Source organism: Hordeum vulgare, chromosome 3H, assembly GCF_904849725.1.
Source record: "Hordeum vulgare subsp. vulgare chromosome 3H, MorexV3_pseudomolecules_assembly, whole genome shotgun sequence".
NCBI lineage: Eukaryota > Viridiplantae > Streptophyta > Magnoliopsida > Poales > Poaceae > Hordeum > Hordeum vulgare.
In genome coordinates, this window is record NC_058520.1 from 616,592,878 (window position 1) to 616,664,966 (window position 72,089).

Sequence of the window (72,089 nt, forward strand, 5' to 3'; positions counted from 1 at the left end):
TGTGATGTTGTATTACCGAGTGGGCCCCGAGATACCTCTCCGTCACACGGAGTGACAAATCCCAGTCTTGATCCATACTAACTCACTAACACCTTCGGAGATACCTGTAGAGCATCTTTATAGTCACCCAGTTACGTTGCGACGTTTGATACACACAAAGCATTCCTCCGGTGTTAGTGAATTATATGATCTCATGGTCACAGGAATAAATACTTGACACGCAGAAAACAGTAGCAACAAAATGACACGATCAACATGCTACGTCTATTAGTTTGGGTCTAGTCCATCACATGATTCTCCTAATGATGTGATCCCGTTATCAAGTGACAACACTTGCCTATGGCCAGGAAACCTTGACCATCTTTGATCAACGAGCTAGTCAACTACAGGCTTACTAGGGACAGTGTTTTGTCTATGTATCCACACAAGTATTGTGTTTCCAATCAATACAATTATAACATGGATAATAAACGATTATCATGAACTAAGAAATATAATAATAACTAATTTATTATTGCCTCTAGGGCATATTTCCAACAGGTGAATCAACTAGATTTTGGGAAGATACATGGTTAGGGAAGACGCCCTTAGCTTTACAGTATCCGCAACTGTATAATATTGTCCAACGTCGACAAGCATCCGTTGCGAGAATATTATCTGCGACGCCTCTAGATATTCAATTTCGGAGAGCCTTGATTGGCGCCAGATGGACCAGTTGGCTTCACCTTGTTCGAAGATTAATGGATGTCAATCTTTCGAATTTACCAGATACTATTCATTGGAAATTGACTAAGGATGGGTCTCTCACTGTCAAAACTATGTATTTGCATCTCATAGATGTGGTGTCGATTGAAAATTCCAAGCATATTTGGAGAGTCAAAGTCCCGTTGAGAATAAAGATATTCATGTGGTTCGTCCACAAAGGAGTTATTCTAACAAAGGATAATTTAGCAAAACGTAATTGGAAAGGCAACTAAAGATGCAACTTCTGCCAGAACAATGAATCTATCAAGCACCTATTTCTCGAATGCCCTTTTGCGAAACTATTATGGAGTTCGATCCAGATTGCTTTTAATATCAGCCCCCCTAACAGTATCAACACGTTATTTGGGACGTGGGTAAAGGGTGTTGATTTACAGCTGGGACAGCTTATTCGTGTGGGGACCTGTGCATTGTTGTGGTCTATTTGGAATTGCAGGAATGATTTAGTATTTAACAAATGCAGTTCCATCAATTTTTTGCAGGTTATATTCAGGGCTACTGCCTTGATCCGCACGTGGTCATTACTCACTTCTGCGGAAGCCAGGGAGCCTATGGTTACTGGGTGTGTCAGCTGGAAGATGGTAGCCCAGGGTATCTTGAATCGGTTTGGATGGCGGCACAATAATAAGATAGGTGGATAGTCATCTAGGTCTATTTATCATTGCCGATTGTGACGCGGATGGCGTTTTGTATCTTTATTTTTCTCTAAGATTGTTATATTTGTTTTGAACTCATTTCTCATTTTTAATAAAGGGTTGTATGCATCACTCGATGCAGAGGCCGGAGCGATGCCTCTTTTTTTTTAAAAAGAACTGTTGTTTAGCAGATTGCAAAAATTGTAAATAACACAATTTAGTCTACGTGTGTACATTGATAAACCGCCAGAAAACAACGTGATGTACGTGCACATAGACACCACTTTATACTCGAACGTTATGTACTGAGTCGTGGAGCTTGAAGCTCAGGCGAAGTCAGTGAATGAATGACGCCTCAATGTCAACCAGAGCATCGCGTGGATTTGCGTCATCTCAAAGATGCACACTCACGCCAAACATGAGATGTGTTCCATGGGTACAAGGCACATCCATTTTCACTGGTTGGTTGTACCCTTTTTTGTGTTTTGCCTCAGAAAACAAAGCTTCTTTTATGGTATAAAAAATGAATCCACAGCCCTGTGGATCACCTCTTCAGTTTGTCTTGTGTACCAAGAGACAGTGGTGAATCTAGTAAGGAGGCTTTAACAGGCTTAAGCTCCCCCCTCTAGTACTACCAAATTAATTTTTAATACTAATCGCAAGGCTCAATCTAGCCACTTACTAGCCCAACCAACACATGTTAGCATTACACAGGCAGTTCAGCTCCTCCTTCATTTTTTTTCTAGATTCAGCACTGCCAACAGGGGCTGACCTACGTACGTGCAGCCGGTGTCACAGGACACCGGGTAATTCAGTTCATGTATTCCATGTGACACCGGGCAAAAGTTAAGAATCAAAAAAAGAAATTGAATTTTGTGTGTGTATTTATTTTCCTTTTGTGTAATAATATTAGGATTATTATTATGTAACTGCTGCATGATGATTTGCCCACACATCACATTACATAAAGTCAGAAACAGTGGGAAAAAAAAGATTCCAACAATGACAAATATTTACAAGCATGGACAGGGAAATGGGAAACTATAAAAGGACGAAGATTTTTTCCTATGAAGGACGTTTAGTACTTGTTAATTCGGTATTAACAAGTATGCCTATGTTCCAGTGGGGGTACGAAAAAGGTTGAATTTCTTTCGGTGACGTTTTTTCTGGCAGAGCGATGCGGTAAAGGCTAAATATAGACTTTCTAAATGGGACATCATTTGTGGACGAAAAAAACAAGGTGGTTTAGGGATTGAAAATCTAGAGGTCAAAAGCAGATGTTTACTAAGTAAATGGTTGTACAGAATCTCGGTGGAATCCGAAGGCATGTGGGTACAAATTCTGAGGAATAAGTACTTACAAAATAAAACCTTAGCTCAAGAGACAGTTAGACCAACTAACTCACCCTTTTGGAAGGGATTAATGCGGTCTAAAAACGCCTTTTTCCATAGAACTAGGTTCATCGTTGGTAATGGTGAATCAACTAGATTTTGGAAAGATACATGGTTAGGGAAGACGCCCTTAGCTTTACAGTATCCGCAGCTGTATAATATTGTCCAACGTCGACAAGCATCCGTTGCGAGAATATTATCTGCGACGCCTCTAGATATTCAATTTCGGAGAGCCTTGATTGGCGCCAGATGGACCAGTTGGCTTCACCTTGTTCGAAGATTAATGGATGTCAATCTTTCGAATTTACCAGATACTATTCATTGGAAATTGACTAAGGATGGGTCTTTCACTGTCAAAACTATGTATTTGCATCTCATAGATGTGGTGTCGATTGAAAATTCCAAGCATATTTGGAGAGTCAAAGTCCCGTTGAGAATAAAGATATTCCTGTGGTTCGTCCACAAAGGAGTTATTCTAACAAAGGATAATTTAGCAAAACGTAATTGGAAAGGCAACCAAAGATGCAACTTCTGCCAGAACAATGAATCTATCAAGCACCTATTTCTCGAATGCCCTTTTGCGAAACTATTATGGAGTTCGATCCAGATTGCTTTTAATATCAGCCCCCCTAACAGTATCAACACGTTATTTGGGACGTGGGTAAAGGGTGTTGATTTACAGCTGGGACAGCTTATTCGTGTGGGGACCTGTGCATTGTTGTGGTCTATTTGGAACTGCAGGAATGATTTAGTATTTAACAAATGCAGTTCCATCAATTTTTTGCAGGTTATATTCAAGGCTACTTGTAACGACCAAGATGCGGTCCTTTCCGATCTGGGGGTCGAGGCCCCCGAATAGGAAAGAAGCGCATCTAAGTGTTTTGCAAGCAAGTAAACATAGCACATAATAATAAATAAAGTAGACAATCTGGGATTCAACTGTCTTCTTATTAATAATACAGAGTACAACGCAGATACAATCAATGTAGTTTCGGTACGGACTACAAAACAAGGAAAATGCTATGCTACCCGCTGCAGGCCCACGATCACGACCACGACTCAGACCTCTGGATAGTTCACGTAAAGGCGTTCTGTCTCCTCGTCGTACTGCCACGCCAGCTGGGTGCCGTCGGGATCATCTGCCTCTGGGGTACCTGTACCTGCTGGGAGTTTTGGAGGAATCCGTGAGTCACGGGGACTCAGCAATCTAAGACCTTGGTGCCAGAACTAGTCATGTTATTGGGTAAGGAAGGGGTGAAGTGTTTCAGGCTGCTGCATCCTAAGGTTGAGTAAGTGGCTAGCTTACGCAAAGGAGAAGTGACATTGTTCTATACTAACGACCGGGAATACTTGATCAGAAAGTGATCCTGAACACCTACCTACGACAATGATAACCCCACCGTGTTCCCGGTCGAAGAGAGATCTTCGAAGGGACAGTCACGGTTACTCACACAGTTGGCATATTTTTATTAGTTTATGTTTAAGTTTTCTAATACCGGATGTTAACAAAATATTCCAAGTTGCCACATAACCGTGGGCACGGCTTTCCGAAAGATTAAACCCTGCAGGGGTGCTCCAACTAGTCCATCACAAACGAACACAGGCCGCAAAGGCATCCTCTATCACGAATCTCGTGATCTCGTCGGATTCCTTAGAGGAAAACCTCAACTCTGGGGAAAACCAAAGCCTCACCGGGATTCCTATACGCAAGATATACCGCTAAGGCAAGACAAGGCTAGCAGGACCTCCTGTCGTGTCGACGACCCTGATAAGAGCCGCGTATCTCAGTCTCAGGACACGACAGATGAGCTAGACGTCGGGATGGCTAAACCTCTGGGTGACCAGTGGGGCCCCGGACATCGCTCAGGTGGGACCAACACTCATGGGGAGCACTGGCCCGGGTTGTTGATTAAATTCCTCGGGGTAGCTATTCCCTATGCAAATTATTATGTGATTAATTAGCAGATAGTACCAAAGTTGGGTCCTGCCGGACAAGCCTTAGCTCTACGCGATTTATCAAGGGGGTCCCCACAACAACCCCGAACGTGTTAGGAGCGATCATTATGGAATCAAACACCGGTAACCGGTAACTAAGGCGGCAATAACGGAACAAGACACCCGGCAAAAGGCTAGGCCTCCCGTCATTTACCAAATATATAGATACAGTAATTAAATAACAGAAATTAATATAATGATATCAAGCTCATGGCAACTCATGAGTTATAAACACCTGCAACTAACAATGCTAACATTAGTAGCTGAGCAAGCCTACCTAGCCATGCAACTTTGCTAGGAAAGAGTAAGGTGTTTGGGCTCATGGCATATGAAGAGGCAATATATTTTCAGTGGTAGGCAGCGAGCAATATGACGTGGAATCGAAACTAACATAACAAGTCTAGATATCGGATCAAGGTCATGTCATCTTGCCTGTGATATCCTCAGCTTGGAATGGTTCTGGATCGTCCTGCACGTACTCTCCTGACTCCACGTATTCGGTCTCCGCTCCCGGTGCTTCCCAACACAAGAATAACAGCCAATGAACAGCAGCGCCACAAAATGCAACAATCACATGATGCATGAGATAGAAGTTGAGCATGCACCACCATTTCTAACACTAGCACAGGCAAGATAAACTACAACAAGTTCCTGACAGAACTTTGCACTAAACTATTTGGACATGCATGAGAATGATATGAACAGATGCATCTCGTGAAAACGGTGCAAAACCATGTAAGGAACTTTGCAAACGGAGCTACGGATCAACGGGAATCAACGAAACACGATATGAAGCCCTACGTGAAAGATTCATCACCACTCACACAATTGGCACCAATCTGGTGTTCCCAGGTTGCCAAGACATATATTAACCCAACATGAATGAAATGGAGCAAGGTAGAACACCCCAACAACAATTGAACACAAACTTTGAACAAAATGGCAAAACTACGCAATCTGCCAGTTTCTGCATCTTAGCTGTTTGTGAGCAACATGCAACATAGCTACAGGTCTTCAAATGTGACAAATAATATATGTGGCTGTTGCCAACCAAGAACACTACAATCTCCAGCAAGAATCACAGCAAAAGGAATTAAACTCTAGAAGATACAAGGCCACAAACTTTCCCAAAACCATCAGTTCTCAGGGACTTAGTGAAAATTCCTGCACCTGAGTTTCTGTTTCTGTTCTGAAGCCTTTTGACAGCAACCAAAACACAAGCTACTGGACTCCAAATGACTTGAACATTGACAGGAAGCTTCACAAAAATACCAGGTTCACAACACTAGCACTGAACTAAGTCCAGTTCTCAACATAATGACCAGCACAACCTTATCTACAGGGGAAGAAAATGTTTTCAGCATTCCAGACTTGGTGAAATTTTCAGAGTTCAAAAATCTGGAATTTTCCAACCACATGCCCACTTTGTCTAGGCATAGTTTGCACACACAAGTTCCCAATAGGTGTTTGACACCACTATGGTATTGAGCACAAACCCCTACAACTAACACACCAAGATCCATGCCTTTGGGCTCCATCTATATCATGGAAACAAAGCCCAAACTTTCAACAAAATAAAAATGCAAATCCATAAGGTATTCTTCTAAGATGACAATACATAGGAGGGTTTCATGTGCACAATGACAAAGTGACATGGGGGTTTGAACCCCATGTTTGTGTCATACACATCAACAACACCAACACACATGAGCCAACCCCACACACACAATATGCCCTCTCTCATATTAAACATGAGGAGGTACACCACTTGTAAAGGTGGGGAGGTCCACACCACCCACATATCTAGCATGACACAAATCTAGTCCTACTAGAACTAGTTAGAGCATACAATAGCTACACTCCCTAAATGAATCCGACACCACCACACACTACTACTCATGAGCACATCAATGCTCTTCATGCCTTTCCATGGGTGAGGCTCTCACACACATATCTATACTAGAGCTACCACAAGCTAATGCACACACATCACAATCTACTAGCCCCACATGGTGCAAGAGCCCACTCCAAGCACAAGGGAAACACACTCACATGCACATCTCTCACAAGCACAACCACACACACTACATCACCTAGCACATCTATAACAGCAAGGGAAAAAACATAATTCCATGGCCACCTTTGGTAGGCACAAGATCAGCAATAGTAAGAAGGGGGTTTTAAAAAAAATGTAGCAGAAGAAAAAAAAACAACAGGGACAGAACACAATAGCAAGAGGGGTCAGGATTTGAACCCTGAACCTCCTGATGCTCTCTACTGCACCCATCCACTCTGCTATGCCCTTGGGGCTCGACAGAGAAGGACCCAAACAGAGGTTAAACTCTGTTGTGCTGCCCTACTGCAAATCAGAAAGGAAAACAGGCAAGATAAAAAAGGGGGGTGCAACGCATGGGATTCGAACCCTACATCTGACGATAACACAAACACCATCTACCACTGCGCTGCTGTTACTGATGTTAACATGAGAAGGGAAAAAGGGCAAGGTAATCTACCAGCAACATAAATCGAAACAAAATATCAAAAGGGCGCCGAGGGGGGACTCGAACCCTGGACCTCTCATCAGGCGCATGCATATGACAGAGAGATACTACCATCAGGCTATGATGTCATTACTGACAGAGGGGGGATACACACAAAGGTAAAGCTACAGAAACCGACTCCTGTCTACAGCGAGAATAAACAGCGACAGAGAACTGCCAGCTACGCGCTTGCCGGCGTTGCTAAGCTGCGCTGCCGGCAACGAGGGGGGTCCTCTTACCACGGGGCTGCTGCCGAGAGGGGGGAGGAAGCCCTCCTCCTACTACCACGAGACTACCTATGAACTGCACTAGCAGGATCCCAAGAAAGCTTCGGCTTTGGTTCCCATGGCAGCAACTCCCGTCAGAGAAGGAGGCGCTCGTCCTCCTGACGAAGCGGACCCTCGCGCTGGGTGGAGGCGCTGCTCCTGCTACCTCTCCCTACCAGCAGCAAGGCCCACCACATCACTACGCCACCCTCGCCCGCTAACTATGCGACGAACAACAGCAGAGAAGGACCGACGCTCCTAGTGCAGACCATGACCGAACCGCGGAGGAGGAGGCAAGGGCGGAGAACCTCACCTTGGGGAGAAGAGGGGGCGCCGAACGGGGAGGAGGAGCGCCGGAGTGGAAGAAGACGGGCCGACGAAGTCGTTCCGCCGAAGACCGAAGAAGAGGACGTAGTTCGCCCGGTTCGCCCCGTTGACGAGGACGAGCTCGACGGGAGGGTCGCTCCCCGGGGCTCCTAACGCCGGGAATGGGACGCGGGGAGCCGCCCCGAGCCCCCGGACATGGCGGCCGGGCCGCCCGACGACGCCCGCGGAAGACACCCGCGACTCTCTCCCTCTGCACCCTCTGCTTTCTTACCTGACAGAGAAGAAGGAAGAGAGATGGGAACGAGATGGGTTTGGGAGAGGTGGCGGCGGCGGCTGAGGGGAGGAGAGGAACCCTAGGCTTCGGGCACGGACGCCAACGCATCTTATAGGGGGCCCTCGACGTGCTGCTCACGGCGCCGTCAGCTCTCTCTCTCTCACACATGCTGACGGAAAGCAGACAGACAGGGGAGGAGGAGGACGCCGTGAAGAAAGAATGGAGAGGAGAGGCCGCGCGTGGGCTCTCTCTGGAGGGAGCAGCTGGGCCAGGAGGGAGGAAAGAGGCCCAAGCTGCCCAGGAGGAAGGAAAAAAAATATTGGGGAGGGGATTCCTATTTAGTATTTAAACACACTCAAGAAAATAACCCACAAAATAATCTACTGTGGCAAAAATCAAAAGGAAAATCCTGCTGGACTTAAGGGATTTTGACCCAATAGGGAAAAATAGGAATGCAATATTTGGAGATGTTTGAAATAAATGCAAAACAGTCATTAAGCCACTGTTTTGAATTTATTTGCACCACTAAAATCAAAGAGCAAACCAGAAAAATTGCACCCCCTCATAAACACATTTTTATCTAACCATGGGACATTTTAGAATCATATTTGGGAAGAAGGAGTTTGACATGGGAAAGAAAAAAAAAATAGGAGGGAAAAGGAGTTTAAAAGCAAGAGCTTAAAAAGACTAGCACACCCTCTTGCATCACACACACCATTATCACATGCATCACAAGGTAGTGCAAAACCACCACTTAATCCTAGCAAGATCACATGCACTCACAACACCACAACACTACTCCTATTAAACTCAAATGCAACATGATCATGGCATGCAACCATAAGTATGGCAAGGAATGATATGTAATTCATGCATGCAAGGGAAGTAAGCACTAGGGAACACACATGAATTCATGGCACAAAATGATATCATCAAGATCTCTGACAAGGTGGCCCCACATGGAAGGTTACAAGAAGGGAAAGTTCTACACTTGGGGCATTACAAACTCTCCCACACTACAAAGAAGATCTCGACCCCGAGATCTAAGACTGAAAGAAATCGGGAAATTCGGTACGGAGGTGATCCTCGCGTTCCCACGTAGCCTCTTTATCGGAATGGTGTGACCACTGCACTTTGAGAAACTTGACAGACTTGTTACGGGTCTTGCGCTCAGTCGCCTCGAGAACCGCAACTGGATGCTCGCGATAAGAGAGGTCAGGCTGGAGATCGATATCCTGAAGATGCACGGTGCGCTCGGGGTTCTTAAAACACCTCCGAAGCTGAGAAACATGGAACACATCATGGACATTTGCAAAGGTTGACGAAAGCTCGAGCTGGTACGCGAGGTCACCCCTCTTGCCAACCACTCTGAACGGACCAACGAAACGAGGCGCAAGCTTGCCTTTGATGCCAAAACGCTGCATACCCTTCATAGGCGACACCTTGACGTAGACAAAATCATCCAGCTCATACGACATGTCACGGTGCTTGCTATCGTAATAGCTCTTCTGACGGGACTGCGCTGCTCTGAGGTTGTGGCGAATGATCCGACACATCTCCTCAGCTTCTTCTATCATATCATTGCCAAGGATCTGACGCTCGCCTGTCTGGGACCAGTTGAGCGGAGTACGACACTTCCTGCCATAGAGAATCTCGAACGGAGCCTTGTCGGAGCTAGCTTGATAACTGTTGTTATACGAGAACTCCGCGAAAGGCAGACAATCCTCCCACTTCATGCCAAACGAGATAATGCAGGCTCTCAGCATGTCCTCAAGAACTTGATTCACTCTCTCCACTTGACCACTAGTCTGAGGATGGAACGCTGTGCTGAAGCGGATCTTCGTGCCCATAGCAGACTGAAAAGAGTCCTAGAACTTGGAAGTGAAGATACTCCCACGATCTGATGAGATCATCATAGGTACACCGTGCAACGAGACAATTCTCGAGGTGTACAACTCTGCCAGCTGAGCTGCTGAAATGGACTCCTTGACTGGAAGGAAATGCGCCACTTTACTCAATTTGTCGATGACGACGAAGATAGCGTCATTGCCCTTCTTGGACTTCGGAAACCCTGTAACGAAGTCCATCTCAATGTGATCGAACTTCCACTCGGGAATCGGCAAAGGCTGCAAGAGGCCCGCTGGTCTTTGATGTTCTGCTTTCACCCTTCGACATACATCACATTCATTGACGAACTGTGCAATTTCTCGCTTCATACGGGTCCACCAGAACGACTGCTTCAAGTCATGGTACATCTTAGAACTTCCCGGATGAATAGAAAGCAGAGAATTATGAGCTTCTTCCATGATCACCTTCCTGAGATCACCTTTCGGGACGACAAGGCGGTCCTCGAAAAACAAAGTGTCCCTGGCATCCACAGTGAAACACTTATACTTGGGAAGACTCTTTCCCACACCAATCTTGACCTTCTTCACCATAGTATCAAGTAGCTGAGCTGCTCTGACCTGATCTTCCAAGGTAGGAGAGATCTGAAGGTTCGCAAGAAAACCCTGAGGAACCAGCTGAATATTGAGCTTCCTGAAAGACTCAGAAAGACCCGGTTGGAGAGGTTGCAGAATCAGACTGTTGCAATATGCCTTCCTGCTCAATGCATCTGCCACAACATTTGCCTTGCCTGGCGTGTACTCAACACTCGGATTAAAATCCTGGAGCATTTCCACCCAACGTGTTTGCCGAAGATTCAAGTTAGGCTGAGTGAAGATATACTTGAGGCTCTTGTGATCGGTGAAAACTTCAACCTTACGTTCCAACAAGAGATGTCTCCAAGTCATCAAGGCGTGCACCACAGCCGCTAGCTCGAGATCGTGCACAGGATAGTTCTTCTCCGCAGGCTTCAGCTGCCTGGAGGTATAAGCAACCACCTTCCTATCTTGCATCAAGACTGTACCAAAACCCTGAAGAGAAGCATCGCAAAAGACCTGGTACGGCTTGGAATCGTCCGGAGGCGCCAATACCGGAGTGGAGGTAAGCTTATCTTTGAGTGTATCAAAAGCTAGTTGACACTCTCGAGACCACACATACTTGACACCCTTCTGAAGAAGACTAGAGAGTGGCTTGGCGATTTTGGAGAAGTTCTCAACGAATCTTCTGCAATATCCGGCAAGACCGAGAAAGCTTCGAAGCTGCTTCACATTCTGCGGAGGTTCCCATTCAACAATGGCCTGGACCTTGGACGGATCAACCTTAATGCCCTCGGCAGAGATAATATGCCCAAGATACACCACTTCTTTCAGCCAGAACTCGCACTTGGAAAACTTGGCATACAGCTTGTATTCTCTCAGTTTATCAAGCACCAACCTGAGATGTTTCTCATGTTCTTCCTCATCCTCAGAAAAGACCAGAATGTCATCGAGATAGAGCAAGACAAACTCATTCTTGAATGGCGAGAAAATATAGTTCATCAATCGGCAAAAAGTCGGGGGAGCATTAGCCAGACCAAAAGACATGACCGTATACTCATATGAGCCAAAACTGGTCCTGAAAGCCGTCTTTGGAATGTCTTCCTCACGAATGCGAATCTGATGATAGCCCATTCTGAGATCAAGCTTGGAGAATACTTTAGCACCTTTCAACTGCTCGAACAACTCATTTATGTTCGGAAGTGGGTATTTGTTCTTGATTGTCTTCTTATTCAATGGGCGGTAATCGACACACAGCCGTTCCGTGCCATCCTTCTTCTTGACAAACAGAACACCACATCCCCACGGAGACGAGCTTGGTCTGATCAAACCCAAACGCTCCTTCTCATCGAGTTGCCTCTTGAGTTCCTTCAACTCCTCTGGACCCAGCTTGTACGGCCGCTTGCACACTGGCTCTGTGTCTGGCTCAAGCTCAATGACGAACTCCACTTCACGGTGCGGAGGCATCCCTGGCAGCTCTTCAGGAAACACGTCCTGATATTCGCAGACAACTGGAACTTGCTCAATGGGATTGATCTCACCCTTTTCATTCAAGGAGAACAAGCGGACTGTGTCATCACGCGCCGCGAATATAATCACATCCTCTGAAGAGTGGGTCAGCTTCACTTCTTTAGCTGCGCAATCAATTGATGCTTTGTTCATGGCCAACCAGTCCATACCAAGGATCAAATCGATGTCGGACTTGCCCAAGACATACGGAGAGGCCAGAAAAGCATAATTGTCCAACTTGATAGAAACATCTGGAGCACGGGTACTAGCATGCATGAACTTGCCTGGAGAAACTACTGACAACGGACTAGGAAGCTCTTCAACAGGAACACTATGCTTGGATGCAAATGGAATGGAGAGGAAAGAATGCGAAGCACCAGAATCAAACAAGACTTTCGCAGGAAAATCATTGACTAAGAGATTACCCATGATCACATCCGAAGAATTTTCTGCCTCAGCTGCATTCACCATGTTGACTCGAGCTGAGCTGGGGTTGAACTTCACAAGAGCGTTGCTAGGAGGTTTGCCTGGAGGAGGAGGCGGTAGACGTAGCTGAGAAGTGCATTTGTTGGCATAGTGACCCTTCTGCCCACATTTGTGACAAGTGACATCTGCTGGCTGCCGGAACTGAATCTGAGGAGGCCCATGCTTCTGATGCTGATATCTCTGCTGGAATCCAGGGTTGGGTGGGCGGGAAGAACCACGTCCACCTGAGTGCTTCGGCTGCTGAGAGTGCCGAGGAGGAGGAGGAGGAGAAACCCAAAACCTCTGTTGCTTCTGAACCACCTGAGTCGAGGAAGAGCTGGAATCTCTGAAACGTTTCTTGGAGTTCTCCACCCTGAGCAAGGTTGCCTCTGCTCTGAGAGCTAAGTTATAGAATTTGTCAAACTCGTCCGGATCGTGCAAAGCGAGTGCTAACTGCAAATCCTCCTTCAAGCCACCCCTGAACTGGTATATCTTGCTCTTCTGATCCGGAACATCCTGCAAAGCGTAACGGGCCAGCTCGTGGAACTCAACATTGTACTTGTACACAGAATTGCTGCCCTGCTTCAAGCGCCTGAACTTCTCACGCATCTCCTCAACAAAACTGGAAGGAATGTAGTGGGACCTGAAGTCACGACAGAACTCGTCCCAAGACATCACCCTGCCTCCTCTGGAATCCTTAAGCTGCTGCCACCAAATAGAAGCCTGCCCCTTCAACTAGAATGTTGCAAACTTGACATAATCCTCTGGACGCACATTGCTACACTCGAAATGCTTGTTCATATCAAGGATCCAATCTTCCGCGTCAAACGGCTGGTCGCAAGAAGTGAACGTCCTAGGCTGGTTTCACGAAGTATCCCTTCTAGCCCTTGCCTTTCTTGAAACTTAGTGGTTTTACAAACCATCAACTATTGATGCTCCTTCTTGATTTCTACTTTCGCAGTGTCAAGCATCGCAAATCGTTCAAGGATCATTGTATCTATCCTTGATGTTATAGTTCATCACGAAGCTCTCACAGCTTGGTGGCAGTGACTTTGGAGAACCATCACTATCTCATCTGGAAGATTAACTCCCACTTGATTCAAGTGATTGTCGTACTCAGACAATCTGAGCACACACTCAATGATTGAGCTTTTCTCCTTTACTTTGTGGACAAAGAATCTTGTCAGAGGTCTCGTACCTCTCAACAAGGGCACGAGCATGAAATCACAATTTCATCTCTTTAGAACATCACTTATGTTCCGTGACGTTTCAAAACGTCTTCGGTGCCTTGCTTCTAAGCCATTAAGTATTTTGCACTAAACTATCGTGTAGTCATCAAAAACGTGTATGTCGGATGTTCACAGCATCCGCAGACGACGCTCGAGGTGCAGCACACCGAGTGATGCATTAAAGACATAAGCCTTCTGTGCAGCAATGAGGACAATCCTCTTCAAAGTTTGCTACTATCAACTTTCAACTAAATTTTCTCTAGGAACATATAAAAACAGTAGAGCTATAGCGCAAGCTACATCGTAATTCGCAAAGACCATTAGACTATGTCATGACAATTAGTTCAATTAATCATATTACTTAAGAACTCCCACTCAAAAAGTACATCTCTCTAGTCATTTGAGTGGTACATGATCCAAATCCACTATCTCAAGTCCGATCATCACGTGAGTCGAGAATAGTTTCAGTGGTAAGCATCTCTATGCTAATCATATCAACTATACGATTCATGCTCGACCTTTCGGTCTCATGTGTTCCGAGGCCATGTCTGCACATGCTAGGCTCGTCAAGCTTAACCCGAGTGTTCCGCGTGCGCAACTGTTTTGCACCCGTTGTATGTGAACGTTGAGTCTATCACACCCGATCATCACGTGGTGTCTCGAAACGACGAACTGTAGCAACGGTGCACAGTCGGGGAGAACACAATTTCGTCTTGAAATTTTAGTGAGAGATCACCTCATAATGCTACCGTCGTTCTAAGCAAAATAAGGTGCATAAAAGGATTAACATCACATGCAATTCATAAGTGACATGATATGGCCATCATCTTGTGCTTCTTGATCTCCATCACCAAAGCACCGGCACGATCTTCTTGTCACCGGCGTCACACCATGATCTCCATCATCATGATCTCCATCAACGTGTCGCCATCGGGGTTGTCATGCTACTCATGCTATTACTACTAAAGCTACATCCTAGCAAAATAGTAAACGCATCTGCAAGCACAAACGTTAGTTATAAAGACAACCCTATGGCTCCTGCCGGTTGCCGTACCATCGACGTGCAAGTCGATATTTTCTATTACAACATGATCATCTCATACATCCAATATATCACATCACATCGTTGGGCCATATCACATCACAAGCATACCCTGCAAAAACAAGTTAGACGTCCTCTAATTTTGTTGTTGCATGTTTTACGTGGTGACCATGGGTATCTAGTAGGATCGAATCTTACTTACGCAAACACCACAACGGAGATATATGAGTTGCTATTTAACCTCATCCAAGGACCTCCTCGGTCAAATCCGATTCAACCAAAGTTGGAGAAACTGACACCCGCCAGTCATCTTTGAGCAACGGAGTTACTCGTCGCGATGAAACCAGTCTCTCGTAAGCGTACGAGTAATGTCGGTCCGAGCCGCTTCGATCCAACAATACCGCGGAATCAAGAAAAGACTAAGGAGGGCAGCAAAACGCAGATCACCGCCCACAAAAACTTTTGTGTTCTACTCGAGAAGACATCTACGCATGAACCTAGCTCATGATGCCACTGTTGGGGAACGTCGCATGGGAAACAAAAATTTTCCTACGCGCACGAAGACCTATCATGGTGATGTCCATCTACGAGAGGGGATGTGTGATCTACGTACCCTTGTAGACCGTACAGCAGAAGCGTTAGTGAACGCGGTTGATGTAATGGAACGTCCTCACGTCCCTCGATCCGCCCCGCGAACAATCCCGCGAACCGTCCCGCGATCCGTCCCACGATCTAGTGCCGAACGGACGGCACCTCCGCGTTCAGCACACGTACAGCTCGACGATGATCTCGGCCTTCTTGATCCAGCAAGAGAGACGGAGAGGTAGATGAGTTCTCCGGCAGCGTGACGGCGCTCCGGAGGTTGGTGGTGATCTAATCTCAGCAGGGCTCCGCCCGAGCTCCGCAGAAACGCGATCTAGAGGAAAAACCGTGGAGGTATGTGGTCGGACTGTCGTGGCAAAAGTTGTCTCAAATCAGCCCTAATACCTCAGTATATATAGGAGGGAGGGGGAGGGAAGAGGCAGCCTCAAACCCTCAAGGGTTGGCCGAAATTGGAGGTGGAGGAGTCCTACTCCAATCCTACTTGGAGTAGGATTCCACCTTCCCACTTGGAAACTCTTTCCACCTTGTGTTTTTTCCTTCTCAAACCTTATGGGCCTTAGTGGGAACTTATTCCAGCCCACTAGGGGCTGGTTTATCTCTTCCCATAGCCCATGAGACCCCTTGGGGCGTGACACCCCTCCCGATGGTCCCCGGCACCCCTCCCGGCACTCCCGGTACACTACCGATGAGCCCGAAACTTTTCCGGTGACCAAAACAGGACTTCCTATATATCAATCTTTACCTACGGACCATTCCGGAGCTCCTCGTGACGTCCTGGATCTCATCCGGGACTCCGAACAACATTCGGTAACCAACCATATAACTGAAATACGCATAAAACAACGTCGAACCTTAAGTGTGCAGACCCTGCGGGTTCGAGAACTATGTAGACATGACCCGAGAGACTCCTCGGTCAATATCCAATAGCGGGACCTGGATGCCCATATTGGATCCTACACATTCTACGAAGATCTTATCGTTTGAACCTCAGTGCCAAGGATTCATATAATCCCGTATGTCATTCCCTTTGTCCTTCGGTATGTTACTTGCCCGAGATTCGATCGTCAGTATCCGCATACCTATTTCAATCTCGTTTACCGGCAAGTCTCTTTACTCGTTCCGTAATACAAGATCCCGCAACTTACGCTAAGTCACATTGCTTGCAAGGCTTGTGTGTGATGTTGTATTACCGAGTGGGCCCCGAGATACCTCTCCGTCACACGGAGTGACAAATCTCAGTCTTGATCCATACTAACTCACTAACACCTTCGGAGATACCTGTAGAGCATCTTTATAGTCACCCAGTTACGTTGCGACGTTTGATACACACAAAGCATTCCTCCGGTGTTAGTGAATTATATGATCTCATGGTCACAGGAATAAATACTTGACACGCAGAAAACAGTAGCAACAAAATGACACGATCAACATGCTACGTCTATTAGTTTGGGTCTAGTCCATCACATGATTCTCCTAATGATGTGATCCCGTTATCAAGTGACAACACTTGCCTATGGCCAGGAAACCTTGACCATCTTTGATCAACGAGCTAGTCAACTACAGGCTTACTAGGGACAGTGTTTTGTCTATGTATCCACACAAGTATTGTGTTTCCAATCAATACAATTATAACATGGATAATAAACGATTATCATGAACTAAGAAATATAATAATAACTAATTTATTATTGCCTCTAGGGCATATTTCCAACAGGTGAATCAACTAGATTTTGGGAAGATACATGGTTAGGGAAGACGCCCTTAGCTTTACAGTATCCGCAGCTGTATAATATTGTCCAACGTCGACAAGCATCCGTTGCGAGAATATTATCTGCGACGCCTCTAGATATTCAATTTCGGAGAGCCTTGATTGGCGCCAGATGGACCAGTTGGCTTCACCTTGTTCGAAGATTAATGGATGTCAATCTTTCGAATTTACCAGATACTATTCATTGGAAATTGACTAAGGATGGGTCTCTCACTGTCAAAACTATGTATTTGCATCTCATAGATGTGGTGTCGATTGAAAATTCCAAGCATATTTGGAGAGTCAAAGTCCCGTTGAGAATAAAGATATTCATGTGGTTCGTCCACAAAGGAGTTATTCTAACAAAGGATAATTTAGCAAAACGTAATTGGAAAGGCAACTAAAGATGCAACTTCTGCCAGAACAATGAATCTATCAAGCACCTATTTCTCGAATGCCCTTTTGCGAAACTATTATGGAGTTCGATCCAGATTGCTTTTAATATCAGCCCCCCTAACAGTATCAACACGTTATTTGGGACGTGGGTAAAGGGTGTTGATTTACAGCTGGGACAGCTTATTCGTGTGGGGACCTGTGCATTGTTGTGGTCTATTTGGAATTGCAGGAATGATTTAGTATTTAACAAATGCAGTTCCATCAATTTTTTGCAGGTTATATTCAGGGCTACTGCCTTGATCCGCACGTGGTCATTACTCACTTCTGCGGAAGCCAGGGAGCCTATGGTTACTGGGTGTGTCAGCTGGAAGATGGTAGCCCAGGGTATCTTGAATCGGTTTGGATGGCGGCACAATAATAAGATAGGTGGATAGTCATCTAGGTCTATTTATCATTGCCGATTGTGACGCGGATGGCGTTTTGTATCTTTATTTTTCTCTAAGATTGTTATATTTGTTTTGAACTCATTTCTCATTTTTAATAAAGGGTTGTATGCATCACTCGATGCAGAGGCCGGAGCGATGCCTCTTTTTTTTTAAAAAGAACTGTTGTTTAGCAGATTGCAAAAATTGTAAATAACACAATTTAGTCTACGTGTGTACATTGATAAACCGCCAGAAAACAACGTGATGTACGTGCACATAGACACCACTTTATACTCGAACGTTATGTACTGAGTCGTGGAGCTTGAAGCTCAGGCGAAGTCAGTGAATGAATGACGCCTCAATGTCAACCAGAGCATCGCGTGGATTTGCGTCATCTCAAAGATGCACACTCACGCCAAACATGAGATGTGTTCCATGGGTACAAGGCACATCCATTTTCACTGGTTGGTTGTACCCTTTTTTGTGTTTTGCCTCAGAAAACAAAGCTTCTTTTATGGTATAAAAAATGAATCCACAGCCCTGTGGATCACCTCTTCAGTTTGTCTTGTGTACCAAGAGACAGTGGTGAATCTAGTAAGGAGGCTTTAACAGGCTTAAGCTCCCCCCTCTAGTACTACCAAATTAATTTTTAATACTAATCGCAAGGCTCAATCTAGCCACTTACTAGCCCAACCAACACATGTTAGCATTACACAGGCAGTTCAGCTCCTCCTTCATTTTTTTTCTAGATTCAGCACTGCCAACAGGGGCTGACCTACGTACGTGCAGCCGGTGTCACAGGACACCGGGTAATTCAGTTCATGTATTCCATGTGACACCGGGCAAAAGTTAAGAATCAAAAAAAGAAATTGAATTTTGTGTGTGTATTTATTTTCCTTTTGTGTAATAATATTAGGATTATTATTATGTAACTGCTGCATGATGATTTGCCCACACATCACATTACATAAAGTCAGAAACAGTGGGAAAAAAAAGATTCCAACAATGACAAATATTTACAAGCATGGACAGGGAAATGGGAAACTATAAAAGGACGAAGATTTTTTCCAACGAGCAAAGATGATATATTTCCCACTTGCACCTGGTGACAATTTTTCTTCCGTTTCAACCTCTTCTTAAATTTTTTCTTCTCATCATAAGATTGATTTTGTTTTATCCATGTGCATGTGTCCATGGCTTTAAATGCCGCAAGCCAAAGAATGACATGATGGTGATCAATCAAGTAAGGTGGCCAATATGTCATATGGCTTTGGGGATGCTCATGCCAGCCGTTTTGTTCCTATCCAATTATGGAGAAGGGAGGATACCATGAAAAACGTTCGGTTCTTCAATGAGATGGTGTCCTTGATTCAAAAAAAAAAAAAAGAGGCTATCTTGTGATGCACAAGTGGAGAGTGATTCTGTTGCAAGATTATTTGTGTAACCCATCAGATCACCGTAACAAATGACAAAAAGGCCCAAAGAGTGACTGACACTTGCAGACGTGGATAGCCAAGGAGCATTCTGCATATCGCTCCAATGAGCAAAGATGGTTTTTCTTGTGATTCATAAGATCAGCATAAGTAAGGACCAAAAAATGGTCTCGAACCAGCTGAGCTAACAGGCCTCTTTGCCTGTTGTAGTTACTCAACATATAGTATGGGCCACTTTTATTTCTTTTTTTACACAACAGAAAATGCGAAAAAAACCCGAAAAACAAAAAGAATTGGCTTCGCCCGGGTTCGAACCGGAGACCTTCAGTGTGTTAGACTGACGTGATAACCAACTACACCACGAAACCATCTGGTGCAAGAGCTCTTTTAACGGTATTTAAGTGCATGCGCATACCACAGCAACCTCTAGCAGGTTATTTTACACATACTGTACTTAGTACTGTATACGATTGGTGAGGCAGGGGATGATCGAAAAAGCAGTATGCCGTTGGCGCGGGCTCAATCCGCATCATACTTTGGTGTCACTCATTCCGGCCGGAAGATGGAATCGAGTAATCGCTTGCCTATCTAATCTACCTACGCAGTAGCTGTCTGTTACAGGCAAGCAAGCAAGCTGCTCAACATTCGACGACAAGGGCGACATGGATATGCCATCAGATCAGAATATCCATTCTATTTTTCGATATATCGGACCACCAACAGCTGCTCCCGCCAAAAAAGAAAAAAAACGTAAGTAAATTCAGTCCAAGTAACCTTTATTTGCCCTGGTAAACATGCACCAGCAGGCAGTCCACTACACTGCTGGTGGCCTTCCAGCTAGCTACTAGTACTACTAGGTTAGGATTATTAGCAATTAAAATCTATAAGCACAAGAAATATGCCACTTATACACATGCATGTAGCAGTCGAAACGAAACGAATGGAATGATCCTAGTAACAATCTATCAGATATTGCAGTCCATTCAGACATTGAGTGGGATCAGGACTGACAAGCAGATACTGACTGACATTCAGTAAGCCCAAGCAAAGCTTTGGATGATTAATCAGGTCTGCAAAACCAAACAGGAACCGTAAATCGTCACAGATGCAGAGATTTCTAACCTTGGGGGGCTGAATTCTTTATGTCAGAATCTATACCCCATAGATGAGCTTAATGAAGGTCAGGATTCGGTTCTTGATAACACTGTAGGCGACGAGGGTGTTGGTCATAATGACTCCGATGATCATGGTTATATGGACCAGGATCAAGGGCAGAAAATTAAACGGACCTGGAATAGGAAAGTTTATCCGGTCTCTGCTATTCGTAGGAGTGCACGATTTAAGACTGCTAAGAAATTCTATGATGAAAGATGAGAGGGATTTTTTGGAATAGCAGAGGTCTTCGCGACTTGGCTAAAACTAGATTCCTCGCTGAAGCCATGACGGAGCACAAGCTCGACTTTATTGCCGTCCTAGAGACTGGGAGAGATAAGTTCTCCTCTCAGTTTCTGAGCTCCCTCTCAGCAGGGATAGATTTTGATTGGCACTGTCTTCCACCAAGAGGAAGGTCTGGAGGGATATTACTAGGAGTTCGATGTGATACACTCCAGGTTAGGGAAGTAGTGTTCGGCGATTTTGCGGTAAAATTCAAGATTACATCCAAAATGGATGGTTTTAGGTGGGCTCTAGTAGCGGTGTATGGGGCTGCTCAGCCTGAGCTTAAATCTGAATTCTTGGCCGACTTAGTTCGCATCTGTGATGAACAACTGCCTTTACTGATAGGTGGAGATTTTAATATTATCCGTTGGGCCTATGAAAAGAATAATAGCAATTTTGATGGTAGATGGCCATTCTTGTTCAATACTATTATTGAGAGCCTAGAACTACGGGAGATAGAACTCACAGGTAGGAATTTCACTTGGGCAAATTCCCTTCCAAATCAAACTTTTGAGAAGTTAGATAGAGTTCTTACCAGTGTGGACTGGGAACAGAAGTTTCCTTTGGTTTCGGTTCGTGCACTCCAAAGGGCGATTTCGGATCATACCCCCTTGTTGTTGGATACTGGGGATGCATTATATCTGGGTAATAAAGATAGTTTCTCTTTCGAATCCAGTTGGTTCTTAAGGGAGGGATTTATGGACCTGGTTCACAGGGAATGGAATAGGTCATCGGGCGGTTCAACGAGTATACAACGTTGGCAAAATAAAATCAGACACCTGAGATAGTACCTTCGCGGTTGGGCCAAGCATGTCTCGGGGACATATAAAGATGAGAGAGATAGGCTCATAAACTTTATCGATGAGCTGGATAGAAAAGCAGAGAACTCTGTTTTAGATGAAGATGAACGTCAACTAAGATTTGAGGCGGAACAAAGGCTCCGTTCTCTTCTCAGAGAGGAGGAGATGAAGTGGGCGAATAGAGCTAAAGTTAAAGCTATTATTCTTGGGGATAATAACACTAAGTTCTTCCATTTAATAGCTAATGGCAAGCACAAAAAGAAGAGGATAGTGCAGCTTGAACAGGATGAAGGCACCATAGTTGGTCATGAGAATCTAAAATTATATATCTCTAACTATTATAAACAGTTGTTTGGTGCTCATCAAGATAGTTTTGTGACTATGGACGAGTATCAGGTTGCAGATATTCCCCAAGTTGGGGAGGCTGATAATGAGTCTTTATCTGCTCCATTCTCGGAGAAAGAGGTGTTAGATGCGATAGGAGGTTTGAAGTGTGGTAAGGCTCCTGGTCCGGATGGGTTTCCGGCAGAATTTTACAAACACTGCTGGCACATCATTAAGAAGGACCTTATGGCTATGTTTGATGATTTGTATGCTGGTAATCTCCAACTATTCCATTTGAATTTTGGTACTATTACGTTGATACCAAAGAAGGAAGGAGCGTCTCGTATTGAACAGTTTCGCCCGATTTGTTTGCTTAATGTTAGTTTTAAAATTTTCACAAAGGTTGGAACGGATAGACTAACGAAGATGGTACACTCTGTCGTGCTATCTTCGCAAACAGCGTTTATGCCTGGGCGTAATATACTTGAAGGGGTAGTGGTTCTACATGAGACTCTGCACGAAATGCACTCTAAGAAACTAGATGGAGTTATCTTTAAAGTGGATTTTGAAAAGGCATATGACAAAGTCAAATGGTCGTTCTTGCAACAAACATTGTGGATGAAGGGGTTCGATGAGGTTTGGAGAAAACACATAGATTCCTTTATCACAAGAGTGTCGGGATCAAGGTCAATGATGATATTGGTCACTTCTTCCAGACACTAAAGGGACTAATACAAGGTGACCCTATGTCTCCCATTCTCTTCAATATCGTTACGGATATGTTGGCTCTGTTGATCAAGAGAGCTAACGAAAAAAACCTTGTTTCTGGATTAGTACCTCATCTGGTGGATGGGGGAGTTTCAATTCTACAATATGCTGATGATACGATTCTCTTTATGGAGCACGATTTACTCAAAGCCAAAAACCTCAAACTCATCTTGTGCCTTTTTGAACAGTTATCTGGGTTGAAGATTAACTTTAATAAAAATGAGTTGTTTTGTTTTGGGGAAGCCAAAAAGCAACAACACATATATAACCAGTTGTTCGGATGTGTGGCAGGGGAATTTCCTTTTACGTACTTAGGAATCCCCATTCACCATCGTAAACTATCTAATGCAGAGTGGAAATGTATTGAGGAACGGTTTGAAAAGAAACTTACTACTTGGAAAGGCAAGCTTCTTTCTTATGGAGGCAGATTAGTCTTGGTGAATTCGGTATTAACAAGTATGCCTATGTTCCTCCTATCCTTTTTTGAAATACCTGTCGAGGTACGTAAAAGATTGGATTTCTACCGCTCTCGCTTTTTCTGGCAGAGTGATGAGGTTAAGACTAAATATAGATTGGCGAAATGGGATATTATTTGCCGTCCTAAAGATCAAGGAGGATTAGGTATTGATAATTTGGAAACTAAAAATAAATGTCTGCTCAGCAAGTGGCTGTATAGACTGTCAATGGAAACCGATAGAATGTGGGTGGAAATTCTCTCTAACAAGTACCTGCACTCCAAATCCTTATCGCAGGTAGAAGCGAGACCTTTTGACTCGCCATTTTGGAAGGGTCTAATGCGGGTAAAAAGTTCATTCTACCACAGATCGAGGTTCATCATTGGAAATGGGGAATTGACTAGATTCTGGGAAGACACCTGGTTAGGAGAATCGCCTCTGGCAGTTCAATACCCACGGTTGTACCATATCGCCCAACGTCGACAAGTGACAGTTGCGGCGGTGTTGCGGGAGATTCCCCTTAATATTCAATTCCGCAGATCTTTAGTTGGGGATAGATGGGTTTCATGGTTGCATCTAGTTAGAAGATTAATGGAGGTTAATATTTCTGCTAGGTGTGATCGTATCTCCCGGAGATTAACACCAAATGGGCTGTTTACGGTTAAGTCCATGTATTCCGATCTCATTGACTCAGTACCAATTCCAAAATCAATACATATTTGAAAGGTTAGGGTCCCTCTTAGAATTAAAGTTTTCTTGTGGTTTGTTCACAAGGGAGTTATTTTAACTAAGGATAATTTGGCCAAACGGAATAGGAAAGGAAGTTCTAGATGTTCTTTCTGTCCAAGCCTAGAAAGTATTCACCACCTCTTTCTCGACTGTCCTTTGGCTAAAATTGTTTGGCGATCAATTCACATTGCTTTTAACATTGCTCCTCCTGTTGACTTGAACTCGTTATTTGGAACGTGGTTACAGGGAATTGATGTTCAATTGGCTAAATCTATTCGTGTCGGAGCATGTGCTCTTCTTTGGGCTTTATGGAATAGCAGAAATGATTTGGTTTTTAACAGAACTCGTGATATCCAATTCTTGCAGGTTATCTACCGAATTACCGCACTGATCCGCACATGGTCGTTACTAACTCCTGTGGCAGCCAGGGAGCTTATGGTTACTGGGTGTGCCCGCTGGGAGATGGTAGCAGAGGGTATCTTCAACCGGTTTGGATGGCGGCATATTAATAGGATAGGTGTTTCGTCATCTTCATCTTTTAGCCATTCCAGGCTGCGGCGCGATGTTCGCCATGTATCTCCTTTTTTCTTTTTTATATTTTCTGTACTTATTGGATACTTATTTGGATTAATATATGGCTGTATGCATCACTCGATGCAGAGACCGGGGCAAGGCCTCCTTTTCGAAAAAATCTGCTTTTATTTGGTAGCTATTTACTATGATAAGAATACCAAACAGAACCAAACAGATGTTATGCGCTGTTATGCATCAACAGAAAACACCGGCGATTCTTCTCAAATTATAACAAACAGATGACGATGATATTAGGCTGCACTGCAACCCATCATTCAGGGAGTCAGGCAAGGCTGAATCTGAGAGAGAGGCTACCGCTGAACTGACTGTCATGTAGCGAGGCCAAGCAAAACAATCAGTACGGGTCCATGAATGCCATGAGGAAAAAGGAATTTGCTTCAAAAAAGGCAAAACACACAAGTATCTACTGCAGACCCACTGATCGATCCGGTACTCACCACTAGAAAGGCAATAAAAGGTAATAACAATTTCTTCGATATGTGACGGATCAAATTGCCACTCATTCAGTGAGCAGAGAGCATAATTCAAACACACAGCCTTTTGTTTCCACAATTCACCAATTTAAATAAATTCAGTTATAGATGCTCCATCCACCAGCGAAAGAAAAGAGGGTGATCCACCATCCATTAGTCTTTGAAGCAAGACTCCCTCTTCCTGAATTTCTTCTTCTTCTTCTTCTGCAGTGCTGCTGCTGGTACGCAAAATCAGTTGCTTCATGAATGGACAAAGAAGCATGAAAGAAACTGAACCTGGCGGCATTGACCCCACATGGTTCTCACGGATTAAGCCAGCGCATACCGGAGCACTGAAGAACCTGACAGACATGGATTTAACAAATTAAGCCACTGCTGGACAATTGCTGCCGTTGGCACATCTCCAACAAATAAAGGAAGGAAGAAAAATTACCTTCAGTGCCGATCGCACATATGAGAGAGCAAGCAAAACTTGAGTACAAGAATCTGAAAGCAGTTAGATACCTTGTCTTATTTTGTCCATCATTGTTTCTCCTTCCAAATATACTACAAGAAAACAGACACCAACAAGGCCTATTAGCTCAGCTGGTTAGAGCGTCGTGCTAATAACGCGAAGGTCACAGGTTCGAGACCTGTATGGGCCATTTATCTTTTTTTTCTTCTTTTTCTACTCGATGGAAAAACATGCGAAAAAAATAAATTGAATTTGGTTTCGCCCGGGTTCGAACCGGAGACCTTCAGTGTGTTAGACTGACGTGATAACCAACTACACCACGAAACCTTAATGCATTTGGATCAACATATCCTCTACATACACATTTAGAGCATTCTTCAAAATAACATACCATCATGTGCTTTTGGTCCTACCTTCACAAGACGTGTTTCCTTTACGTTATCCATGGCAGGAAGTCACAACATTAATTATATTCCAAGATTTATGAAGCTAAACCCACAATAAATTATATATCCACGACGATGAAAGTACGTGGAATAAAAACCCAAAACACATCAACAAGTCCAACATGAATACATGGTGTTTTAGGAATCCTTGTATGGACGTATAGCCCATCGCTAACTCCCACCAATTCGGGAATGAAGATACTAGACACCGCCCCGAACAAATCTTACATTATTTTCTTAAAGTATTCTACATCAGTAACATCATCATATGACAATATATGTAGACCACTGAAAATAGCTGATCGACACTATGGCCCATTGCAAACTCCCACCAAATCGGGAGCAAGGACAACACCCCAAACAAATCTTATATTCTTTTCGTAAAGCACTCTACTCTAGTAACATCATTAGATGATAATATATGTAGAACACGCACTCTCGCTACTGCTTCTTTCTCATGGAAAGATTCTCGTGTTTTTCAACCGCATAGACAACAAGAGGGATGGCGGAAAGGGTTAGAGCATTCAATCTTGTCACATATGGGAGTCCTTCGTACGCATGAACATTTCACACTTCGTACTCATGATAATTAGTCATTGAAAAAAGGCATTATCTCTAGCAAGATATTGAATATAACTACAGTTCCAGTTCTTTCGTGTCAAGGTTTATGCATAGCTGTGAAAAAGTTACATTTGAAAATTAAAGAATAAATCAAATTTGCCTGCGTAAAGAAATTAGGAAACCATTCATCAGAACGCATATTGTGTCCTTGGTGGCTACCCCTGCAACCTCCGGAGAGGCAGCGGTGCTTGTGTGCAGCTGTAGACCCGCTTTAGGCAGAACAACTACGGTGGGGACAGTTGGTTCGTAGGTTGAACTCGAATATATTTTTATACACCAACATACACCATCGCATATTCCATGTCAAAATTTGACATTTTTCAGGTTCATTTTCTACATTTAGGTCATTGAGTGTATTTCTAAGCTACAAATGGATAGAATTCAAATTTGAAATGCGAGTGCGTAAACAAGTTAGCAAAAGTGGGTTGAAAAGAAGGGAAGAGACAAAATAAAATGAAAATAAAGTAAAATGATAAATAAAGTAAAATGGAGAAACACACATTTCACACATTTCGTACTGATTGGTTGAAAGGAGAGGGTGTAGATCGATGAGGTGGCATCACATGATAGATGTATCACATCCAAAAAAGAATCTGTCTAAATCTGTTTCTCTTATCTGTCAAATCTCTTGGTCCACATAGGCTGCATACGGCTGCTCTTCTTCCCCAGTCGTTGATGCTCCTCTTCTTTTTCGCCGAGCAGCCATCGGGGAGATAATCCATGGTAGACGACGTCATTGGACGCATGATGTCCTTCTACTCCCGACCTCGTGCGACCCTCCCTTTGTCTCCCTTGCAGGTCATCATCGCCATACTGGGCTCTTGCTGGCCCATGAGGCGGTATGTCTGTCACGGCCAACGTGTCGCCCCTCTAGCATTGTGCCCGAGAAGAGGAGGAGGCCGCCTTCCGCGAGCACCACCATGGCTAAAATGATTGGCTTCAACCGACCACGGTCACATCGGTAGTCTTCCGCCATGGAAATGTTAGTTTGCCGCTTGGTCCGGGGAAAAGGTCTAAGTCGATGACGCGACCCCGTTTTTTTGTTTGTGCGCACAATGTTTGCCATGTCTAAAACCCGGCACACAGTTTCCAATGGCGCGTCAGCGACAAAGGAAAACGAGTTAGGACGTGGGACATTGCAGCCACGCAAACTGTCACCTCAAAACCTGATACGTTCCCTCTGGAAACCATAATTTTTCTGAAACCTTCTTAGTGCACCCTTTAGAGATGACATAAGAACACCCTGGAAGGTTACATGTTTATCAGACTCCATTTGCAGTCTTTATAATTAAATCCAATAAGCTTCATATGTTTGGGTCGAGTCTTGGTACCGTGCGGTTTGGAATTCCTTGATAAAGCCTAGATATAGACTACAAAGGATTACTAGTTACTATATGCATGGTGTAGTTTCTAAAATCTGCCATACACTCAAATCATTTTAGCTAAGGATATAATTAAAAGAATATCATCCGGCTTTAGCAACTTGTTCTTCCATGATCTTGTTTGCTTCAAGGCGAACATTAATTATACGTACTGATGATGATGTGTCATGCTTACCTTGTTGATCCAAGTTGTGATGAAAATATCACATACATATCTATACATTGATTCTGTTATCTTATTACAGCTTGCTATTATCTATTTTCATATGGAATTGATTGGTTTACTGGCACATGAACCTGAATGAATAAAACAAGTGCAAGGGCTGGATCACATGGTGTTCCATTTGTGCCCCCAAAGTACACTTTGATGGAATGATGGATCCAAAGTGCACCTTGAGATGTCTTTTTTTCTTTTCTTTCTTGATTGAGAACTGATTTATTGATCCTGAGGTCTCATAGCTAATGCGAGTGATCCTGAGGTCGAGAGTTCGAGCCTCTCTCGCCCCAAGTTTTTATTTTTTTCTTATTGTTGTGGATTTAAATTATTTCACTTCTACCTCATTTTTTAAACTGCAATAGCTCTGAACTTCTTGTGTCCTGGTGCTTTTGCTCGTATGCAATCACAAAATTACATGCCACCTTGGTTTTTTTTTTCATTTTAGCGAGTGATCCCTCGCAGGATACCGCTATCAAGAAGAGATAACGGAAAAGAAAAAGAAAAAAAAGGCAGTGGCACAACTTCTGTTGATAACGGAAAAGAAAAAGAAAAAAAGGCAGTGGCACAACTTCTGTTGATAACGGAAAAGAAAAGGTGTGAGTGACCAGCCATATATATGTACAAACCTAGCAGAGGCAGGAGCCAAGATGAGAATGACAAGGTAAGAAGAGCACACCTGCACTGTGTGTTCATCATCCCTCAGGTCTTGAGGATCACCATGTGTTGAAAGCGAAGCAAGCAGCGACTGTGGCTCCAATTGCTGTTAATTTAACACCTCACATGATTGGCTTGATTCGCCCCGATGACACTGACAACAACGGGGAGCAAAGAAAATTGTGGACAAAGACCATGATGAAATTGGCTGGCTGGCTGGGGCAAAGCTACTCAGCAGCAGGCTCAGGCTGGCCCAAAACCATTTGGAATCAGGACTTGTCTTGGCTATTGCAACCTGCATCTCCTCCTTTTTCTCAACGCGCTCGCTCATATGTTCCTTTCTTTCCTCGCAAATCCCCCTTCTTTCCGTAAAGCACCCCGCTCGGATCCAGTAACATGCCACATGATAACATATACAACATGCGCCGCTGCTGTCGCTTCTTTCTCAGATTCTCCTGTTTTTCAATCAGAAAGACATCATTAGAGGGGACAAGAGGATGATGGAAAAGGCTAGAGCATGCCTCGAGAATTCATTGACGAGTGGCGGCCTTTCCAAAACACCCACAATTTGATCTTGTTGTTCCATGGGAGTATCATTTCCCTTCAGAACCAAACAGAGCACAACAACATATATAATAATTCTTCACAATACATACACACATAGTAATAAGACGAACGCGACATGACACATCCGTATGATGAAAATTCGATATAAGGTAAGGGGAAGATTTTGTAACAACTCTCGGTTGTACATACATGGCATGCTAGCGGGTTCATCACCAGCATCCATCTTTCGCGCAAGAAAACAAAAATGAAATCGAAAAAGAATTTAATGTATTTTTTTTTCTTTTGTATATATGCCTTCGACAAAAAAATACCTGGCATGTAATCTGCACTCTCCTCCCCTGTTAGTGCTCAGCACCGACCATCTACCTCCCATTTAATTGTTAAAATCCCACAAAAAAAGAAAGACCCCTCTCCTTTTTCCAACAAGAATATCTGTAATTCTGTATCCAAGAAGCGTCAGAAGCTGAGCAGGGAGCGTCTACGCCGCCTCTCATACATTGCCGTCCTCTTCGTGCCGGCCTGCATATTGACCGGCATCATGAGCAGCCTTGCGGTCTCGAGCTCCAACCGCAGTGAGGATTTCAGCCTCTTCAGATGCCCAAAGCACAGTGCGTGGCTCGGGGACGCGCCCTGGAAAAACTCTTGCTGCTCGGAGTGTAGGCCTTTCCTCTCGTACTTGGAGTGCCACTTCATTTGGAGGTAAGACAGGGATTTCCAGGGTGGCAGGGGCATGGAGTTCTGCTTCAGGGACCATTTCGCCGCGTCAACCATCACGTTCAGGAACTGCTTCAGTCTTGGAAGGGTGCCGACATAGACCACGGGGAGCGAGTCCAGCAGGGTGCCGTAAGGATCTACAGCTCTGGCTATTTCAAAGTGGCTCCTGAAGTCGATGTCGATGATCAGACGCTCTGGACCGTCAGGTCATTGTCCACTATGACATCAATGTACTCATGATCACCTGGTTGGCAAAACAAGAATCAGCACTGCATAACAGCACAATTTATCAAGAGAAACAGAAAGATGTCAGTATAAATCTAATTAAGCCTTCATCTGGTGGATATATTACCTCCAGGTATCTTGTCGAAGCCCTTGTTGGCAGAGACCCTGTACGACACGAACGATCTCTCGTAGACGATTACTTTCCGTCGAGAGCACACAAGCAGTCGTCGAGCCAGCCGAGTGCTTTCCGACGGTAAAGTATGTAGACGTACAAAGCTAACCTGCTAAGCAGGCAGGCAGGCAGGCACCTGGATGGATTCTCACGTAGCAGATGTGAGCTAGCTTGCACAACCGCAAGGCTGATCGAACCAGCACCGGTTCAAGCAACGGAACACGCACACGAAACACTGAAGACGCCGAGATGATTGCCAGAGGCTCGTATCGAGCCTTTGATTGTATTGCTTTGATCTGATCCAATACACAGGGGTTACATAGGTATATATATTAGCAAACTAGCCTAATACTAAACCTAGTCGGTGACTGTTTTCAGTCCGAGCCGGACATGGACAGCTTGGTTATTTCCAACAATCACCCCACTAAACACGATGTCCTCACTTCACAGCTTGGACGCCGATCCTTCTCCGCATCTCTGTAAACTTTTGTCGTCCCAAAGACTTGGTCAGGATATCTGCAAGCTGATCATCGGTGCAAACGTAGTTGACTTCAATCTTGCCTTCTTCCATGCACTGCCGTATGTAGTGATACCTTATATCTATGTGCTTAGTCCTGTCATGATGCACTGGATTCTTACACAGGGCAATCGCAGACTTGTTGTCAACATTGAGCACCACTCTTTCTGGTTCTTTATCTGTGAGGTCACCGAATAGCCTTTCTAGCCATACACCTTGACCCGCTGCGGTTGCAGCTGCTATATACTCTGCTTCGCAGGACGATAATGCGACCACCTTCTGCTTTTGTGATAGCCAAGTTACTATGCTCCTGCCCAAGAAATATGCCAGACCCGAGGTACTTTTACGGTCATCCACATCTCCTGCCAGGTCGCTATCACTGTAGCCAAGTAGCTCCACCATCTCCTTCTTTTTCTCTCTCAGATAGACACAACCGAAGTTTGTTGTCCCTTTGATGTACCTGAGTATATGTTTGACAGCTGTCCAATGTTCAGTCGTGGGTGCTTCCATGAAGCGACTCACTATGCCAACGGAATAGGCCAAGTCTGGTCGTGTATTCACAAGATACCTTAGGCTTCCGACCACACTTCTATAATCCGTTGCATCAACCGCAGGGGCTTCACTCCTTTTGCTAAGTTTAAGCCGAGGCTCCATTGGAGCATAAGTTGGTTTGCAATCCTCCATGCTACAACTTTCAAGTATCTTCTTTGCATATGCCTCTTGACATATTGTGATCCCGTTCGGCTTTTGTTGTACCTCGATCCTGAGGTAGTATGTCAAGAGCCCTAGATCACTCATCTTGAATAGCTCCTTCATTTGTAGCTTGAATCTTGCAATCTCCTCTTCGTCTGCTCCAGTTATCAAGAGATCATCAACATAGATGCCCACTAAGAGACGATCCTTGCCTTTACCTCGCTTGTACATAGCATGCTCGAGTGGACTTTTCTCAAAACCAAGAGAAATCAATGTATGGTCAAGCTTGATGTTCCATGCCCGAGGAGCTTGATGTAGCCCGTACAATGCCTTGTGTAGCTTCAACACCTTGTGTTCTTCTCCTTCTTTGATGTACCCCGGTGGTTGCTTCACGTATACTTCTTCTTCCAACTCCCCGTTCAAAAAAGCGGATTTTACATCCATGTGATGTAGCCTCCAAGATTCTTGAGCCGCGAGAGCTATAACTAGCCTCACCGATTCCATCCTTGTGACTGGAGCGAACACTTCCTCGAAGTCCACACCTTGCTCTTGCACGAATCCTTTAGCTACGAGCCGAGCTTTATGCTTGACCAAGTTTCCTTCAGCATCCTTCTTGACTTTGTACACCCACTTGAGCCCTATGGATTTGTGACCATTGGGAAGATCAGCGAGCTTCCATACTTTGTTGTCTCGTATTGATCCCAACTCTTCATCAATAGCACGACGCCAACACTCCTCAGTATTTGCTTCTTCAAATTTCGTCGGTTCCTCGACGCTAAGCAAACATTGTCGTCCTCTTCTTATAACTTTGACAGGATTAATAGTACGAAGTGCTTCCTCCGGATATAAATCCACCACTGGTCGAAGACGAACTGGTGTCGGCGGACGTTCCCTTGTCTCCTGTTCTGTCGAAGACGAGGAATTTTCATCTTGTGGAGTTGCCAAACTCCTGTTTTCTGGCGATCCAGGTTCTCTTCCAGACGCAGCTCCCAGGCTGCTCCCCTGTGGTACGCAGTCACTTGGTCGAGCGCTTCGAGCATTGCTTGGTGTGTTGCACGAGCCATCGCATGCCTCGTCTGCCGCGTCCTGCTGCGTGCCTTCGCGCGCCTCTATCCCTGCTTTATCTGGCGCGTTCGGCTGCGCTCCGTTGTCCAGAGAATCACTCGGCGTCGTTGTAGTCTCCGGTTGATTATCGGCATGCTCGTATTCGTTGTAAACAACGTGAAAGATTTCATCAGAGATCGGGTATACCGGCTCGGTAGAGTTCCAATTCCATGACCTTGCTTCTTCAAAGACCACGTCACGAGTCACAACCACCTTATTGGTAGAGGGGTTGCACGCACGGTACGCCTTCGAGCCTGCTTCATAGCCAACCAATATCATTGGAGTACTCCGATCCGCCAACTTACTTGTATGCCCGGCCACCGTCTTCACATGCGCCACACACCCGAAAGTACGAAGATGATCAACCGCGGGCTTATGTCCGTACCATGCTTCGTACGGCGTCATCCCAACCACACTCTTGGTTGGAGCCCGGTTCAGCAAATAAACGGCCGTATTGACCGCCTCACCCCAAAACTTGCTCGGGACCCCTTTGCTCTTCATCATGCTTCGTGCCATCGCCACCACGGTTTGATTCCTCCGTTCCACAACACCGTTTTGCTGCGGTGAATATGGCGCCGTAAGATACCGCTTGATCCCATGTGCTTCGCAAAATTCTGTGAATTCACGAGACTTGAATTCACCCCCCGATTGGTACGGAGGGCCTTCAGCTTGGCTTCGGATTCTACCTCGGCCGCCATCTTTACTTTCCTGAAGGCGTGCAAAGCTTGGTCCTTCGTCTTCAACAACACAATCCACATGTATCTGCTGAAGTCGTCGACGATGAGTAAGAAGTATTTGTTCCCAGCTGGGGTAGCCGGTGTAATGGGTCCGCACAAGTCTCCATGGACCAACTCAAGAGCTTTACTTGCTCTAAAGTTTCCCTCTCTCGGGAACGAGGCCCGCCTTTGTTTCCCAACAAGGCAACCGTCGCACACTTGCTCAACATGATCAATGCACGGTAGGCCACGTACCATCTCCTTTTGTCCAAGTTACCGAAGAGTCTGGAAATTTAGATGACCGTAGCGCGCGTGCCACTTCCATGCCGAGTCCTCCATGCTTGACAAGAGACATACTGGATCCACGCGATCCAAGTTGAGGACGTAGAGTCTGTTTGGCGACCTCTGCACCTTCATGATCAGCATCCTCTGATGGTCATACCCCCATAGATAGCCATCTTCGAGCACAATCTTGCAACCACGCTCCTCGAGCTGGACAAGACTTATGATGTTGCTCTTTAGCTTGGGAATATAGTACACATCTCTGAGTACCTTGTGACCGCCATTCTTCAGCTCAAACGGGACAGTACCTCGCCCTGTGATGTCAACGGTCCGCCCGTCACCGAACCGAACCGTGCCTCCAACCGAGAGATTTAGCTCAGAAAACTGGTCCTTGTCACCGGTCATGTGGTTGCTTGCTCCCGTGTCGAGGTACCACACGTGCCCCGCCGTGTTCACCCTCTTCTTGTCATGAAGGTAAACCTTCTCTTCGTCGAGCGTGACAACCTCGGTAGCTAGTGCCTTCGGAGCTGGACCATCCTCGTCCATAAGCTCGCATACTTCGACCATGAGCATCATATCGCTATCATCGCCTCCCTTGGCCATGAGAGCTTTTTCCTTCGGTGGACTCTTGCAATCAGACTTGAAGTGACCGAGGATTCCACAATTGTGACACCTTACTTTTTTTATGTCAAATTTTCTCCTTGGTTTTCTAGCCTTTTCTTCCTGTCCAGCGAGGTCCTTTTTCGCCGGGCTTTGCTTCTCCTTTGCTTTACTACCGCTTGTGGATCCACCTTGCTTTCCTTTCGACAGGGCCATCCATTGCGCCATTGTAAGCATGAGATGCTCACTCTCCTTCGAATCGCCGAAGCTGAGACGAATTCTCTCGTCGTGGGCCTTGAACCTTCCGACGAGATCCTCGACCGTGAGAGTGTTCAGGTCAAGACATTGCTCGATCGATGTGACGATTTGGATGTAGCGTGCCGGCGCGGCGCGCAAAAATCGTCGGACGATCGCAACTTCTTCTAGAGTTGAACCATAGCCGCGTATGCCGTTGACGAGGGTCTTGAGACGGGAGGCAAACTGATCAACCGTCTCGCTTTCCTCCATCTTCAGGCACTCGTAGCTTCTCATGAGGGACTGAAGGTGTGCTTCCTTGACACGGTCATGACCCTGGTGCAGGATCTTGATGGTCTCCCATGCCTCCTTCGCCGTTTTCTTTCCGACGAGGTGTTGCAGCACATCCTTCGGCATGGCGGAGTAGATCGCCGTTAACGCCTGACGATCCGTCCGGTACTTTGCCGCGCCCTTCGCGTACTCGGCGCCGCCGGGATCGACAACTTCCCAGAATTCCGCTCCCTCCATCGCGACCTCCATGTTCATCGCCCATAATGCGTAGTCCTCGCGATCCAGCCGGGGGAATTGCGACCCCCCAACCATCGGCATCGGTGCTCTAGCTCCCGCCACAACGATCTCCTTGCCCGGGTTTGACATGATCCTTCGATTGCTTTTCGAAGATCACGTCAATAAACCAAGCTTTAGATACCAATTGTTGGCAGAGACCCTGTACGACACGAACGATCTCTCGTAGACGATTACTTTCCGTCGAGAGCACACAAGCAGTCGTCGAGCCAGCCGAGTGCTTTCCGACGGTAAAGTATGTAGACGTACAAAGCTAACCTGCTAAGCAGGCAGGCAGGCAGGCACTTGGATGGATTCTCACGTAGCAGATGTGAGCTAGCTTGCACAACCTCAAGGCTGATCGAACCAGCACCGGTTCAAGCAACGGAACACGCACACGAAACACTGAAGACGCCGAGATGATTGCCAGAGGCTCGTATCGAGCCTTTGATTGTATTGCTTTGATCTGATCCAATACACAGGGGTTACATAGATATATATATTAGTAAACTAGCCTAATATTAAACCTAGTCGGTGACTGGTGACTGTTTCCAGTCCGAGCCGGACATGGACAGCTTGGTTACTTCCAACAGCCCTGCCATTTGGACACGCAGACGGCCATTTCGTTTCCCGAGTACCTCGGGAGCTTCACGAGCAGATGACGGATGCAGCTGCCAGTGCATTGACCTCTTACGAAATCCTGGAGCTCCGTCTCGTGGATGGAGAAGAGCAGCGAGTGAACCACGGAGAGCAGCTCGTTTTCCTTCTCGTCCCCAGCTTGCTTGTACATCTAAATGGAATGTGCAAAATGTCAGCCCCAGCAAACAAATCCCATATAGTTATCCAATTATTATTTGAGGCAAGACTAATGGTTGATCACAAATCGGCTACCTCATGATTACAGTAGGGGAACAACTGGTGCCCAACTGATGCTTTATTTCACCCCCAAAGCATATGATAAAGGCCTAAAAATGGTAGCTGAGACTAAATTGTACTGCTGTGGAATCAAAACTTGAGACATAGCCAGTTAAAATTACATCTGCAAGCTAGCAAGGATGCTGTAGATTTTTGTTTTGCGCTGTGGTCATGGAGTGAAATGAAATCAAACATGGCAGGCATATCAAATTTGTTGTTGATGTTACCATGGGCTATGGTTACAGATAAAATTGTTTCGACTTTAAAATGTATAACACCTGCAGTCCTGCAGGCAAACACCTGCACTGACTGTGTGTTCATCCATTGGATGCCACGGATCAAGCCGAAACTGCACATATGTTCCTGCAAATGCCCCCTTCTTTCAGTAAAGCACCTCACTACAGTCTACTCCCTCCGTTCCAAAATATAAGACCTTTTAGGGATTTCACTAGAAGACTACATACGGAGCAAAATGAATGAATCTATACTCTAAAATATGTCTATGTACATCCGTATGTAGTTTATAGTACAATCTCTAAAAGGTCTTATATTTAGGAACGGAGGGAGTAGTAAGTATTGTTGAAATAAGTTTCAGTTTCAGGTTTAAACTCGTCAGGGTTTTAGGTGTCGATAAATTCAGTTTCGTCACAAGTTTTTTCGGTTGCTTTAGTCAGACGACGGCGCGATCTGTGCGTCCGCGTCGCGAGTCATTAGGGGAGCCGTGCGCTCGATCCAAGTCTGGGATGGCACGACTCAGTCGGGATCGTGGCGATAGCCACAGCAAGTTTGTTATTTCAGCTCAATAAGAGGAAGAACAGCTACAGAAAAGCAGTTAGTTGAACACTGCACCAAAACCTCCTGAGTTCATCCCGTTGTTTCATCTCTCTCGTGCCGATTCCACCTTTGTTTGATCGCGAGTTAGTAAGGGTATAGCTGACAATTGGTATCAGAGCCTTGTTGATCCATACCTGGTGGAGGGATGCCGAAGAACGGAGGAGGCGACGCGTCGAAGAAGGCCGCCGACGGCGCTGACGACGCACCCAAATCCACTCTGTCCCTCCTGCGCTCCGGGCGCGATCTCGGCAGCGGCTCGGGCACGGCGTGGCCCACGCTGACGAGGACCAATTACAACTCATGGTCGCTGCTGATGAAGGTGATCCTCCAGGTACGACACCTGTGGGACGTCATCGACACCGGAGTAGGCGACTTCGACGATGATCGCATGGCGCTCGAGGCTATCCTCCGGGCCGTGCCGCAGGAGATGATTCCCATGCTCGCCGTCAAGGACATGGCGAAGGAGGCATGGGACGCGATCAAGAAGATCTAGGTAGGGGCTGATCGTGTCCGCGACTCGAAGGCCCAGAACTTCCGCAAGTAGTACGAGGATCTCAGGTTCAAACCTGGTGAGTCTGTCGATGATTTTGGGTTGCGCCTGCAGGAGCTGGTCCATCAGCTGGACGTCGACGGCGACCCCATCGTCGACAAGAAAGTGATCCTCAAATACACGCGGATCGTGCCGAAGAGGTACAGGCAGATGGCGCGGTCGATCGAGAGCCTCCTCGATCTGAACACCATGTCCATTGAAGAGCTCACCGGGCGTCTCAAGGTCTGCGAGGAAGACGACGACGACGAGCCGGCGGGCGCCGCCAACGACGGCCAGCTGCTACTCACGAGGGAGAAGTGGCGCGCGCGTGAGAAGGAAGACACTCCCTCCGGGAGTGGCGGCGGTGGCAGAAACCGCCGTGACAAGGGACGCGGCCACGACGGCGCGCGTGACAAACCGCGGGGGGGGGGGGGGGGGACAGGGGCTGCCCGCGATGACAAGTGCCGCTACTGCGGCAAACTCGGACACTGGGCCCGGGAGTGTCGCAAGAAGAAGCTCGAGGAAGCCCACCTCGTGAAGGAGGGGGGGCGAAGAGGAGCCCGTGGCATACCTTGCGACACAACTGAACCTCGCCCTCACCGTCGACTCGCGGGAGCAGGACGGCGACTGGGTGTTTCTGAACGAGGAGTAGGCGATCGTGCGGCTCGGCGACGAACAGGAGCCGGTCGACGTTCCCTGGTACCTCGACAGCGGCGCGTCGAACCACATGACCGGCAGCCGTGCTGCTTTCGTTGATCTGGACACCAAGATCATCGGCACCGTGCGGTTCGGCGACAACTCCATCGTCGACATCCAAGGGCGCGACACGGTGGTGATCTCGGTGGGCGGCGACGAACATCGCGCTCTGACTGACGTGTACTTCATCCCCAAGCTCAAGACCAGCATCGTCAGCCTGGGGCAGCTCGATGAAGGCGGGTGCCCATCCTCGATCCGCGGCGGCTACATGACGGTGTGGGATCGGCAAAACTGTCTGCTCGCAAAGGTACCACGTTCGCCCAATCGTCTCTACAAGGTCAATCTGAAGATTGTACAGCCTGCTTGCCTCTCTGTGCGCCGCGGCAACACGGACTGGACCTGGCACGAACGCCTCGGACATCAGAACTTCGGCGCTCTCCGCACCATGTCCCGCAGCGGCATGGTTCGCGGCCTGCCGGAGATCGGTCACGCCGACCAGCTGTGCGACGCTTGCTTGGCGGGGAAGCAGAAGCGCGCATCCTTTCCGCAGGCGCGAAGTTCAGGGCGACGACGCGTCTGGAACTCGTCCACGCCGATCTCTGTGTGCCGATCTCGCCGGCAACCCCGGGCGGGAAACGCTACTTTCTCCTCATGGTGGATGACTACAGCCGCTACATGTAGCTGGCGATGCTCTCCACCAAGGACGAAGCGGAGACGGCGATCAGGCGCATCAAAGCAGCAGCAGAGGTTCAGAGCGGGTGCGTACTACGCACCCTGCGCACTGATCGGGGAGGGGAATTCACCTCCCGCTCCTTCGACGATTTCTGTACCGACAATGGCGTCCAGCGCCACCTCACCGCCCCGTACACTCCACAGCACAATGGTGTTGTCGAGCGACGGAACCAGACGGTGGTCGCCTCCGCAAGAAGCATGCTCAAAGGGAGAAGCGTTCCCAGTGCGTTTTGGGGAGAGGCGGTGACGACGGCAGTATACCTGCTGAACCGCTCCTTCACGCGCGCAGTGGGCGGCAAGACTCCCTTCGAGCTCTGGCATGGGACGCCGCCGAGCCTGCATCACCTCCGCGTGTTCGGTTGCGTCGTCCACGTCAAGACAGCGCGGCCACACCTCAAGAAACTCGAAGATCGAAGCAGGAAGATAGTGCTACTTGGCTACGAGCCAGGCACCAAAGCGTGGAGGGTGTTCGATCCCCTGACCCAGCGTGTGCACGTCACCAGAGACGTTGTCTTCGACGAAGCGGCGTCATGGAGCTGGGAGGGCTCCGTTATAGAGATGCAGAACGACGATTTCGACATCGCCTACACTCCACCGACTACGGCCCTGCTCGGCTTAGTGGGCGCGCGTGAGGGCGCACCAGCCCCACCATCGAGTGCACCGGCGGAGGTAGACGACGAGGACGACCACGTGGAGGCGCCACCTGCAACACCACCACCAACGGGGACGCCCCCAACACCTCCCGTCGCTACACCACCTAAGCCACTGCGTGCAGGGGTGGAGTTCGCCACGCCAGGAGCCGACAACACTCCCACTACGGAAGAACGCGACTCTCCTATGCGAAGGTACAGAACCCTGGCAAACATAGAAGAAGAATTGGAGCAGGATCTTTTCCTTGCAGAAGGGGAGGAACCTGCAACACTTGCAGAGGCCTAGTCTGAGGCAGGTTGGCGGGCGGCAATGGCCAAGGAGATGGCCTAGATCAAGGAGAACGATACGTGGGAACTCTGCGATCTCCCAACCGGCCAACGTCCCATCGTGCTTAAGTGGGTCTACAAACTGAAGAAGAACCCGGCGGGAGAAGTGGTACGACATAAGGCGAGGCTCGTCGCCAAGGGGTACGCACAGCGCGCCGGCATCGACTTCGACGAGGTCTTCGCACCAGTGGCGCGCCTGGATTCCGTGCGCGTCCTCCTCGCCGTAGCAGCTCACCACAGCTGGGAGGTGCACCACCTTGATGTGAAGAGCGCGTTCCTAAACGGCGACTTGACGGAGGTGGTGTACGTCTCCCAGCCCCCCCGGCTTCGTCATCAGCGGCAAGGAGGGCAAGGTGCTGCGCCTGAAGAAGGCGCTCTACGGTCTTCATCAGGCACCGCAGGCATGGAACTCCAAGCTCGACCACACTCTTCGTTCACTAGGGTTTACTCGATGCCCATCTGAACATGTTGTGTACGCTCGCGGAGAAGAAGGCTCGCGTTTGCTGCTGGGAGTATACGTCGACGACTTGATCGTCACCGGCGGCAGCACATTGGAGATCGCCAAGTTCAAACAAGAGATGACGGACAGGTTCAAGATGAGCGACCTGGGCCTCCTATCCTACTACCTCGGCATCGAGGTGACCCAGCAGAACGGCAAGATCACGCTCTGCCAATCTACATATGCCGCCAAGCTGCTGGAGAAGGCAGGCATGGCGGACTGCGCTACAGCACAGGTGTCCATGGAGCCGCGCCTGAAGCTTAGTGAGACAAGCTCAAACCCGCCGGTGGACGTGACGCTCTATTGCTCCATCGTCGGCAGTCTTCGCTACCTGGTGCACAGCAGGCCGGACATCGCCTTCGATGTGGGGTATGTGAGTCGTTTCATGGAGAAGCTCACGACAGAGCATCTGAGCGCTGTCAAATACCTCCTCCGCTACATCGTTGGCACCAAGAACTACGGGTACGTAATCCATAGCAGTAGCAAGCAGCTCGAGCTCGTAGGTTACAACGACTTGGATCACGCTGGTGACCTAGATGATCGCAAGAGCACGACAGCCAGTCTCTTCCTCATCAACGGCTGCTCGGTGACCTGGCAGTCTGCGAAGTAGCAGGCAGTAGCTATGTCGTCATGCGAGGCCGAGTACATGGCCGCCTCTGCTACGGCATGCGAGGCTGCATGGCTCCGGCGCCTCCTGGGGGAGCTGCTGAACAAGGAGGAGGAGACGGTGAAGATCTACATCGACAACCAGAGTGCTATCCAGTTGATCAACAACCCAGTGTTTCATGAGCGCAGCAAACACATTGATACGCGCTTCCACTACATCAGGAGGTGCGTCGAGGACGGCAAGATCGCCGTCGAGCACATCGGCACCACCAATCAACTCGCCGACATTCTCACCAAGTCCCTTGGAAGAATTCAGTTCCAGGACCTGCGGGGGAGGATCGGCATCACCAACATCACCAAGGACTAAAACTTAGGGGGAGATTTGTTGTAATAAGTTTCAGTTTCAGGTTTAAACTCGTGAGGGTTTTAGGTGTCGATAAATTCAGTTTCGTCATAACTTTTTTCGGTTGCTTTAGTCAGACGACGGCGCGATCTGTGCGTCCGCGTCGTGAGTCTTTAGGGGAGCCGTGCGCTCGATCCAAGTCGTGGGATGACACGTTTGTTATTTCAGCTCAATAAGAGGAAGAACAGCTACAGAAAAGCAGTTAGTTGAACACTGCACCAAAACCTTTTGAGTTCATCCCGTTGTTTCATCTCTCTCGTGCCGATTCCACCTTCGTTCGATCGCGAGTTAGTAAGGGTATAGCTGACAATTAACACATCAGATGATAACATATACAACACACGCTGCTGACATCGCTTATTTCACATGGAAAGATTCTCCTATTTTTCAGTCACAAAGATCATTAGAGGGGACAAGAGGATGGCTAAAAGGGTTAAAAGAGCATTTTTTTAATAGAAATGGGTTTCCCCCCTGCCCCATTTTAAAAGAGCATTTGATCTTGTTATTTAGTTCTCGCAGCACTTCGATTGTGGGTAGACATCTGTAGCCAGATGTGTGCATAAGGTGAGATGGGATCGATGCATGTGTGAAAGGATTCTGTTATGGGTGGATAATGTTCCATCATCTGTTCTTGTATCAAATTGATTCGTTTGCTGGCACATGAACCTGAACAATTAAAAACAAGTGCAATGCCGGGCTCAGCTCACATGGTCATGGTGGTCCTTGCAGGAGCACTCATTGTCTGTATGTGTCCCCAACTGGCTACACAACCGAATGATGGATGCAATTCCAAAGTACAGTCTGATCAACATTGAAGCAGGCTCCATCATATTATTTCTCCATTTTTTTTGGGGGGGGGGGTTGAGAAACGTGGGCTTGCTTGCTTGGCATCTTCAACTGATTGGTAGAACTAGTTCTTATCATTGTGTCTTCCAGACAGGCAGGGCGTGGAATGGATATAGTATCTGCCAATCTGTCATTGCATTTTCTATTGGCTAGTGGTTCAGCCTCTATCTGTAGCCACGGGCAACAAATATTCATGTGTTGCTTGTCTTTCGGATGTGAACCCTTGAAAAACTGTGGTAGGAGAGGAAGAGTAGCGTATATTCTTGTATTATCCTTCCGTTCTATACGGGAATTAATATACAGTAATCTTCATAGATTAAAACGAGAATCTAAGCTATGACTTGTCAGTGGAGCTGGTAGGCATTTTAGTACATGTATTGCCCAATTACAGCACTACCAGTAGTGTGCTAGTTTAAGGCCCTGTTTGAAACCATCCAGATTATATAATCCAGTTTTTATAATCTATTATGTTTTCAAACAGGACAACTTATGGTGTAGATTATAAAAACTATATGGATAGATTATTAAAAACTCATAATCTACTCTATACCAGCTAAAATCAGATTATGGATTGCTAATGACCCATTACCCTTGTAAAGTTGGAGATAATTAAATTTCTACCACCGCCACCCTCCTCTTTTAAAAAAACAGAGGACAGACAAGTCATTATGCAATGTAAAACCTGGATTACAATTTATATAATCTGGCCTCCAAACATGTCCACCTAGATTATTTTTATAAACCAGATTATATAATCTATCTTCATAATTCAGATTATCGTAATCTATTATGATTCCAAACAGGGCCTAAGTCAATGGCGATCGAGCTGAATTACCGCTCGTAATTAACCTATCTTTTTAAGTCAGTGGCGAGGCAGGTCAGGTGGCCCAATCCACTGGTGATCCTCCTTTTTCAAAAAAAAAAAAAGGGTGACCCAGTCCACCGGCTGTTAGAGCAACTCCACCGGTTCAAAAAAGAAAAAACTCGGCCGAAATTCGATAAAAAACGACTGGAATTTAAAGAAAATTTATAGTTTTTCATTGATATTTGTGGGAAACTGAAATGAAAGCATCATTAAACCCTAAACTGAAACTACGTCGTCACCACCCGCCGCTGCCACCTTCTACATGCCAAGAAGCTTCTAGAAGTTGGTGTAGTCACCGTTGCCGTTGTCGTTGTCGTCGCATTCGTTGTCCTGCGCTCCGTCGTCGTCCTTACCGAACCCCTGCCTTGGGTCGCCGTGGCGAACGGGGTTGGAAGGCTCATGCGCCTCCTCGTCGCTGTTGTCGAGGATGACGACGCCGTCCTCCTCGCGACCGCGGCACCGGGCGGCGATCTCCTCAAGGGCGCGGCGCTGGCGCTCCATCTCCTCCCGGACGTAGTCGTCCCGCGCCCACTTGAGGGCGGTCTCGTCAGTGACGGCCATGGCCAGATGCTCCAGCATGACGGGGAGGAGCGTCGGCTCCGTCTTCGGCTTGACGAGGCGGGAGGAGGCGCCGCGCTCGTTGATGACGATGCCACCACTGCGCGTGCGTCGCCCTAGCGGTGTCTTCTGCGGCTTCGGTTTGACGGGGAGGAGCGCCGGCGACCCGGAGGAGCGGGAGCGGGAGCCGGACGAGGAGGAAGACTTCGTCTCCATCCGCCTCGGCATCCAAGTGCTGCCGCGACGGCAGGAGAAGGAGGGTGGTGGCGGGTACTCATACTACGGCGAGTTGCCGCCCTCGATGTGCTCGAGGACGGCCTCCAGCGTGTGGCTGGGGATGCCCCACAATTGGCGGCGCCCCTCAGAGTTCTGGCAGCCACGGGGTTCGACCCCGTTAGTGGCGGCGACCTAGTCGATGTGACGGCGTTCGAAGTACGCCGTCCACAATGTGTTGCTGTCGAGGGCGTACCTCGACAGGTTCCGCGAGCTCTTCGGCAGGGACGGCCGGATGCACGCGATCTCCGAACGCCGGTCAGCTCTAGAGAGCGGCGGTGGCACGGGACTCTGCCGGCAGTCAGCTTCCACAAGCCCGGCAACCGCATGTCCGATGGTGTCGACTAGTCCGCCTCATAAAGGAGGCGAGCCTCGTCCTCGTGGAGGTGACGGCGGCCGAAGCCGTTGGCCGCCGCTCCGTCGCCGAGGAAGCGCTCGACCATTTGGTGGGAGAGAGGGAGAGGAGGCGCCAATGACGAACGAAAGAAGAGAGGGTGTCGGCGGCGAGAGAGGTGTGTGGCCATGGCACGCGAAGGGGTGCCGTGTGAACGCGTGTCGGGAGTGGCCGGGACGCGTGTCACCGCGCCTTCACTTCACCTTCGCATTGATTTCCACAGGAAACGAGGCGATGAGGATGACGACCAAGACAGTCGCTGACTCGGTGGGTCCATAGTTGTTTCACGCCAAAAACGTTTCCGTCGACGCCCCCGTGCGCCCCCAGCGTGTTGGGTTTGGCTGAGACCGCCAGGACCAATTTCGGCCCTAACAATGAAAAATGGGCTCCTGATATGCGACTAGGCCGTTTTTTTAGTCGATGAAAAAAATGGTCTAGGAGGTCTGCTGAGGGCGCGTCTGGAGATGCTTTTAACCATTAACGAATACAGAGATCAGGATGGACATGTTTCCGATGAGAGATCCATCAGTGACGTGCGGTCTGAAATGCTTGTCTAGTGGTTGGAGCTTCAATACACCGAAATCTCTTATCCTTCTGGTTGATGTTGGTACGGAGACGAGCAGAATTTGTTCTACTGCTAGTAATAACTACTAATTCGCGCCTTGTATAATTATACAACTAACGAACCCTGCCGTGGAGTCTGGTCAGCAACACTAATTAATCAGTTAATTAACTAATTCGGCTTGCATATGATCTGAGCACATCGAGATCGACCGAGTCCTATTTTTCCGTTTCTGTCAGTGTCACTTTCAGTCTCTGCATCGATTAGTACTACGTACAGGCTGTCAGAGGCGAACCTGGTTTTGACAAACCATGGGTGGGTGCTACAAAGAAGAAGAACAAGAGTATATTCCTGCCGTATTATCCGGTCGTTCGTTGCATATAATCGCTCCGTCCCAAAATTCTTATGTTAGGTTTGTCTAGATATGAATGTATCTCTTAGGTTTGTCTAGACATGGATGTATCTAATGCATACATTCATATCCCAAAGTCCGTTCGTTCGATGTATACGTATGAGGGCAACTAGTTTAACCTCTCTTGGTTTTCTGAAAGCGGTGTTGCTGGTCATTGGATTGGATGTTGTCTCGTGTTTGCTAGCATGTGGGTCTTTCTTGTGGCCCAAGCCGGTCTATAGATCTAGATAGGGACACATAGACTTGGTAGGGGCCACATGACATCTAGACTTGACTCCCAAGCCAATGTTCACATCTCTACGCTGCAACGTTCTTCACTTCTTCTTTCCCTGTGACCGCCTTCTATCAAGCCATTCAAGCCTCTGTCCTCACCCAATCACGATCTCCCCTTCTGCAAATGGTGATCCTCTTTTTTTATGTCCTTTCTTTTCGCAGGCTTGGTGTTAAATGTATGGCTATCGAAACATCTCAAGCGAGCTTTGGTATTTGTGTTTTCAAAAGAGGAGAGATTATCAACCCTTTTGTGCAAGCTCCAAAAATAGCACACGACGGAAAAATAGACACCTAGTAAAATCGCTTAAAAGACTTATATTTTGGAACGGAGGGAGTACATGTTAATTATCGGAGAAATTCTTTGAAAGTTTCAGAGTTTTCATGCATGTCTCAAGATGCTCTAATTTTTGCATGCTCATGAGATGTACCCCGGAAAAAGGTGTGTGATGGCAAAATGTTCTCGGTACCTAGCACTAGTAGACACATTACGTTTTATAGACAGCAAAGTCATCATTTTTATTATGTCTTTACTTTGCAAAGTCCTTGTGAACATCATGCTTTTAATTTGCAAAGTCCTTGTGATTGTTATTATGTCTTTGATTTGCTTTCGGCTGCGTAAAAGCAAATCAAAAATTTCAAGTACATCTAGTAGCAGCTACCGGGAAGGTTAGACACGCTACTAATATATAATCGGGGCGGGCCATAGTTAATCAGTTTCATAGTACGTACGGCCGAGGTAGATTTAATGGTGGCGAGGACATCAAACACCACGTCCGTCCGTACCGTAAGATGCATGATGATCGATTCCCTATCATGGGCTAGTGAAGTACTCCTACTTAATTTAGCCAGTGCAATGAACGACCTTGCTCAAGGACAGACATGCATCATGGATGGCTGCGGAGGGAAATTATTTGAGTATTTTTTTATGAAAAAAACTTACTATCTATTCATTTACAATCATGATAGGACAACGAACATCAGAAATGATAAAAATTACTTCTAGGTGAGTAGGCCACCTAGCGATGACTACAAACACGAACGTGTCATTGTCATTATACCTCCCTCGGCGGAACCGGGCAAAACTTATTATAGTAGACAGTCGAAAAGTCGTCGTGTTAAGGTCCTATAAAAACAACGCATCATAACATCAACCACCATTGACAAAGAGAAGTATAAATCAGCCGAAAGCAAATTTAGCCTCCATACTGAAGGATTGATCGGCCGGAAGCAAATTATTCGAACTTGATAGCAGTTCTGCTTCATATTTATTGCTTCCTCCATTTCAAAACAAGCGTCGTGATTAACAAAAACCATGACACTTACTGTATTTTGAAACAGAGGGGGTGTAGTAATTAATTCCACAAGCAAAGCCAGACTCCACGCATACATCCGAAGATGGGTTCAGCTGAATTTGTGTGGTTTTTGATCGTCTGCAAAAATAGGCACAAGAGAAAAATGTTACTACAAATTAAGCCGGGTGTGCAACTGGAAACACCTAGGAGTATCCTTTGATGGTCCAGCCGGATATGCTCTTGGATGAATTAGCCTAGGAAATGGAGATACCAAGACAAGCAACCGATCGGGACCAGTAGCACGAGCAGCAGTTTTTTTTCTTCTTTTTTTGGACAGGTAGCACGAGCAGCAGTTAATTATATGTCCAGAAAGTTGAACAGAGCATTAGTTGTAAGAAGCACGGGGCTGTTGAATGTGCGTGATTCGTTGGCGATCGACATTACTTGGGCAATAATTTCTCCCTGGCATGGCAAGCTGGTTTGGCTCATCTCATCTGCCGTTTTGCGTGCACGCGTCCGATTGTCAAGGCCGATCCGATCTGATCCTGACAGGTGATGCAAGTCTTACCTATAGTTCCTTTTGGACTGCGGGTGTCTTAGCTATGATCGTTGTTTAACAAGTGCACAAGATTTGTAATCAGCATTGTTTCTTCTTCATTTGGACTCTGAAAAACCGTCAGGGGAAAATGTTTTTTTTAGTGCAGTATAATAGTAGTAGATGGTTGCATACATGTATATACACTTCATCCTTATAAATGCACACACAGACCGTATTCTATGAGCATTTTTGAAATACTGAGCAGATACAACATCTTAAAATTAACCAAGTCATTACAAACACCTCGTAGTCGATGAGAATCTTGCGTTCCACTCAACACACATCGCCGAAAAGTTTAAAATAAAATCCAAAAAAATACAAGCGTCGGGACCAAGTTAAGAGCTTGAACTGTTCATCACAAAGAATCTAACCAAGTGGTATGTTTCAGTTTCCCATGATGCGGCATATATAGACGTGTACATGCATAGATCTTGGCACTCGCAAGCCATGTACTAAAAACCCGTGGTTGTGAAGCTTTAGACTCGGCGAAGTCGAGCACACAGACACCTTGATGCTGAGGAAAGCATCAACTCACAGTGAAGAAATAATATATCTGAAAGACTTGCACATGATGTCAAACATGGGACTAATATCTACCGTGCATCCTCATTGTCTCGACTAGTTCTTGATATTGTGTTGTTGTAGATACAGAAGCCGGGTGCATTTTTGCTTGATATTGATGTTCGTATATTGACCTTGGACAGCAACAAAAAAAAATACAAAGGCACAAACATTTCCACCAGTTGAAAGGTTGGTTATAATTTTTTTCATTTAACTTTTTTTTTCGTAAAATGAGTGTGAAATTCACATGGATAACTTGGCAGTATACCAAGGCCTTCTTTGGCCCGGTAGGGTCAAAAAAAGCCCGGTGCTGAAAACTCAGGCCCGAACCCGTCCCGGCCCGATCGTCGGACCTGAATATTGGGCCCAAGCTCGGCCTGAGCCCGGAAAATCCTGACTGGGCCCGACCAACCCGGTCCGACTGCGGCTAAAAGTTGATATTGCTCAAGACCGAGCCCGGCCCGACCCGATCGTCGGGCCTGAATATTGGGCCCAAGCTCGACCCGAGCCTGAAAAATCCTGATTGGGCCCGACCGCGGCTAAAAATCGATATTGCTCAAGACCGAGCCTGGTCCGGCCCAACCGTCGGGCCTGAATATTGAGCCCAAGTCCGACCTGAGCCCGAAAAAGCCTGTCTGTGCCTGACCGGGCAAGCCCGATTGCGGCTAAAAATCGATATTGCTCAAGATCTAGCCTGACCCAGCCCGGCCCGCCCACTGGGCTTAAATTCTAGTCTCGAGACCAGCCCAATGGCAAGTTTAGGCCCTGTACGGCCCGGGATTTTCGGGCCGGGTCGGATCGGGCCCATGCCCTGGCATAGTTGGCAGATTGTCTTGTGTGCCAAGAAAGAAAAAATGGGATGTTGAGGATGAGGTGATGTCCTCTACTAGCTTCTACCTGTCTTGGGCGCCAAGAAAGGAAAGCAGGAGCGTTCACATGCACAGATGCCGGGTATCGTCGCAGCCGATCCGCTCCCAATCAGCGGCTTACACGCACGCAGCTAATCATGATCCCCATTAATCAACACTCTGTAATCATCTGCCCAGCCTGTTAATGTTAATTAACCACCACCACAAGAAAGAAGAGAATTAACACATGCCCTGACCCTAACCGCCAAGGGAGGAGCGGATTCGAAACCGCCAGCCGCTTCCCGCCTGCCCGGGCCCCACGCGTCAGAGCGCCCGCCTCGCCCGCTCGGTAGCTTCGCCCGCCCACCCACCCACCTACCGGTCCGCGGCGGGCGGCGCCCCCTATAAACATCGACGCGGCCGCCGCGTTGGCCCTTCCCCAATTCCCCACCCCCAATTCCCCTCCCTCCGGGTAGCTCCTCCCTCCGCGAGATTCCAACCGGCGAGGAGGAGCCAACCCCCAATTCCCCGTCCCAATCCCCCATCCGAATTCGCCAGGTCCGGAGATTGATTGCTCCGGCTCGCTCGAATCCGACGGGGCACGTTCTACTAGCCGGCCGTTCGTTCGTCGGGATGATGCTGGTGGCCAAGGAGTTCGGCGCGCTGTCCCCGCCGGGCGCGGCGCAGCGGAGGTGGGCCCCGCCGTCCACGGCGAGGGTTTCGCCGAGGGGCGGGTCGCCGGTCGCGGTGGGGGACCTCTGGCTGCGGACGCGGGGAGGGGGGGACGGGCCCGGGAGTGGGAGTAGCCAGCACGGGAGCCACGAGAGCGACATGGACCTGGCCATGCTCGTCAGCGACTTCCTCGAGGGCGGCCCCGGCGGCGCCTGCGGTGACTCGCGCGGCAGCAGCGACGGCGAGCCCGGCGGCCTCCACGACCTCGCCCACCTCGCCGACAAGATCTCGGTACGGACCTCGCGCCTCCATCCCGTTCCCCGCCTCCTCTCATCTCATCTGCTCTGTTCGTGTTGATTTTACCCCTTCTCCTTTGGGGCCAGGCTTGGTTTCCCCCAAAAATGTGCTCAATTCATTAACTAGCTAGGTTGGTTTGGTGGCTGGCTTCCACTCTGTCAAACTGCCCAATTATTAGCGGTTCCTAATCCCAACCTCTGATCAGTACAGGTTGATTGAACATTTCTGGAATGACTTTCACATATATGGTAGCAGTTGCTTCCAAATGAATTTGTCCCTACTAGCACATTTTTGGTAGCAGTTGCTTCCAAGTGAATTGCCCTCTTTTGTTTTCCTCCGAATTCTATCTGTAACCACAGCTCACGGTAACATCAACAACAAATTTGATATGCTTGATTTCATTTGACTCCACGGCCACACTGCAAAACAAAAACCTACACCATCCTTGCTAGCTTGCAGCTGTAATTTTAACTGGTTGTGTCTCAAGTTTTGATTGCACGGCAGTACAATTTAATCTCGGCTACCATTTTTAGGCTTTTATCCCTATCCTTTGGGCTAAAATAAAGCATCAGCGTGGGCACCAGTTGTTCCCCTGCTGTAATCATGAGCCAGCCGATTTGTAATCAACCATGCCATGTGCGTCCTTATTGAGAGAAGGCACTGGGCTATCGTTTTCTGCTCATTCATTAGTCTTGCCTCAAATAATAATTGGATAGCTTAACTTAGTACTGTATGGGCTGTTGTTTGCTGGGGCTCACATTTTGCACATTCCATTTAGATGTACAAGCAAGCTGGCGACGACAAGGAAAACGAGCTGCTCTCCGTGGTTCACTCGCTGCTCTTCTCCATCCACGAGACGGAGCTCCAGGATTTCGTTAGAGGTCAATGCACTGGCAGCTGCATCCGTCATCTGCTCGTGAAGCTCCTGAGGTACTCGGGATACGACGCGGCCGTCTGCGTGTCCAAATGGCAGGGCTTCGACAAGATACCTGGAGGTAATATGTCCACCAGATGAAGGCTTAATTAGCTTTATACTGACATCTTTCTATTTTTTTTTTTTGATAAATTGTCCTGTTACACACAGCTGATTGTTGTCTTGCCAACCAGGTGATCATGAGTACATTGATGTCATAGTGGACAATGACCTGACGGGTCCAGAGCGTCTGATCATCGACATCGACTTCAGGAGCCACTTTGAAATAGCCAGAGCAGTCGATCCTTACGGCACTCTGCTGGACTCGCTCCCGGTGGTCTATGTCGGCACCCTTCCCAGGCTGAAGCAGTTCCTGAACGTGATGGTCGACGCGGCGAAATGGTCCCTGAAGCAGAACTCCATGCCCCTGCCGCCCTGGAGATCCCTGTCCTACCTCCAAATGAAGTGGCACTCCAAGTACGAGAGGAGAGGCCTGCACTCCGAGCAGCAAGACTTCTTCCAGGGCGCATCCCCGAGCCACGTGCTGTGCTTCGGGCATCTGAAGAGGCTGAAATCCTCGTTGCGGCTGGAGCTCGAGACCGCAAGGCGGCTCATGATGCCGGTCAATATCCAGATCGGCTCCAAGAGGACGGCAATGTACGAGAGGCGGCGTAGGCGCTCCCTGCTCAGCTTCTGATGCTTCTTGGACGCAGAAGAATTTTTTTGGGGAAAAAAAGGAGAGGGCCTTTCTTTTTTGCGGGATTTTGACAGTTATTATGGGAGGTAGACGGTGGGTGCTAAGCACTAACAGGGGTTGAGAGTGCAGATTACATGCCAGTTTTTTTTTCTGAAGGCATATATACAAAAGGGAAAAAATACACAAAATTCTTTTTCGATTTCATTTTTGTTTTCTTGGGCGAAAGATGGATGCTGGTGATGAACCCGCTAGCATGCCATGTATGTACAACTGAGAGTTGTTACAAAGTTTTCCCCTTACCTTATATCGATTTTTGATCATACGGATGTGTCATGTCGCGTTCGTCCTCCTACTATGTGTGTATGTATTGTGAAGAATTATTATATATGTTGTTGTGCTCTGTTTGGTTCTGAAGGGAAATGATACTCCCATGGAACAACAAGATCAAATTGTGGGTGTTTTGGAAAGGCCGCCACTCGTCAATGTATTCTTGAGGCATGCTCTAGCCTTTTCCATCATCCTCTTGTCCCCTCTAATGATGTCTTTGTGATTGAAAAACCGAAGAAAAATATTTCCACGCAAAAGAAGCGACAGCGGCAGCGCGTGTTGTATATGATTATCATGCCCCGTGTTACTTGTATATTGAAGCGGAGTGGGGTGCTTTACGGAAAGAAGGGAAGATTTGCGAGGAAAGTAAGGAACACATGCGGCTGAGCGCGTTGAGAAAAGGAGGAGATGCAGGTTGCAATGGCTAAGACAAGTCCTTATTCCAAATGGTTTTCGCCAGCCTGAGCCTGCTCTGCTGAGTACCTTTTGTCCCGGATCATCATGATGTTTGTCCACCCATTTGCTTTGCCCCCCGTTGTTTTCAGTGTCTTTAGTTGAACTGGGGCGAATCAATCAATCATGTGAGAGATGTTAGATTAAGAGCAATCGGAGCAATGGTCGCTGCTTCCTTGGCTTTCAACTTGGTCCTGGGAGCATGGCATCCTCAAGCTTTGCTGTTAGCGGTTCTAGCTTTTGCTTTTCTTTCGTTTTTGCACATGATGCTTGTTTGCTCTTTTGTTTATGTTCCAGGGGATCACTCTCTCAAATGAAAAGAAGAAAGATGGCATAAATTGTTGTGGTTGCATACGAGCAAAGCACCAGGAAACAACAAGTTCAGAACTATTGTAGTTTAACTAGGAGGTAGAAGTGAAATAATTTAAATCCACAACAATAAAAAAAAGGAAAAATTGGGGCGAGAGAGGCTCGAACTCTCGACCTCAGGATCACTCGCATTAGCTATGAGACCTACGCGCTAGCCAACTGCGCCACCGCCCCCTTGTGTACGTGGCTCATCAAACAACATTCATCATTAGGATCCTGAAGCCTTTAAAACAATGTCGTCTCACTGTCCATGGTCCAGTTGCGAGGCATAAATTACTAAATTAGTGATCTAATTCTACTCATCTTCATTCCAACCAAAATTTCTATGTATGCAACTTCTGGAGATTCCAAATAGTGTGTGTACATTTCAGCAAAGCTCATCTTGTTCATTTCATGGCCGACACAATGATAAGAAGTATCAATCAATCAGTTCAAGATTCCAAAGATCCCACGGTTATCCATCAAGAAAGAAAAAAAAAGGCATCTCAAGGTGCACTTTGGATCCATCATTCCATCCAAGTGTACTTTGGGGGCACAAACGGACCACCAGGTGATTCAGCCCCTTGTACTGCTTTTATTCAGGTTCATGTGCCAGCTAACCAATCTATCCGATATGAATATAGATAAAGGCACGTGACAAGATAACAGAATCCATGTATGGATGTATGTATCGATATTCGCATCACAACTCGCACCGTCAAGGTAAGCATGAAGCGTCGTCGTTGGTATAATGTTCACCTTGAAGCAAACAAGATCATGGAAGAAAAAGTTGCAAACGCTGAATGATATTCTTTCATTTCCTTAGCTAAGATTATTTGAGTGTCTGGCAGATATTAGAAACTACACCAAGCGCACAAGCTCGGGGGTAGGAGTCCATCACGCGTTCAATGACGGCGTCTACCATGGATTATATATCTCCCTGATGGCTGCTCTGTGGAGAAGAAGAGGAGGATCGACGACTGGGGAAGAGGAGCATCCATATGTAGCCTATGTGGACGAAGAGATTGGAGATATATATAAGTGAAACGGATTCTTTTTTGGATGTGCTATATTTATCATGTGATGCCACCTCATCGATCTACACCCTCCCCTTTTCAACCAATCAGTCCCGTGTTTCTTACAACTTAATGCGATGTTCATCTTTGATCTCTCTTCCCTTCCTGACCACTAACCAACTGCTGCTCGTGCTACTGGTCCCGATCGATTGCTTGTCTTGAAGATCCGGGCATCTCCATTTCCTAGGCTAATTTATCCAAGAGCATATCCGGTTGGACCATGAAGGATGCTCCTAGTTGTTTTCAGTTGCACATGCGGCTTAATTTAACATTTTCTCTTGTGCCTACTTTTGCAGACGATCAAAAACCACACAAATTCAGCTGAACTCGTCTTGGTTCCATATTTATTGGTTCCTCCACTTAATTAGTTTGTTCCATATTTATTGGTTCCTCCACTTCAAAGCAAACTATTTGAACTTGATAGTAATTTTGTTCCATATTTATTGGTTCCTATTTTTCCGGATGTATGCGTGGAGTCTGGCTTTGCTTGTGGAATTAGTCACTACTACCTCCATCTCAAAATACAGTAAGTGTCATGGTTTTAGTTAACCACGACACTTGTTTTGAAGTGGAGGAACCAATAAATATGGAACAAAATTACTATCAAGTTCAAATAGTTTGCTTTCGGCCGATCAATCCGCCGCCTCCTAAAAAAAAAAGTTAGGGTCTCTTTGTCTTCGGTCGGCCCGCTGTCGGTCCGTCTCATCTCCTATGGCCCTAGGCCATGCAGACATGGTGGAACCTGGCATTTGCCGGTGGGGGCTCCAATTTTAGATGTTTCTTTGGGTTTTTTTAGGGTTAGTGCCTCCTCATGAAGATAATATGGCGACGACTCCTTGAAGATGAAATAAGGTTCTTCCCGCCTAGCCTTCATTTCGGTGGTGCGTCTAGCATCGTCAAAGGGTTTGTGAAGTTGTGTCTTCGGCAGATCTCGCATGATTCTATCGGTGGTTGTCTTTCATAGATCTACTCGGATCCAGTTTTCGTTTGTTGATATTCATGTGTCTTCAGGCTTGATCCTTTCCGATGTATACGACTCTTTATCGGTGGCGGTTGATGTTCTGGTGTGCTATTCCTACACGGCCTTAGCACGGCGATTTTTCGATTTCTACTACAATAAGTTTTTGCCCGGCTTCGGCGAGTGAGGGGTAATGACGACGGCGCACTCGTGTTTATAGTCGTCGCTAGGTGGCCTACGGATATAGACGTAATTTTTATCATTTCAGATGTTAGTTGTACTATCATAATTAAAAATAAATAGATTTAAAGTTTTTTCATGAAAAAGTTTAAATAATTTCCCTCTGTAGCCATCATGATGCATGTGTGTCCTTGAGCAAGGTCGTTTATTGCACTCGCTAAATTAAGTAGGAGTACTACACTAGCTCATGATAGGGAATCGATCATCGTGCATCTTACAGTACGGACGGACGAACGAACGTGGTGTTTGATTGGTGTCCTCGCCACCATTAAATCTACCTCGGCCGTACGTACTATGGAACTGATTAACTATGGCACGCCCCGATTATATATTAGTAGCGTGTCTAACCTTCCCGGTAGCTACTACTAGGTGTACTTGAAAATTTTGGTTTGCTTTTACGCAGCCGAAAGCAAATCAAAGGCATAATAACAATCACAAGGACTTTGCAAATTAAAAGCATAATGTTCACAAGGACTTTGCGAAGTAAAGACATGATAAAAATGAGGACTTTGCTATCTATAATCTATAACACGTAATATGTCTACTAGTGCTAGGTATCGAGAACATTTTACGGTCACACCTTGTAATCACAATTGGGAGGGGTGGGGATGGGCAGGAGGGGCAATTTTGTTTTTTACTCCTCTCGTGAGAGAGAAACTAGCGAAATCTCACAGAGTGTAACAATGCCTTTGCAACATAAAGACATAGTAATCACAATGGCTTTGCAAGTAAAGGCATAATGAACATAAGGACTCTGCTAACTATAGAACGTAACGTGTCAAGTAGTATAGGTACCAAACATTTTGCCATCACACCCCCTTTTCAGTCGCGCGCTCTGTCTGGAGCTTGCACAAAAGGGTTGATAATCTCTCCTATTTTGGAAACACAAAATATTTTAGTTAAGTAATAGCACACGTAATTTTGAGATGTGGTTTCATCGTTTAGTTCATGACAACATGGGTTCAAAATTTGATCTCGTGCTGATATGCTCCGATGACATGATAAAAATGAGGACTTTGCTATCTATAATCTATAAAACGTAATATGTCTACTAGTGCTAGGTATCGAGAACATTTTGCGGTCACACCTTGTAATCACAATTGGGAGGGGTGGGGATGGGCAGGAGGGGCAATTTGTTTTTTACTCCTCTCGTGAGAGAGAAACTAGCGAAATCTCACAGAGTGTAACAATGCCTTTGCAACATAAAGACATAGTAATCACAATGGCTTTGCAAGTAAAGGCATAATGAACATAAGGACTCTGCTAACTATAGAACGTAATGTGTCAAGTAGTATAGGTACCAAACATTTTGCCATCACACCCCCTTTTCAGTCGTGCGCTCTGTCTGGAGCTTGCACAAAAGGGTTGATAATCTCTCCTATTTTGGAAACACAAAATATTTTAGTTAAGTAACAACACACGTAATTTTGAGATGTGGTTTCATCGTTTAGTTCATGACAACATGGGTTCAAAATTTGATCTCGTGCTGATATGCTCCGATGACATGATAAAAATGAGGACTTTGCTATCTATAATCTATAAAACGTAATATGTCTACTAGTGCTAGGTATCGAGAACATTTTGCGGTCACACCTTGTAATCACAATTGGGAGGGGATGGGGATGGGCAGGAGGGGCAATTTGTTTTTTACTCCTCTCGTGAGAGAGAAACTAGCGAAATCTCACAGAGTGTAACAATGCCTTTGCAACATAAAGACATAGTAATCACAATGGCTTTGCAAGTAAAGGCATAATGAACATAAGGACTCTGCTAACTATAGAACGTAATGTGTCAAGTAGTATAGGTACCAAACATTTTGCCATCACACCCCCTTTTCAGTCGTGCGCTCTGTCTGGAGCTTGCACAAAAGGGTTGATAATCTCTCCTATTTTGGAAACACAAAATATTTTAGTTAAGTAACAACACACGTAATTTTGAGATGTGGTTTCATCGTTTAGTTCATGACAACATGGGTTCAAAATTTGATCTCGTGCTGATATGCTCCGATGACATGATAAAAATGAGGACTTTGCTATCTATAATCTATAAAACGTAATATGTCTACTAGTGCTAGGTATCGAGAACATTTTGCGGTCACACCTTGTAATCACAATTGGGAGGGGATGGGGATGGGCAGGAGGGGAAATTTGTTTTTTACTCCTCTCGTGAGAGAGAAACTAGCGAAATCTCACAGAGTGTAACAATGCCTTTGCAACATAAAGACATAGTAATCACAATGGCTTTACAAGTAAAGGCATAATGAACATAAGGACTCTGCTAACTATAGAACATAATGTGTCAAGTAGTATAGGTACCAAACATTTTGCCATCACACCCCCTTTTCAGTTGTGCGCTCTGTCTGGAGCTTGCACAAAAGGGTTGATAATCTCTCCTATTTTGGAAACACAAAATATTTTAGTTAAGTATAAAAACACACGTAATTTTGAGATGTGGTTTCATTGTTTAGTTCATGACAACATGGGTTCAAAATTTGATCTCGTGCTGATATGTTCCGACGACATATACTAGGGTTCGGGGGTTAAATGCATGTTACCATCCCAACATGTGAGTTACCGGACTATTCTAAAGTAGGCGATCGAAACAAATGCCAAACTTCCCTTGAGATGTTTCGATGGCCATACGTTTTCCCCCAAGGCTGGAAAACCCGGCATAAAAAAGGAGGATCACCATTTGCAGAAGGGGAGATCGTGATTTGGTGAGGACGGAGGCTTAAATGGCTTGATAGAAGTGCATGCTCTAACCAATGCAACCAAAAGACCGATCTGATGGAAAAGATTAGACAACACATTATACGTCAACAGTCACAGGGAAAGAAGAAATGAAGAAGGATGCAGCGTAGAGATGTGAACATTGGCTTGGAAGTCAAGTCTAGACCAATTACCACTTGTCAAATGCACATGTGGATGTCATGTGGCCCCTACCTACTGGTTGAGGCTGCGGAATTGATAAGTGATGGAGGCGTCTAGCGGGACGCCTAGGGGGGCGTTTTCCCTGGCGCCCCGTCTGCCGCCGGCGAGTGTGAGCGGATTGCCGGAGGATAGAGTATCCACTGGTCTCGCCCAGGAAGACGATGAGATCCAGGCGATCTCTACTCACGCGTTTACTGCTCGAGGAGGGGTGAATGGATCCAATGACAGCGGCGAGTTCGAAAGGCTTCGGAGTGGATCTCCGACAGATTTTCAGCACCGCCGGTGGGAGGTTCTCTTCCGGGATTCGTCCACGATTTCTCAAGAGGACTCACGAGGGTTCATCATTCTACACTTACGATCTAAGTGGGCTACCATTCGAGATGAACAAGGGGATATTCTGGCCGGGCGTTATCTTATGAGGATGAAATCCCCAAGGTGGGACAGATCATTCTCATCGATGGCTATCGTTTGATAGTGCTGGAGCAGTCGCCGTTACGGGCCCCGTCCCAAGATTTGGTAAGCCCTTTGATTCCTAGGAATTTTGGCGGTAGATTTTGGGTGCTTGCTGATCAGGATGACGAGACGGAGGAGGAGCCAGAGGACGAACTGGTGGAGGTGCTGCCGACAACCCCTTTGTACCCCAGCTTCGTCCATGCCGACGTTGTTGGAGCGAAAGGTTCGTCAAGACCCAATCCTTGCGACGAAGAAGATGGTGCCGACGTCTCGGAAACCATGGATTGGACCGATTCCAAAGGTAAGTCGCAGGCCTATCTCTCTTCTTGATTTTTTCAAGCCAGATTGCCTTACGTATGCGAAGAACAAGTCGTCTCCTTCTGTTCTTCGGCCCGAAGTGCCGCTGGTGATCGCGGAAGTAAGGAGTATTTCCAGGGAGTCAGTTTCGGATTCCCTGCGGGTTTCCAGAGATAATTTTCTGAAGTTTGCGCTGAACACTGCTGGGCCTGGCGGGCTAGCAAGTTTGGCGGCTCCTAATCCACCGGATACTGGGATTTCGGCCCCAGGTAAAACTACTCAAACCGAGCTGGAGTCTAGTCCTCAGGGGTATATGGCCCAGGAGACTCCAACACAATCCGAGTTGGATTCTTCGACACAATCCGATCTAGAGTCCAGTTGTCCGGGGTATATGGCCCAGGAGACTTCGGCCAGGATCGTTGTGTCCTCTGCCACGACAGAACCAGCCGTCGCTTCTCTCGGGCGCCAGGTTTCTGAGTCGCCAGAGGCAAATCAACAAGCTAGGGTTCGTCCCAGACCTGGCTTCCCATCGCTAGGACCAGGGAGGGCGACTAGGGTGCCGCCGTCTGCTACGCCGCGCTTGGCTATGGCAGGGCGGGGCTCCAAGCAGTCTGCCTCGTGCCGGCATTCAGGGCAGAACCCGGTCCAGGGGAATCCACTAGCACCTAAGCCCTTGGGTTCGATCCCAGCGCAGGCCTGGCCGTCCCAAGTTCCTGTTCAGGCCGGGAAGACGCCCATTGGAGTACCCGGCCAGAAGGATTCTGCACCGGCGAGGCCTCATCGCGGCCGCTGGGGCGATGAAGGTGCCAATGCTTATAGTGAGGGGCACTATCGGGGGAGTGCTTCTTCTGGAGGAGGTCGTGGGTTTGCTTGGCAAAATAATGGTTTTCATGCACCTCCGGGTCAGTTTGTCCCGGGGCCTTCCGGTCCTGCATACCCGAGAAGAGGAGGATTCAGACAGAATTGGATGGGCAGAGGGGGCGGGAGAAAGCCTAAGCCTCCTATCCCCTCTCCTGAGCAGCCGTCGCATCCCATGGAGTCTGTTGTGGCGTCTACGGTGGTAACAACTAAGGAGGTTGATGTCATACCTCAGACTGATCAGACTTTGGTGAGTACCAAAGGGGAAGTGGCCGAGAGACCTTCTAAGTGGGCCTGAAAGAAAGAGAAAATGACGTGCTATCGGTGTAGCGAGACGGGGCATTTTGTTTCGGAGTGTAAAGCCGAGCTTTGCGTCTATTACTTGAAACCTATTCATGGGGCTGATAAGTGTCCTCTTACTGTTGGCCCTATGCCAGTCATGACGATATATGGGGTTTCTAGCCAAGATTTGATGTTTTTCGAGTCTCCGTCTGCTAAGGCTAATGTTCATGTTCCGGAGGCTGGCCTCACGGGTACGGTGATTGTCACACGGGGAGTATTGTCGGTGGAGCAGATAGTGCAGCAACTAAAAGAGCTTGTTTCTTCTACTTTCAGATGGGAACCTGTGTTGATAGCAGATAACGTCTTCAAGGTCGTTTTCCCGACTAAGGAGGATCTAGCTCGTTTGCTTAAATTCGGTACGTGCAGGGTTGCTAGCACGAGTATTGTTCTTGAGTTTGATGCCTGGAAGTGTGAAGAGCCTAAGGGGAGGCCACTACCCTAGATTTGGGTGCACTTCGCAGGAGCCCCCTCTAGAGCAACTAATGACTTTCTGGTCGCATGGAGTCTGGGATCGCTCATTGGCAAAACTGAAGAGGTGGATATGATCTACACTAGAGCCAAAGGAGTAGCACGGATGTTAGTTAGTGTTCTAGATATTGAGCTTGTTCCAGATGAGGTTATTTGGACCTTTGAGGGGTTGCGTTACACTCTCCATCTGGAAATCGAAAGCCCTTCTTTGTTTGATGTTCCTGAGACTGATAAAGATACGCACATGACGGATGGAGATGATACGAGTGGTTCCAAAGATAATGCGGAGGGGACAAAGGATACAGATCCGAGTGACTTCTCCAATCAGAATACTTCGTCGCAGGAAAAACAGGCTACTCCGGCTCCAGGTAATGGCCCAAGTTCGGGCTCGGCTATGCACCACGATCTGCGGTTTGGATCTTTTCAACCTTCGTCCGCGCCGGCTAAGGTTGATTCTCAGCCGGCACGCTTTGGCAGCGGGATTAGGTCTGGGATGCCGCGTTTTTTGGGCAAAAACACTCGGTGCAATAGAGCATATGTGCAGCCACAGTCTACACTGCAACCTCTCTCTCTCGGCGAGTTTTTAGCAGAAGCAAAAACTGCGGCTAAGCTCAGCTCGAGTGTTTCAACACCGACGGTATTGCCAGTGGCTGCTACGTGCATGAGAAGTGACCAACCGGCTGACTTGGCCATGCAAATGGCGTCTTCGCAGGCTGCACATGTGAGGTGCAGGCAGGAGGAAGAAGACATTCATAGCGCTTGGGAAAACAGTTCATCAAAGAAAGAGTCCGCCAATCTTGCTGCTCCAGAAAATATATCGGTCGCTTTTGGCGTTGAGCCAGCCGGTGTAGGAGATACCCAGCTGGGCTCCATCCTTACTGCTGTTGTCGAGGTGCCCCAGAAGGGTTCGCAGGACTTTACATACATGCATGAGGCTGGGTCTGTTGGAGATGGCAACAATTTCTCGTTTGTTGGTCCCGATGCAAAAACTGCTGTTGATGAGCTCGAGCAGTGTACGTATGTTTGTAACACTGAGTCCATGCTAAACATGCATGATGTGGGGTATGGTGGACGTGGTAGCGGTCTCTCGAGGACCGATCCTGATACAAATACTAAGGATAATGCTACAGTTCAAGAACGAGCCAACATAGGAGGCGGCCACAAGGGTGATGCCCCTACTGATGCTCAACCGGTGGACGGTTCTCTGGAGTTGGCTGGTTCTTTGAAGGATACAACATGTTTGCCAATGGCCGCCACGGAATTTACACCGACTGCGGTTGCACCAAACTCTAGTCTGATCTCGGAGGAAGATGTCATAGCATTCGGAGGTGTTCCCAATCCGATGAGTCCGAACCGACGGACTAGTCAACGGGTACAGTCTCAGCCAGATGTGGATGACCTGCAGATTGGACGGGCGATGCGGATGGCCAAAATGAAGGACGTTCAGAATTCAACAGGTATGAATTTTAATATTGAACATTCTATTCTTCATTTTACTCCGCAAGAGATTTTACATAACGCTACGGCAGTGGGGGTGTCTTTGGGCGACACGAGCCAACAAGTTTCAAAATCTATCAATGACTTATTAGACTTAGAGGTTGATAGGGCTTTGGATATTATTCGAAACTTAGCGGCAGTTAGACCGATGAATGATAACGACATTTCGGGTTTGGGGGATTTGAATTTATTATGTCAAAATTTAGTCCCGGAAGAGGAGACTACGCAGTCTCATGCAGATATTGGTGTTTCAAACTTAGTGACTCCACATCTTAATGATACGGCCAAGGATATTCATGGTTATACGGACCAGGATTATGCCTTAGATAGGCCAAAACGTAATTCGAAACGTAGAATATATCCAGTATCTGCTGTTCGTAGGAGTGCTCGTTTCAGGACGGCTAAAAAATTCTATGATGAGAGATGAAAGGACTTTTTTGGAATAGCAGAGGTCTAAGAGACTTGGCTAAAATTAGGTTCCTTGCAGAGTCTACTTTGCAACATAGTCTTGACTTCATTGCGTTGATGGAGACGGGGCGGGAAAAATTCACAACGCAGTTTTTGAACTCCCTTTCTGGAGGAGTGGATTTTGAATGGCATTGTCTCCCCCCAAGAGGAAGGTCCGGAGGGATCTTACTTGGGGTACCGTGCAATACACTCGAGGTGCGGGAAGTCATTTTGGGTGATTTCACGGTAAAATTTAGAATTAGAAACAAGGAAGATGGTTTTCGGTGGGCCCTAGTAGCGGTATATGGTGCCGCTCAACAAGAGCACAAGCCAGCTTTCTTGGCTGATATGGTTCGAATTTGTGATGAAAATCTACCACTCGTGGTGGGTGGAGATTTCAATATCATCAGGAGAGCTGATGAGAAAAGTAATGATAATTATGACGGTAGATGGCCCTTTATGTTTAATACGATCATAGAGAGTCTCAATCTACGGGAGATTGAACTCTCCGGTCGGAAATATACTTGGGCCAATTCTTTACGTAACCAGACTTTTGAAAAATTGGATAGAGTATTGACTAGTGTTGACTGGGAACAGAAGTTTCCTTTCGTCACAGTTGTTGCTATGCAGAGGGCTATATCTGACCATACCCCGTTATTATTAGACTCTGGCCAGGCTACTCATAAAGGAAAGAGAGATGCTTTCTCTTTCGAGGCCAGTTGGTTCACTCGTGAGGGATTTTTAGACATTATTGCCAGAGAGTGGAACAAACCTACGGAGGGGAACTCAAGTATAGTTATCTGGCAAAGCAAGATCCGACACCTTAGACAATTCTTGAGAGGATGGGCTAAGAATGTGTCCGGACAGTACAAAGATGAGCAGGATCGACTGCTTCACTTTATAGATGCCCTCGATCGTAAAGCCGAGACTATCATGTTGGATGAACATGAAAGGTCGGCAAAATATGTGGCAGAACAGCGGGTGCGTGTTCTCCTAAGGGAAGAGGAAATGAAATGGGCTGTCAGGGCCAAGGTCAAGGCAATTGTCCAAGGGGACAACAATACTAAGTTTTTCCACTTGATTGCAAATGGCAAACATAGGAAAAAGAAAATTATACAACTCGAGCAAGATGAGGGTACCATAGTAGGACATGAGAACCTCAAACTATATATTACAAATTATTATAAAAGGTTGTTTGGTGCTCCGGAACATAGTTTTGTTTCTATGGACGAGTATCACACTGCGGACATTCCTCAAGTCGGACAGGCCGACAATGAAAGTCTATCCGCACCATTCCTAGAGAAAGAGGTGTTACAAGCAATTGAGGCAATGAAAAATGGTAAAGCTCCTGGCCCAGATGGGTTTCCAGCTGAGTTTTATAAACATTGTTGGCATATTATCAAGGAGGATCTGATGTCTATGTTCCATGATCTATATTCTGGTCACCTTCAACTTTTTCATCTTAATTTCGGAACGATTACGTTATTACCGAAAAAAGAAGGGGCATCCAGAATTGAACAATTTCGTCCTATTTGTTTGCTAAATGTCAGCTTCAAAATTTTCACAAAGGTGGGAACGGATAGGCTAACTAAGATGGCACATTCGGTCGTGCAATCTTCGCAAACAGCTTTTATGCGTGGTAGGAATATTCTTGAAGGGGTGGTTGTCCTTCATGAGATTCTGCATGAACTACATTCCAAGAAACTCAACGGAGTTCTGTTTAAGGTTGATTTCGAAAAGGCATACGACAAAGTTAAATGGTCTTTCCTGCAACAAACTCTACGAATGAAAGGGTTTGGGGACATTTGGCGTAGGCATGTGGATTGTTTTATAAAAAAAGGAAGTGTCGGTGTTAAAGTAAATGATGATGTTGGTCATTTCTTTCAGACACTTAAGGGACTTAGGCAAGGAGACCCTATGTCACCTATTTTATTTAACATAGTTGCGGATATGTTAGCGCTGATGATCAGGAGGGCAAATGACAAGGACTTGGTAGGGGGACTAGTTCCACATCTAGTTGATGGGGGTGTCTCGATCCTACAATATGCAGATGACACGATCCTTTTCATGGAACATGACTTCAAAAAGGCTAGAAACTTGAAACTTATTCTTTGCTTGTTTGAGCAGTTATCAGGGTTGAAAATTAATTTTCACAAAAGTGAGCTTTTCTGTTTCGGGGAGGCACAAACTGAACAGCTCAAGTATTACCAACTTTTTGGGTGTCAGGGCGGTACTTTACCATTCTCGTATTTAGGGATCCCTATTCATTATCGCAAGTTGACCATCAAGGAGTGGAGATGTATCGAGGATCGTTTTGAGAAAAAACTTAGCTGCTGGAAGGGCAAGCTATTATCCTACGGAGGACGGTTAGTTCTTGTCAACTCAGTGCTGACAAGTATGCCGATGTTTCTCTTATCCTTTTTCCAAGTGCCTGTTGGGGTAAGGAAAATATTGGATTTCTATCGATCTCGATTTTTTGGCAGAGCGACGAGGTCAAGACTAAATATAGGCTTACTAGATGGGACATTATTTGTAGACCCAAGGATCAGGGAGGCTTGGGCATTGAAAATCTAGAGGTCAAGAACAGGTGTCTGCTTAGCAAGTGGTTATTCAGATTATCTGTCGAATCGCAAGGGATGTGGGTACAAATTCTAAAGAACGAGTATCTGCAGCATAAAACCCTAGCCCAGGTCACTGCGCGACCGGGTGATTCCCCTTTTTGGAAGGGTCTAATGAGGACAAAGACCGCTTTCTTTAACAGAACTAGATTCATTATTGGTAATGGTGAAAAGACTAGATTCTGGGAGGATACTTGGTTAGGCCCACAACCTTTGGCTCTACAGTATCCGCAATTATATAACATTGCACAACGAAAACAGACCTCAGTCGCAACAGTGTTACGGCATATTCCTCTTAACATTCAATTTCGCAGAGCATTGTTCGGAAACAGATGGGTTAGTTGGTTACATCTAGTAAGACGACTGATGGATATTAACCTCTCCGATCTACCAGATACAATTCGTTGGAAGTTGACCACGAATGGTACATTCTCTGTGAAATCGATGTACGAGGATGTTATAAATACGTTGCCTATCTCAAAGCCCATGCATATATGGAAGGTCAAGGTTCCCCTTAAGATAAAAATCTTCATGTGGTTTGTTCACAAGGGAGTGATTTTAACTAAGGATAACTTGACTAAAAGGAATTGGAAAGGGAATAAAAGATGTAGCTTTTGTCAAACGCATGAGACGATTAAACACCTCTTCTTGGAATGCCCTATGGCCAAACTATTATGGCGCTCACTACAAATTTCTTTCAACATTGAACCACCTACTAGCATTCACATGTTATTTGGGACGTGGCTAAATGGGGTTAATGTTCATTTCGCCAAACTAATTCGGGTTGGAACTTGTGCCATGCTGTGGGCGATATGGAACTGCAGAAATGATCTAGCTTTTAACAGACTGAATTATATTAACTTTTTGTAGGTCATCTTCAGAGCTACCGCCTCGATCCGCACATGGTCCTTACTCACTCCTATGGAAACCAGGGAGCCTTTGGTTACTGGGTGTGTCCGATGGGAGATGGTAGCTCAGGTTATCTTCAACCGATTTGGATGGAGGCATGCTAATAGGATTGGACTTTAGTCCAGTTTATTAGAGGGTTATTCATAGCTATTTGGCGGTCTGAGCGCCCTGTAATTTTAGTCTTTGGCTTTTTCTTTGTTGGGAATCTTTTGTTTCTTTTCAGACTATTTTGCTATTAATAAAATGGCTATATGCATCAATCGATGCAGAGGCCGGGGCGTCGCCTCCATTTCTAAAAAAAAAAAATGTGGCCCCTACCAAGTCTATGTGTCCCTGTCTAGATCTATAGACCGTCTTGGGCCACAAGAAAGGAAGGAAGACCCACACGCTAGCAACCACGAGACGATCCCATCCAATTGCCAGCAACAGTGCATTCTAGCTTGGTCGTCTACCAAGCTCACGAAGCTTCCAGAAAACCAAGGGAGGTTAACCTAGTTGCGCCCGTATGTATGTATATACATTGAACGGACGGATAATATCGCAAGAATATACTCTTGTTATTCTTCTTTGTAGCACCCACCCATCGTAGACTGAAGGTGACGGTGACAGAAAAATAGGACTCGGCCGATCTGGATGTGCTCAGATCAGATGCGAGCCGAATTAATTAGTGTTGCACAAAGGTACTCACGGCTCACGAGATGTACTAAAATGCCAGCCATCTCCACTGACAAGTCATAGCTTAGATTCTCGTTTTAATCTATGAAGATTACTATATTAATTCCCGTATAGAACGGAAGGATAATACAAGAATATACGCTACTCTTCCTCTCCTACCACAGTTTTTCAAGGGTTCACATCCGAAAGATATGTATATATACCAGACGCGGAGACTGACAGTGACATACTACAAGATAAAAATAGGACTCTGGATGCAAGACCCAGTTAATTTGTACTCTACCACCAAAGTTCAGACTCCATTCATCCAGTTCTGCGCACTTGGCTATTTAATCAATTCCCATTCCCAATCGCACTAGACTATTTTGCACCTCACGAAATCAAAATGTTGTGCTCCTGAATTAATCTTGTTTGAACATTTGGTTTGGTTTCGATGAAATGGATCCTGGGGTTTTCCTTTTTCTTTATTTTTTTACAAATCGATCCTTGATGATCTAGGAGAAATAATTCGTGATCAGCACAGCTACAAAGATAAGTTAGCAGCTGACATACATATTATTTTCCTCCCGAAGAGCAACTTGAATGGTAGACAAAGATCAGCACAGCCAATCGTTCTCTGAATCCTGAATTGTGCGCAATTTCTATTTCTTCAGATAATGAGCTGTACATACATACATACATAATACATACGTACCAATAATGGATAATCAAGGACAAGCAACACATGAATATTTGTTGCCCGTGGCTACATGTCGGGGAAGCACCTACACTTGCACTAGTACAGATAGCGAGGCTGAACCACTAGCCAATAGAAAATGCAATGGCAGATTGGCAGATACTATATCCATTCCATGCCCTGCCTGTCTGGAAGACACAATGATAATAACTAGTTCTACCAATCAGTTGAAGATGCCAAGCAAGCAAGCCCAAGTTTCTCAACCAAAGAAAATGGAGAAATAATATGATAGAGCCTGCTTCAATGTTGATCAGACTGTACTTTGGAATTGGATCCATCATTCGATTGTGTAGCCAGTTGGGGACACATACAGACAGTGAGTGCTCCTGCAAGGACCACCATGACCATGTGAGGTGAGCCCGGCATTCCACTTGTTTTTAATTGTTCAGGTTCATGTGCCAGCAAACGAACCAATTCGAAACAAGAGCAGACTGAGGTCAGTGTTTCAATACTGCTCGACGGTTTGATTGTTTTTCATCCAATTTCTAGATGGTTAACCCTCCGGGATGAGGAGAATGATATTCTCGCCGGTAGGTATCTCGAGGAAGGGGTTCAGATCTCGGCTGGAACCCGTATGTTAGTCGATGTGTACTCTGTTTGCTGTGTTTCTTTTGTTCAGCAGGATCGTACTGCCGAGGATGATCATCAGGTTTTCGATGTTTCGTCGGAGGAGGATCGACCCTGCTCGCCGGAGCTCAAACCAGCGTTGGGCGGAGGAAGGTTTTGGGCGAACGCGGTGACGGGTGATGACGATGATGATCGGTTGTCGCGGGAGGATGTCAGGTATGTTCTTGACTATCGTTCGGAGAAGGTGCAGATGACACCGGACGTTCCTTCTCCGGCCAGCTCGGTACCATCGCTACAAAATTTACAGGAGCACGTGCTTACGCGGGATCCTGTTCTTGAGAGGAAGATGAGGCAAGTAACACCGACGAAGCCTTGGGTTGGGCCGATCCCAAAGGTAAAATTGCCTCCACTTTCGTTATCAGATTTCTTCAAACCCGATTGTTGGGTGACGAGGAATCGAGTGGCCAAGAAGGATCATTCAGCTGTTTGTTCTTCTGGGTCGACAGTTAGTCCGTCTGGCTCTGCGGTTTTTGTGCCGTCGACCCGGGATTCTAGGGCCTGTTTTTTGAAGGCTGCTCTCGATGCTAACAGGCCGGGGGTCCGGTCTAAGTTGGTATTGGATTGAGCTGGGTATTCGGCCCAGTTAGACAATCCTAGTCCGGCTCTGCGTCATACGAGGTGCCCAGATATACGACAGGTCAAGTCCCTGGTACCGATACCTAGGGTTTGCGTACACAGGGGCTTCCCACGGCTGGGTGTTGGTCGAGCAGCTCGTATCCCTTGTCTCGCGACAGGGATCATGTCGGGGAAGGGGGGTCCGTCGGGTGGGGCACCGACGGCCAAGATGCCTGCAGCTAAGCCGAACGCGGGCCATCAGCAGGCCACTTCCAAGCAGATGCAGCAGTCGTTGCAGCCGGGGAAGTCTTCTGGCCAGGGGAATCGGCCTCCTGCACAGGTGGCGAGGCCGATGGTTCATCAGCAAGCGGCTGCTGGGTCGGCAGGTGATGATGCTAATCGCATGCAGCCGCGAGGTCGTTGGGGAGATGATGGTGTCCACACTTACGGTCAAGGGCAGCATCGTGGTTCATCTTCTTCTGGTGGCGGTCGGGGATATGCGTGGCAGGGGCCTCCTAGGAAGTTTGTGCCAGGGGTTGCAGGTCCATCGCATCCCAGGAGAGGAGGATATAGGCAGAATTGGGGTGGTTGTGGAAGTGGCAGGAAGCCCAGACCTCCATTGCCACCATCGGAGGACCTTGTGCCGCGAGATTTGATTGCTAGGCAAGCTCAGGTGCAGTCCAAGGTTCCTCCTGTTGAGCAGATGCCGGCAATTGAGGGTGCTAAGGATTTGACTGATCAGGCACTGGTCAAGGGCCATGCCGACGTCAAGTTGGATGGGGGTGATAGACCATCTAAGTGGGCGCGCAAGAAGGAAAAAATGATATGTTACAGATGTGGAGAGAATGGCCACTTTGTTTCTGAGTGTACGGCGGATCTATGTGAGTTTTGTCTCAAACCCGTACATGGTTCGCTTCAGTGTCCGCTCACAGTTGGACAGATGCCGGTGGTGGCTATTTATGGAGCGTGGTGTCAGGAGCTTATGTTTTTTGAATCACCTTCTGTGACGACTACGGTACATACACCGGATGTGGCACTTGCTGGTAAGGTTACTGTCACTAATGGGACTATGACTGCGGATCAGGTGGTTCAGCAATGGCGAGAGCTGGTTTCCGCTTCTTTTCGGTGGGAGCCTATTGCAATTGCTGATAATGTGTTCAAGGTGATTTTTCCGTCTAAGGAAGATTTGGCACCGTTGTTGAAATTTGGCATGTGCAGAGTGCCAAGCACGTGTTGCATATTAGAGTTTGATGCTTGGAATAGTGAGGAGCCTCAGGGGGTTCCTTTTGATCAGTTTTGGGTGCGATTTGCGGGAGCTCCGTCTAAGGTTGTTAACGATTTTCATGTGGTTTGGAGCCTTGGATCTTTAATTGGAAAGACAGAGAAGGTGGACATGGTGTTCTCTAGGGCCAAAGGTGTGGCACAAATGTTGGTCAATGTTATTGATATTGGTCTAGTGCCTGATGAGGTTGTTTGGGCATATGCGGGTATGAGGTATACCCTTCGCATAGAGATCGAGAATCCACCGATATTTGATGAGGTAGTGAAGGATAAAGATGCGGATATGTTTGATGGGGATAACGAGTCTCGTACTAAGGAGTCGGACAAGGAGGTTTGGCCATCCACTAATGTTGCGTTGCCGGAGACTCCTATGGTTGGGGCAGGAGGGGGAGCTGCGATTTCGGCACCGGTGACGCAGCTGCGTTTTGGATTAGTTGAGCCTGCTTCGGCTCCTGCCAGGCTGGCTTCTTCGATAGCGGGGTCCGAATCGAAAAGACAGATTCGGTTGTCTTTCCGAGGGAAACTTTCTGCTAGTGTGGCGAGGCAGCCTTCTTCACCAGCACTTGGGTTGCTGGCGATTTCATTGAACCAGTACCTGGCTAATGCGAAGGGCGAGGTGGCTTTGGAGCCGCAGGCGAGGCCAGGAGGGGGTACTACTCTTTGCTCACCCGCTGTTGGGGTGGGGGAGTTGATTTTCGAGACGCAGATAATGCCATGTGTGGGCTCTACTTTTTGTTCTCCGGTGGTTGTGTCGCTGGAGGGTGGTGCCCTTGATCCTATGCAGGGTCCTGATCTGGAGGATCGCATCGTTGATGAGCTGGCTTCATTGCAGGGTCCCGATCAGGTGGAGGGTAGCAAAGGAGGTTTGTCTCGGTCCGAGGTGATGAGGTCATGTGTTGGCCCTCCCCATTGCAAATCGGCTGATATGGTGGATGATGTTGCTCCAGTGGAGGTTCCCGCGCTTGAGGGGGGCAGCTAGGGAGGAATTTCACGATCAGTTGAGGAGGTCATAGCATTTGGAGGTATATCAGATCCGTTGACATCAGGGAGGAGACCCAGTCAGCGGATTCAGGAACAACCAGATGTGGATGACCTGCAGATGGGGTGGGCAATGCGTGCTGCTAAGATGAAGGATGCAGAACTTTCGACAGGTATGTCTTTTAGCAAAGAAAATTCCATTCTTCATTTTTCACCCCAACAAATTATTGAGAATGCTGCTTCTGTTGGGGTGTCTTTGGGTAATTCGCATGCTCAAGTTTCGAAATCCATTAATGATCTACTAGATTTAGAGGTAGATAGGGCACTTGATATTATTCGGAATTTGGCTGCGGTAAAACCTATGCAACAATCTGAGATTAATGATTTGGGGGGTCTTAATTCATTGTGTGATAACCTGTTATCAGTGGAGGAATCTGATATAGGAGAGGATTTTGGTCTAGATGCGAATACCTGTACTGAAACTTTTGAGCATGCCAATTCACAATCACCTGGTTATATGGACCAGGAGCTTGGTGATAAACCAAAGTGGCCCTGGAAACGGAAAGTGTATCCGGTTTCGGTAGTCCGCAGGAGTGCTCGGTTTAGAACTGTTAATTATTTTTATGATGAACGATGAGAGGCATTTTCTGGAATAGGGTCTACGTGACTTGGCTAAAACTAGATTTCTAGCTGAAGCAACCATAGAGCATCAGCTTGATTTTATTGCAATTATGGAGACAGGAAGAGATAAATTTATGTCTCAGTTCCTTAGTGCTTTATCAACGGGAATCGATTTTGATTGGCACTGTCTCCCGCCAAGAGAAAGATCTGGGGGGATCTTACTTGGTGTGCGGTGTGACACACTTCATGTTAGAGAAGTGGTGTTAGGTGATTACGAGGTTAAATTCAGGATCACTTCCAAAGGGGATGGTTTTCAATGGGCTGTGGTTGCTGTCTATGGGGCTGCTCAACCGGAATTAAAATCTGAATTTCTCGCTGATCTGGTTCGGATTTGTGACGAGAAATTGCCGCTCTTAATTGGAGGTGATTTTAATATTATCAGGAGGCCTGACGAGAAGAATAATGACAATTTCGATGGTAGATGGCCATTTCTGTTCAATACTATTATCGAGAGCCTTGACCATCGCGAGATAGAGCTCTCGGGGAGGAAGTTCACATGGGCAAATTCACGACCAAATCAAACTTTTGAAAAGTTGGATAGGGTTCTGACTAGCACTGAATGGGAACAGAAGTTTCCTCTTGTGACGGTGTGTGCACTTCAAAGAGCGATTTCAGATCACACGCCACTTTTACTTGACTCTGGCAGTGCTAAGCATTTAGGTAATAAAAAAGGCTTCTCCTTTGAGTCTAGTTGGTTCTCAAGGGAGGGATTCATGGATATGGTTGCCAGGGAATGGAAAAAGAACTTGGGAGGGTCGTCTAGTATGGACCGTTGGCAAAATAAGATTCGACATCTTCGACAGTACCTATGTGGTTGGTCTAAAAATGTCGCAGGGTCTTATAAGGATGAGCAGGACCGGCTCATCAAACTTATTGATGAGC

The 72,089-nt window shown here is 46.8% G+C and overlaps 1 protein-coding gene, 4 non-coding genes and 1 pseudogene across 5 annotated transcripts; 2 read left to right on the forward strand and 4 right to left on the reverse strand.

Moving 5' to 3' along the window:
- Positions 1 to 19,753: 19,753 nt before the first annotated feature.
- On the reverse strand, positions 19,754 to 19,827 carry TRNAV-AAC. The gene has a single exon. It is a non-coding gene; the product is annotated as a tRNA-Val (tRNA).
- Positions 19,828 to 25,609: 5,782 nt separating this feature from the next.
- TRNAI-AAU lies at positions 25,610 to 25,683 on the forward strand. Its single transcript has one exon. It is a non-coding gene; the product is annotated as a tRNA-Ile (tRNA).
- A 63-nt stretch (positions 25,684 to 25,746) lies between these two features.
- TRNAV-AAC lies at positions 25,747 to 25,820 on the reverse strand. The gene has a single exon. It is a non-coding gene; the product is annotated as a tRNA-Val (tRNA).
- Positions 25,821 to 29,702: 3,882 nt separating this feature from the next.
- LOC123442301 lies at positions 29,703 to 40,218 on the reverse strand (annotated as a pseudogene).
- A 9,041-nt stretch (positions 40,219 to 49,259) lies between these two features.
- Positions 49,260 to 51,853, forward strand: LOC123445710. The gene is made up of 3 exons (XM_045122735.1): positions 49,260 to 49,837; positions 50,622 to 50,838; positions 50,951 to 51,853. The coding sequence occupies exons 1-3, from the start codon at positions 49,508 to 49,510 to the stop codon at positions 51,451 to 51,453; spliced, it is 1,050 nt and encodes a 349-aa protein (XP_044978670.1). The 5' UTR covers positions 49,260 to 49,507; the 3' UTR covers positions 51,454 to 51,853.
- An 836-nt stretch (positions 51,854 to 52,689) lies between these two features.
- TRNAM-CAU lies at positions 52,690 to 52,776 on the reverse strand. The gene is given in 2 exon segments: positions 52,690 to 52,725; positions 52,739 to 52,776. It is a non-coding gene; the product is annotated as a tRNA-Met (tRNA).
- Positions 52,777 to 72,089: the final 19,313 nt, after the last annotated feature.

Coding starts and splice junctions, on each gene's coding strand:
- LOC123445710 (XM_045122735.1), top strand. CDS start 49,508: ATGATGCTGGTGGCCAAGGAGTTCGGCGCGCTGTCCCCGCCGGGCGCG. Junction 49,838..50,621: donor ACCTCGCCGACAAGATCTCG/GTACGGACCTCG, acceptor CATTCCATTTAG/ATGTACAAGCAAGCTGGCGA. Junction 50,839..50,950: donor CTTCGACAAGATACCTGGAG/GTAATATGTCCA, acceptor CTTGCCAACCAG/GTGATCATGAGTACATTGAT.